This window comes from Miscanthus floridulus, chromosome 10 (assembly GCF_019320115.1).
Source record: "Miscanthus floridulus cultivar M001 chromosome 10, ASM1932011v1, whole genome shotgun sequence".
Classification (NCBI taxonomy): Eukaryota; Viridiplantae; Streptophyta; class Magnoliopsida; order Poales; family Poaceae; genus Miscanthus; species Miscanthus floridulus.
The window spans coordinates 59,161,787-59,233,875 of record NC_089589.1 but is presented as its reverse complement, the minus strand read 5'-3'; the positions used below and the strand labels follow the sequence as shown (position 1 = coordinate 59,233,875).

General features: G+C 42.8%; 1 protein-coding gene and 1 non-coding gene across 6 annotated transcripts; one reads left to right on the top strand and one right to left on the bottom strand.

Moving 5' to 3' along the window:
- Positions 1–41,026: 41,026 nt before the first annotated feature.
- On the bottom strand, positions 41,027–41,133 carry LOC136490361 (small nucleolar RNA R71). Its single transcript, XR_010767649.1, has one exon. It is a non-coding gene; the product is annotated as a small nucleolar RNA R71 (small nucleolar RNA).
- A 16,273-nt stretch (positions 41,134–57,406) lies between these two features.
- LOC136484743 (probable inactive leucine-rich repeat receptor-like protein kinase At3g03770) lies at positions 57,407–65,552 on the top strand. 5 transcript variants are annotated; one of them, XM_066481692.1, is made up of 8 exons: positions 57,407–57,423; positions 61,090–62,631; positions 63,226–63,359; positions 63,521–63,761; positions 63,858–64,069; positions 64,162–64,208; positions 64,584–64,689; positions 65,146–65,551. In XM_066481692.1, exons 2-8 carry the CDS (start codon positions 61,293–61,295, stop codon positions 65,380–65,382), a joined length of 2,316 nt encoding a protein of 771 aa, XP_066337789.1. In that variant the 5' UTR covers positions 57,407–57,423; positions 61,090–61,292; the 3' UTR covers positions 65,383–65,551. The 5 variants fall into 5 exon arrangements, with proteins under 5 accessions (XP_066337789.1, XP_066337790.1, XP_066337787.1 ...); XM_066481693.1 differs by lacking the exon at positions 57,407–57,423 and adding an exon at positions 59,706–60,053 and having other exon boundaries at positions 61,093–62,631; positions 63,945–64,069; positions 65,146–65,552; XM_066481690.1 differs by lacking the exon at positions 57,407–57,423 and adding an exon at positions 59,706–60,053 and having other exon boundaries at positions 61,093–62,631.
- Positions 65,553–72,089: the final 6,537 nt, after the last annotated feature.

Sequence of the window (72,089 nt, the reverse complement as noted above, 5' to 3'; positions counted from 1 at the left end):
GAGAGAGGGATTCGCTCAGTGGAGAGGCGTGTGGGTGGTCGTGTCCCCAAAAGAAGGAAAATGAGAGGAGAGGTAAAGGAAAGAGGGAGGGGTCCGGTACGAAGACGACGATGGAGGACCGAGAGCCGACAGGAGGAGAAGTGCATAGTAAGTGACGATGACGAGTGCGGCATGATGTCGTGGCCACATGATAATGGGGTGCTAATTGCTTGACACAGACGGCGTCCGTAGGGCACGCAGCGAAATGACCTAGCATGCATAGCACAGTCAAGCTAGACAAAGGGCTTGGGACATGACGTCCACTCAGGCTTCTCCAATCACACCCGACTACCCACGGCTAACTTTTTCCTTGTTGCTTTTCTCTTTCATTCCCTTCATTGACTATAGTATGCGCCAGTCTTTCAGATGTCCTAAAATCAAGACATATGTACTTTCTCCAAAACCACGTTCTCTTGTTTAATTTGAGGGAACACTATTTCATCAACCCGTTGTGGATTTCCCATTTGAACACCAAAACATTTTCCAAGGAGAGTAATTTATAGCAAGAACGGTACAACGGTGTAACTTGGCAAACGTACTGGTCAACAACCTCAATACCAGCGCGTGCCGAGCAGCGTCACCCTATGGCAGCTATTCCATAGGGCCCTCGATTTTGTTGCGGCACCATAAGCTATTAATCAGGCCACTTTACTAACCTACACGCAGTGAAGGTAGTGGGGTCATAGACCATAGAATAAGAGGAGTATTGCAAGGGAAGATTCAGGCAACAAGTGTTCCTTTCACAACAAGGAACAAGGAAATCAAATCCCATGATGGATTTAATTCAAGGAAACTCAAGTGCTTTGTTGGGACATCCACAATTAGTTGATATAGTGTTCTTTGTTATCCAACCATAGCAGGTCTTGCTCGCATCGGAATAGTAGCTTCTCCTATAACCCACTTAACATTGTCCTGAAAATCCTAAGCACGTCTAACGACACCTAAGAGCCGATGGGCGCAATAAACACAACAAAATAATAAAATGCTCATTCCAACGTCCTTATGCTGGTACAACATACGGGCACTCACTCTCCCATTCTCAACACATCATTCACCTTCCCTATGACCGAACGATCTCAACAACTACGTACGAAATATAATGGCAAGATTACAATATTAGAGGACAACGATGAAAGGCACTACTAACTATGGGTACATCTCCCCAAGGCAACTAATCTACTCGTCGGACCACACAGCTTCACTCCCGGGCTAGGTGGATTCTTCTACCACTCCATCTATGGATCTGCCTCCTCTCTTGGTGGTGGCTGAGTGAAGAGAAGTAAGGACTCTACTTCTGATACCTCTGAGGGTGGAGGTGCTGGCGGCACTGCAACATCTGTTCTTCGTCTTTTCAACGGGTGGATAGGGATTCCCTCCAAGATCAAGGGATCCTGCCTTTCAGTGACCAGCGTCCTACGCTTGGCCCTGGTGACAAGGTAGGCATCCTCCAGCTACTGAATGTGCCGATCTTTGGCTACCTTTAGAGCTTCCGCCATGATAGTCTCATGACTTTCTGCAGCTGCCACGTTGGCGTGCGCTTCAGCAAGCTACACTTGGAGCATCCTAGAGAAGATCTCGGCTTCCTCAGCTCGATGGAAGCACCCCCTTAGCTCTGAGGCCTGCCGATCATACTACTCATCTAGAGCAAGCAAGTACGTGGTCGGGTGCACCATAGTGGGGCTATCCTCTTGCGCATCCCAACCTTGCAAAGCCTCCATGCGAGCCCTCCATACCCGTCGATTCTTTTCCAAAGGTGGAAAGAACCTCATGGGGGTACGAGCAATGGGCTCTTCATAGATCTGGCAAAGATACTGTAAGGCTTTGCGGGCCACAACCTGGTAGGTGTTGATGAAGCGAAACCCGGCTGCGGTAACATTCCAGGCTTCAGTGATGTCGGAGAACCCTTAACTCTTCCCAATGTAGACGATGACCTCACATCACTCAGTGCCAAGTTTCTCATACTCACAGCCCTTATACTTGGGATGATCCTTGACTCTGAGTTTTTGCAGGGTGGCATATAGGATTTTGGGAAAACCCTCAGTGTTCAGGCAGTGGCTGCTAACCCAGGCTCCTGCCATCCCTGACGGTGGTTGCAAGGAAGGATTGAGCGAAAGGCTTGCTCAAGAAGAAGGGCTAGATGAGCTAGAGTGCACCGAGTGGTGGTACCAATGGCTAGGCTAGCCCTTTTTGTAATGGCAGAGCGGTTAGTGGTCTTGTCGCAGTCCACCTTTGATTCCTGTGCGGAGTTATTACAAGTAGAACAACCAAAATTTGCGCGCGCGAGATGAACGATGTTTGAGGCCATAAAGAACTAGTACGGTTGTAGGGCAAGGGTCCAACAAGAGCGCAGAGAGGAGTATGGAAAGACGTGGGTCACGGCAGGCATGAACCACAGACGAACATGGATCACAAAGCCACAGTACAACAGTAATTCTCGAACAAGGACCGGTCAGTCGTGCACAATACGACACGCGTGACACCTATGGATGGCGCATCTGCAAGCAATACGGGTACTACAACCACGGCAATACCAACATGATGGACTTAAAGATCGTATACTATGCGAGAGTCAGTCCATCGGAGAAGGCCTTATTAAACCTATTCTGAATACTTAACAATAACAATAGGGCTACTTATATACTTTGTATGCAAACGCCCTAACTTTTTGCAAAAATGGGTTATCAGATTTTAATTTAGAAAAGGCTTTTGAAGCTTTATCCCCTCATTTATGCACTCTAATACCACCTGTGGTGGAACCGCCTAATCTAATGCCCTCCAAAGGGTACTTGTCTTCTATTAGACACTAAGTACCCAAGAGAGATCAACAAACTATGCAGTTCTATCAAGCACACCCCATGGGAGTGTCACAGAACCGTCCAATTTATAAGAGCATAAGTACAATAGCAATCACCGAAATGATCAAACCATCATACTTGAGCCCATATAAACCCGGTAGTCTGATGAAATCTCAAAGGATCTCAAACAACCAACGTACAAACCAAGATCATAGAGATTCAACACAACTAGTCACATGTTACATCATAGTTCACAAATATGTCTCATACATCGAAGTTCCAAATAGTTATTACAAACCAAGTTCAAAAGTAGCGGAAGCAAAGTAGTTTAACATCAACATCACACATAGTTTAATACAAAGCCAATTTCATAGTCATCTCCACCAAAAGCACAAGGGTGAGATGATATATAGAATGACCATTGCCCATGGTCTAGTCCTCATCCACTACAGGAGCAAAGCAGTTCTTGCAGTAGACGTGATACATAACGTTATCTGCAACAATGGGAATAAAACCCTGAGTACGAAAAGGTACTTAGCTAGACTTACCTGCCCAACTAAAATACTAAGACACCAAGGAGTATGCAAGGCTTTATAAGTAGAGCTGGTAGACATTATTTGCAGAAAGTGCATAAGTTATCAAATATCTCTTTAATTGTGAATCACCAGTTATTAATACTATCTCATACTACATTAGCACTATCCTATGCCAAACATGTTGGTACCATTAAGTCATGACAATAATAACCATATCCAGTTGAGTTCTTGCATGATCTCACAACCATTATTTCCATCATTTACTACGGTGAAGTGTACTGTCAAGTTCTCACTATCCAGGAGAGACAACGATTCGAATCGATTCCTACCCAGCTGGGGAATTATTCCTAACACACCCATACTTCCCCCATCAGGGTTGTATTAGGTCACCTTTCGTACAACTCAAGTAAAATCGTGGGTACAACCAGCGCCGCGCCCTTAGAGGACCAATCTACCAAGGGGGCTCAGGACTCTAACCCACCCTTGGGGTTACGCCATTGGCTCTCCGCACATCCTTACTACCTCCAAGTTGCGCACTTTTACTTCTCATGCTCTCGGCCTGAGTTGAGCTACTCGGCTTCGCGGTCGGAATGACTTATCCGGCCAACTATGTGAGAGGCGTGTGTTCAACATGACAAGATAAACCTCCAACGGCCGGCCCTTAAATGACACAGACATAATCACTATGATTCCACAACATAAGACTCCACCCAATCTCCATTTATTCAATAGTACCAGGTTATGTTCCATGATAGCACAATATAGCCAACCGTGATCAAGTTATCACCTATAGCTCGCAGGTGATAGGAAATCACCCGACTTCTACCGGTCTAAGCACAACTAACATAATAAGCGTTCCTGGACTTAAATAGGATTCATGGTAAATATTTTTGGTCAAGGAAAGGTAATATGCAGCAAGTGTTTCCAAACAACTCCTGTCATATAATGCATCAATATGAATAACTTTAGGTGACATTAATAAAGTAGGGAGACTTATAATGCTCCGGGGCTTGCCTTTCACGAACGTTGCAGGCTGGTGATCGGGGCACTCCAAGAGGTGATCGGCTTTAGGCTCGCCTTCTCTAGGAACCTCCTGGTGCTGCACTTCCTGATTCGCCTCCTGTGGATCGACGTCGAGCTCCACTAACGTGATCTCCTCGGTGGCACCTATTGCATTCATATGCATAAGTCCCATGAATGCATAAGAAGGATCACAGAGGATGTGATAGAGGAAGGTACATGCTATGACAATGCGGATAAGTAACACAAAGATAACAATGCTAACTCCTTGTTTACCTAGTAGGTGCATATCTCTTCTCTATCTACTTGCAAATTTCACACAAGGCAATATCTAAGCTACACATGATAGTTACAAGTTTACATCATAACTGAAGTTATACTTATCCAAATGCTATGATCTTGGACTTTCTGGAAATCTTATAAAATTGCCTACAACTCTTATTTAATCACCAAAAACTAATTCACACTCTATCCTAACCAAAACAGGCAATCAATCCAGTGCTGTCCAGAAATTCTAGAGAACAAGCATTTTGGGAGACTAACTTTAAATAGCTATAACTCCTAAACCCTTTGGCCTATTGTCCTGAAATTTTGACACAAGATAGATGAATAAGTTACCTACAACTTTGTTATTAACCATTTCTACAGAAAACATTATTTTGACTAAGCAACATACCCAACCACAGAATCTGTCCAAACACTTCTAAATCAAATTATAAAGCAACAATATTTATACTACATGTAAGCATTCAAAATTAGACCTCACCAAGTATACCAAAAGTTCAATATCATCAAATACACTCAAGAAAACATAATGGTCAAGCCCAAACTATTCATTCAAATGCCTTTATTAATTTAATTAGATAATTAGGGGAAATAACAAACATATACCAATGTGCATAATAAATTATCAGAAAATTACAGTGGCTTCCAAGTACTACCAATAGACTACTGTAAAAGTTTCATGCCATTTGACCATGTAGAACATCCTTTACAAAAATGACAAGCTAATAAGGCCTATTTTAGTGAAAATAGTAAACCCTATAGAAAAGTGTCAAACAACAGATTATATATTTTTCCTAGCTTCATATTAGTCCCATACTATTATACAAAAATTTGCATATCAATATGTTACATATTTTTATCCCTACAATTTTCCTTAGAAAATACCATTTATTACTAGATAAATAAAAAGACCCTATTCCAAACAAGTTTACAGCAAGTTTATTATTTTTCCTAGCTAGAGCATATCAACATAAGACCAACAAAATTGGAATCACAATTTTATCACATTTCTAGCTGAAGATATCTATTTTACAAGTTTACTAACATTCAAAAAGCACTCATCTAAATACATTTTAATCACCATTAAAAATACAAGAAACTGTACATTTCATATTTTTATAAAAAACTACACTTCATGAGGATTACAACAAAATTTGGTTCACCAAAATTGGACCACTAGAACTCCACTTATGATTTTTTAAAGTTGCATGCAAATATGAAAATAAATGAACTAGCTTTCTATTCTATAGTCGCTGACAGCTGGGGTCCATCGGTCAGACGGGCCCGCACTTCAATGACAGCAAAATAGAGGAGCGGCGCTATCCACCGTGGAGTTCGCCGACAGCGAGCTTCTCCGGCGACGGCACTGGCACTACGACGAACACCATGACATCCCAAACACACCGAGCTAACTAATTGGACCGATTGCCGGAGCTAAGCACGACAGCGGCGTTCATGGCGGTGCGATGGAGTGGGTCGATGGTGAGGCGCCGGAGCAGGCCGTGACGGCTCGATCTAGGGTTCGGACAAGCTTCTATAGGCTATGGCAAACCTAGCGCACCAACTAGCATGACCCACGATGGTCGGAGATGGCCTGGCCACGGCGATGAAACATGGCGGCAAAACAACGGCGAGGGCCGCGCGTGGCCAGATGGCTTACCGTGCGCTTCAAGCAAGCAATGCGGGTGCGGTGGGATCACGATAGGACTGCAACGGTGGTGAATGAGCGATGCTGTGCGAGCTAGGGTCGGCAATGGTGACAGTGGTACTGCACTAAGCTATTGCGGCTGCTACGGACGGAGGCAAGAGCGAAAGAGGAAGCCAAGCAGGGAAATGAGAGCGCAGGGAGGTCACGGGCGAGCGCGGGCGTGAAGTGGAGTGCCGAGGCCTGACCAAGCGGGCTGGCAGCAACGCACAGCCTCCACGCGGTGTCCATGTTCTGAAGCTAGTCGGTCAATGTGGCACGATGCAGCTCGGCCATCAGAGCTCTGGTACCGGCCTAACAGCATGATTTGGTGAAGCTCGATCTCCTAATCCATAGCACCTTAGCGCAAACTGCCTTAACAAAAATTATAGCCCATAATGCCATCTACAATTCCTCTTAAAAGATCAAGGCCTAATTCTCAATGAACAAGGAGTAAAATCATCCCAAAGTCGGATCAACGAAACTGTAAACCAACTGTGACTTACAAAAATTTCTAAGTGTTGAAAATTGTGTTTTTCTGATATTTGTGAGCTCAAAAAGACCAAGCTATGCACTGAATTAGCTCATGACCCAGAAATAAAAGTTGTTGCTCTTCTGAAATACTACAACTTTGCTTAAAGGTGCACTGCCATGCAAAGAATCTATGACATAGTTCAAACTAGGTCAAACATAGAACTTAAATTTGATGACCTACACCATAACTATGACTTATGGACCTAACTAGCCTTAGTCATGAATACCAAAGTTGTTCCTTATGATTCTAAACATGTTTAAGGTATTCCCAAGGTTCCACACACATTTCATACATTGGTTACATGGAAACCCTAGCATAAGTAAGGCAATTAAGCAACAATACGTGCAATATAAACCAACATTGATAGAATACATGCTATGCTTATGCTCAAAGATGCTTGTGATCATGTAATGTCAAGGTTAAGTGCATGCTTAACACCTAGGGTGTTACAGCCCTTCCCCCCTTAAAGAAATCTCATCCCAAGATTGCACGACCTACCAATCCTCGTAGAAACTCGGATAAACCTCACGAAGATAATCCTCACGTTCCCACGTAGCGTCTTGCTCACTATGATTTTTTCATATCACCTTGTAGAACTTGATGACTTTGCTACGGGTCACTCTTTCTATTTCTTCAAGCACTCGAATTGGTCTTTCTTCATAGGTCAAATACGACTGAATCTTGATACTAGTGGGTTCAATAGCTTCTTCGAGCACACGAAGACATTTCTTAAGTTGGGAGACATGAAAAACACTGAATATAGCTTTCATTTCTGGAGGTAACTAGAGTTTGTAGGCTATTGGCCCTTTTCATGCAATGATCTGGTATGGTCCAATATACCTAGGAGCAAGTTTTTGCTTTACTCCAAATCTTTGTACTCTCCTCATTGGGGATACCTTTAGATACACATAATCTCCAACTTGGAAGACAATAGGACTTCTCTTATCTGTATAACTCTTTTGTCTTGATTGAGTGGCTTCTATATGTTGTCGAATGATTTGAACTCACTCTTCAGTTTCTTTGACAAAGTCAATCCCGTAATATCTTCTTTCACCAGGCTCGATCCAATTCAGAGGGGTCCTACACTTGCGACCATATAAAGCTTCAAACGGAGCCATCTTGATACTCTCTTAATAACTATTATTATAGGAGAATTCAACCAAAGGTAACCAATCCTCCCATGAAACCTTGGAAGAAATCACACATGCTCTCAACATATCTTCCAAGATTTGATTTACACGCTCAGTTTGACCTGTGGTCTGGGGGTGATAAGCAGACCTACGAATCAATGTGGTACCTAAGTACTTGTGCAGATGCTCCCAAAAATGATTAACAAATTGGGGCCCTCAATTTGATACAATACTCCTAGGTACACCATGCAATCTGACAATTTGTTCAATGTATAACTTTGCATATTGATGAGGTGTATACTTGACATTGACAGGAATAAAATGTGCAGACTTGGTAAGACGGTCAACAATTACCCATATAGAATCATGACCCTTTTGGGTGTTTGGAAGTCCGACAATGAAATCCATACTAATGTCATCCCATTTCCAACTTGGAATGGACAGTGGCTAAAGTAACCCTACTGGTTTCATATGAATGGCCTTAACTCGGCAACAGTTATCACATCTTGCAACGTATGCCGCAATTTCCTTTTTCATTTTTGTCCACCAAAATCTGGTCTTCATATCTTGGTACATCTTGCTGCTACCCGGGTGAATGGATAGCTTAGAGGAATGAGCTTCCTCTAAGATTTGGTTCCTCAACTCTCTATCTTTTGGCACTACAAGTCGATCTTTAAACCACAGAACACCATTCTCATCTAACCGAAAATGCTTACTTTCTTCTTCTTTCTCTTGATATGAAATATACCAACATCAGTCTTTTGTAGCTCAATGATCTTTGACTCTAGGGAACAACTAACTGTGATATTGTGTAGGAGTACAGGATGCAATAAGTTGAAACCATCTTCCAACAAAGAATTACCATGATACTTGCGACTTAAAGCATCGGCAACTACATTGGCTTTCCCTGGATGATAATGCACTTCTAGGTTATAGTCCTTGATCAATTCTAACCATCTTCATTGCCTCATGTTCAACTCAGGTTGAGTAAAAATGTACTTAAGGCTCTTGTGATCAGTGTAAATATGGCAAACATTGCCAAGCAAGTAATGTCTCCAAATTTTTAGAGCATGGACAACTACTGCAAGCTCTAAATCATGCGTTGGATAGTTGACTTCATGCTTTCTCAACTGGCGTGAGGCATAAGTAATGACTCAGCCTTCCTGCATCAAAACACACCCTAAACCGGTACCTGAGGTATCACAAAATACATCAAATGGTTTCTCAATGTCAGGTTGTGCTAACACAGGAGCAGTAGTTAGCAAAGTCCACAAAGTGTGAAAAGCTACTTCACACTCTAGTGTCCACACAAACTTCTCATCCTTCTAAAGTAACCTCATCATAGGCTTGGATATCTTGGAGAAATCTAGGATAAACCAATGATAGTATCCAGCTAAACCAAGAAAACTTCAAACTTCATGGACTGAGGTTGGGGCTTTCCAATCCAACACTTCTTGCACTTTGGATGGGTCTACAAAAATTCCATCCTCAGATAATATGTGACCTAGGAAAGGTACCCTCTTCAACCAAAACTCACATTTACTAAACTTTGCAAACAACTTATGCTCTCTTAGTCTCGACAATACCACTCTCTAGTACTCTTCATGCTCTTCTACCATCTCAGAATAAATCAAGATATCATCGATGAACACCACCATGAACTTGTCAAGTTTAGGCATGAACACCGAGTTCATCAAATACATGAAGTTGGCAGAAGCATTGGTCAATCCAAAGGACATGACTAAATACTCATAAAGACCATACCTAGTAGAAAAAGCCATCTTAGGTACGTCTTCCGGCCTAATCTTGATTTGGTGATAACCTAACCTCAAATCAATCTTAGAGAACACTTTTGCTTTTGATAATTAATCAAACAAGATATCAACGCGAGGCTAAGGATACTTGTTCTTGATAGTAATAGCATTGAGTGGTCGATAGTCCACACACATCCGCAAAGACTTGTCCTTCTTTTTCACGAATATGGCTGGACAACCCCATGGTGACGAACTAGGATGAATGAGACCCTTCTCTAAGAGTTCATGCAATTGAATCTTTAATTCTGCTAACTTATTGGGAGGCATTCTATATGGTCTTCAAGAAATAGGTGCGGTACTAGGTAACAATTCTATCTTGAACTCTATCTCTCTGTCCGGTGGTAACCCTGGCAATTCATCAGGAAAGACATTCGAAAATTCACATACTACCGGAATATCAGCAAGGGCCACAGGCTGGATAGCATTGGCCACATTATGGAGATCAAACTCCCTAGGAAGGGGTACTAGAAAAGCCTCATTACTCTTGGGATCCCTCAACATAACGGTTCTAGTTGAGGTATCAATAAGAACACCATGGTTCTTCATCCAATTCATCCCCAAGATCACATCAATACCCAATCCTGGTAATATTACTAAGTTTGCAATATACTCCCGTTCACTTATTTGGATGCGTACATCTCTAACTATCTGATTGGTAGAAATGTTACTTCCAGCAACACTTGTACAATAACCACCCTTGCCTACTACAACTATTTTTTTATCATACTTGGATGCAAAAGTTGGACTCATGAAAGAATGCAAAGCTCCAGAATCAAATAAAACAACTGTAGGATGATGATTCACAAGAAACATACTAGCCATGACAACTTCACTAGGGGGAATCTCTTCCATGGTGGTATAGTGCACATGTCCCTGACGTCCATTAGAATTTCCCTGCTTCTAGTTGTTGTTCTTCTTGGGATATGGACAATTTCTTGCTCAATGGCCAGTCTTGTTACAGTTTCGGCATGGCATACTGCTAGGTGGAACGTTGGAGCTGCCTTGTCTAGTGTTATCCTTAGGTAGAGCAATAGAATAAGCCTTGCGATATACATTCATGTTCTGACTAGGCTGTACCTTCTTCTGAGGTGGTCTATACTTTGGAGCGGGAGGGCGGAACTAGGGTCTTGCAGCAGTAGGAGCTTTTGACTGAGATACACCTACTTCAAAAGCTCGCTTGTGATTCTTGGATGCAGAATAGATGTTGTTCTGGCTCCCACTCATAGGAGCTCTCAGGGGTGTAATCAATGGCTAATGGTGCTATATCAAGATCGTAGCTAGGAGCTTTGCACAAAGAGAGCACGTAGCTGGCCATTACTGATCTTGTAGGACTTAGAGAGCTAGAAATGCTATTTGGAGGGAGAGAAGAAAGCTTTGAGCTTGGTGTGAGGAGAGGAGAGGCTATGGGGTGTCTTTTATAGGTGGCTCCGCCTCTACCGCGAAGGAAATGAACCGAACACCGCCATGGACGTGATACCCATAGGATCAGGGAGATATAGGAGGAGATAGGGGGTCAGCGGAGCCAAGTGGGGTGCGGCCGCACCATGGGTGCGCCCATACCCCCAGCTCCTCCTGTCCTGAGTTTTGGCCCAGATACACGTGCATGTGAGTGGATTCTAGGGATGCTGGTGTTGGATTTTTATTCACTAGAATCACAGCGTGACAGAGCAGGATACACTTGTGATCATGTTGAATCAAGAATATTCAAGTTGCAACAATCACATGGTTTTGTAATTAAGAGTGGAATATTATGTGATCAACATGAATCAAGCAAGATGGAGAAAGAATCATGGTTTGTCTAGTGAGGGCATAAAGGCCATTTACCATGATGTCTTGCTTGAAAAGCATATTTTTATATTTTTAAGAATATGTTAGTGTAATTAATTTTTAAATTTTCATAAGTTTTGAATAAATTTATCAAAAGCTATTAAATCTATTTTATTTATTTCATTATTAAAGTCAATGTTATGAGAAGGCTCAAGGAAAATTTTTAAACGTTGACTGTTAACTTTAAAGATGTTACCGTCATCGTCCTAGATGGTGATCGCGCCATGTGGCGAAGTGTTGATGATGGTATATGGTCCTTGCCATTTACTTCGCAATTTTCCTAAACCGAATAGCATGGCCCTTGAATTGAAGAGCAAGACCTTGTCTCCTTGCTTGAATTCTTTGAGCATGATTCGATGATCGTGCCATCTTTTGGTTCTTTCCTTATAGAGCTTGGCACTATGATATGCATTCTCTCACCATTCTTCTAGCTCGGCTATTTATTTTTGTCTATTTCTACTGGCTAGCTTCACATCCATATTCTAGCTTTTGATTGCCTAGTGAGCTCAATGTTCAAGCTCAACGGGCAAGTGGCAACTTTTTCCATATATGAGCTGGTATGGTGACATGCCGATGGGGGTTTTGTAAGCTGTCCTGTATGCCCAAAGTGTATCCAGAAACTTGTTCTTCCAACCCTTCCCCATCTCATTGACCATTTTCTGTAAGATGTTTTTAATTTGTTTGTTTGAGGTCTCAGCCTAACTGCTGGTTTGAGTATGGTATGGTGTGGCAATATTGTGCTTGGCTCCTAACTCTCTCAGGAATACTCTGAATGTCTTGTCAATGAAGTGAGATCCCCCATCGCTTATCACCATCCTTGGTGTTCCAAAGCGAGGGAAGATCACTTCATGAAACATCTTCCTTGCATGCCTGGCATTAGTGGCTTGGTAGGGTAGTGCTTCCACCCATTTTGATACATAGTCAACAGCAATGAGGATATACTCGCAATCTTAGGGCTTTTGGAATGGCCCCATGAATTCAATACCCCACACATCAAATATTTCTATTTGAAGGTTGTAGTGCAGGGGCATTGCATTGTGAGAGTTGATGCTTCCATGAAATTGGCACTTTTGACACCTTCGAATGAATTCCTTGGTGTCCTTGTACATTGTTGGCCAGAAGAACCCGCACTGCCAGATTTTGGCTTGTGTGCAGAATACTCCGTAATGGCCTCCATACGGTGCTGCATGGCATCTTTCAATGATTTGTAGTCCCTCTGCTATTGGCATGCATCTCCTCAGTAGGCCATTCGAACAGACTCAGTATAGATATGGATCGTCCCAAAGGTGACATTGGCTTTTTGATTTGTAATTTTCTCCTATTCTTGCCCGGTGGTACATAGCCCGAAACCATGTAATTTACGATGTTTGCATACCACGGGTTGGAGTCCATCACCTTGAGTAGCATGTTGTCACGTAGGAAGTCATTAATTGGTAGTTCCTGCATGTTAGTGACTTGCATACTCAACAAATGATCTGCAACGGTATTCGCTACTCCCTTTTTATCTTTTATTTCAAGCTCAAATTTTTGAAGTAAGAGAATCCATCTTATTAATCTAGGTTCAGCATCTTTCTTGGTGACTAAATATTTTAGTGCAGCATGATCAGTATACATGATAACTTTTGCACCCACTAAGTAAGACCTAAACTTGTCGATAGCAAAAATGACTGCTAAGAGCTCTTTTTCTGTGGTAGCATAGTTCAGCTATGCTCCTGTCAGCGTTTTGCTAGCGTTTGCAATTGTGTGATGCTTCTTATCTTTGGTTTGGCCTAGGACCGCACCAACAGCATAGTCACTAGCATCACACATGATTTTGAACGACAATGACCAATCGGGTGGTTGGATAATTGGTGCTGAGATGAGTGCCTTCTTGAGTGTGTGAAAAGCTTTTAAGCACTCATCTGTGAACTCAAAGGGTGCATCCTTGGCTAACAGGTTTGTGAGGGGTCTAGCAATTTGTGAAAAATCTTTTATAATCCGCCTATAGAACCCTGAATGACCTAGGAAGCTACAGATCCCTTTAATGCTCACGGGGGATGGTAGTTGCTCAATGACTTCTATTTTGTCTTTGTTTACCTCAATCCCCCGCTCAGACACAAGGTGCCTGAGAATGATGCCTTCACGGACCATGAAGCGACACTTTTCCCAATTAAGTACCAGATCCTTCTCTTGGCATCTTTGCAAGACTTTGTCTAAATTGTCTAGACAATGGTCAAAGGTTTTGCCATAGATTGAAAAATCATCCATGAATACCTCCATGATTTCTTCTATCATGTCTCAGAAATTAGACATCATGCACCATTGGAATGATGTGGGTGAATTACACAACCCGAACGACATTCTATGATAAGCGTATGTTCCATACAGGCATGTAAATGTTGTCTTGCTTTGATCAGTGGGGTGGATGGGAATTTGATGATATCCCAAATACCCATTGAGGAAACAGAAGAAAGAATGCTTCACCAACCGCTCTAACATTTCATCAATGAAAGACAGTGGGAAGTGGTCTTTCTTTGTTGCCGCATTGAGCTTTCGGTAATCGATGCACATTCTCCACCCCGTGATGGTTCATTGTGGGATCAACTCATTTTTAATATTTTCCATGACCGTCATTCCTTCTTTCTTTGGTACCACTTTGGATGGGACTAACGCAGTCACTATGTGGTACGGGATAAATTATCCCGACGTGAAGAAGTTTGAGGACTTCCTTCTTCATGACTTCCCACATCGCATTATTGAGCCTGCGTTGGGGTTTGCGTGATGGGGTGCTTGTAGGGTCAATTGGAATGCGATGGCTACAAAGAGTTGGGCTAATCCCCTTGAGATCTTGCAAGGAATACCCGAAGACTGACCTATGTTTTTCTAGAATGGCGATGAGTTTGGACGTCTCCTCATCAGAAAGCTTATCACTGATGATTATGGGAGTAGTTTTGTCACCATTTAGAAAAGCATAGCGTAGTCCAACGGGTAGGGGTTTTAGCTCAATCGGAGCTTGTGCCGGTACTTCCCCAGTGGGAAAGTCCATGGTTTCTCCCAAGTCATCCTCTTCTTCTATGAAGAGTTTTGCATCTTTTTCTAAAGATGACCCAGGGGAATCAAAGGGTAAAACTGACATAACCTCCTTGGGCAGGTCAAGATGAGGGAGAGATTCTACTACCAAGTTTTTGGCTTGAGTAATAGGAATGGTAAAGGTGTCTCTCCCCACTTTTACATCCAGTGCCCCTGATTGAGGAGGCTCCACGATAAGTTTTTCTAAGGGATGCCCTATCATGATGTCAAAATCCTAAATTTCGAAGACATGGAAATCAAGGGCTACTTCAGCATCCCCATGATGTAAAATTATATCATGGAGAATCCCAAACCCTTTTAGGTTAGTTCTTGGGCTAGACCTAAGGGACTTAACTGTTGGAGTCTGGGATTTTTCACCCAGATAAGCAGATGCAAAAGCTGTAGACATTATGTTTGCTCCAACATATGGGTTATACAGTGCCTCCACCCAAGTTCCTTGAATTTTGCATTGAATGGTTGAAGAAGGTACACGAATCTGAATTTCTTCAGAAGAACATTCCACTTCTTCTATCCATTCATTGCTTAGAATTGTGGTCAACTCCTTTATGGATTTGTTGACACCATTTTTTGCACGTGTCAAAATGATCAGAGTAGGCTAATTGGCAGGAGGAAAGTTACTGTATACGCTGACAGCCGATGAAAATCAGCTTGTAAAGATGGTTGCCGATGAATGGTGGAGATTGATGGAAAAGTTGATTTAGACTCGGGTGTTGCCGATAAGATTGGAGATGTTATTATCGATGCCGATGAAGGAAGGCTTGAAGACTACTGCCGATGAAACAGGAAGTATGCCGATGGAAAGGAGGTCGGTGAGATTTCTATCGTAATTGAGGCGGATAGGGAAATAGATAGGAGTTGATTTCCTTTTCTATATTTGTTAGAGTATGATTCATGTAAAGAGTCACGTGTTTCCTTAGATATGGACTTGATGTCCTAGTTGTATTTGGTTATGTCTCTTTAGATCAGGGTATAAATATAGATTGAGGGGTAATGTAATAGATATATCAATCAATATCAAAAACCAATTTTTACTCCTATTTGCATCTACTTACTTTTCAGCGACTTCGTCAATTTACATATTTTTCCTTTTTACGAGTTCTCATTGATTCGGCGAGCTGCATTGCTTCAGTGCGACCTTCGACGATTCTCGAGTTCCACGTGAGTACCTCTTGGCCATGACTTCCGGGCGTATCGCTGTTGTCAGGACCAAAGTGCTCGTATCTTCATCCTTGTCGATTAACAGGTCAAATCGACTGGCACGCTTTGGATATCGATTCGGGTATTAGCCCTTTGTGTTTGCAGATCCACTTTTGCATCAACACATCTTTTGGCACGCCCGGTGGGACAAATCAATCCGATCAATATGTTCAATCCCGAGATCGATTTAGGGAACATTATCGCGGTATCAGAAGAAGATCTTAAGGAAGAGCAGAGGCAGGCTATGGAAAAGGCTGTAGAAGAATACAAGCAGCTTTGTCTAAGATCGTTTAGCCTAAACAAGAGTGGACAAGTCATCCAGAAGCAAGATTTGTCGTTGCCTTGGCAGGTTACCTTTGACTCCAATCCTAGTAAACTTCAAGAGATGGTTAATTTTGCAGTAAATCATGCTCTGATTAATCATTCCAATGTGCTGTCCAATACTGTTCATAATGCTATGGTTCGAACTCTCAAAGAAGGACAAGCGCCACCGCATTACGTTGGGCCTGCCTATCACCAACCAGGGCCGGCATCTGTCAATACTCCATCGGCTCCCTCGGCCATTGTGGGTACAGAAGTTACTTCTCCTCTAGTATCGGTAGGCTTACCTAATATTCAATCTACACCGATACGATCAGATCCGGTACTACCAGGAGGACGAGTTCAGCTTAATACAGATCTATCGGCATCATCTATGTTAGGCCATGTGTCTCAAAATAGCCAGATTCCTGCTAATTGGTGGGGATATGGTATGCCTCCGGAGTCATCTGCTTTCATTCCTGGGTTACCTCAAGTGTTTGATGCAGTAGGAAAAGCTCCTTTACCATCGGCTATTTCGCCGATGGCTCAAGTGCCTCAATATGCCACAGCAACTACTGTGCAACCAACTCCAGGAGGTTTCCAGATGCCTTTGGTTCAAACATCCAATTCAAGTCCATCGGCAAGTTTAGTGCCGATGCAGCAGAAAGCCCCTGCTATGAGTCAAACTGGGGTTCAATTCATGCCTCAAGCTGGTTATAATTATCCAACAATGTCAGCAAATTACCAGCCATCGGTAAGTTTTGTACCGATAAGTTCTAATAATGGTTGGTCTGGACAGTTACCTGTTCAACATACAGTTTAGCAAAATCAGCAGGTTGCAGGAGTTCAACAAGGTCATATGCAAGCTGGTTTCCAGAATCAAGCATCGGCAGCTCAGCCGATGAATCCTTTCCAGCAGGTTAATGGACCACAAGTAACGGCAAATATGCCGATTGCTGGAGATCGTGGGTCACAAAGATATGTGGAGGGATATCAGCAGGCACCTCCTATAGAAATTCAGCCAGTTCGTCAGCAGGAGGCTGATGCTTTTTAGGCCGATAAGCTAGCAGAAATTATGAAGGATCAGTTTGGAATAAAGCCCAAGGTCAATACTTATTCTTATCGGACTCCATACCCTCCTGCATATGATTTAATTCCTCTCCCAAATCGGTATAAGGTACCAGATTTCACTAAATTCTCTGGGCAAGATGATACATCAACAATGGAACACGTCAATCGCTTCATTATTCAATGTGGAGAGGCAGCTAGCAGAGATGAATTAAGAGTTCGATTATTTTCATCATCTTTGTCTGAATCGGCATTTACATGGTTCATTTTATTACCACCAAATTCTGTTATTACTTGGGCTGATCTAGAAAAACAATTTCATAAGTATTTCTTTGCTGGAATCCATGAAAAGAAGCTTACCGATTTAGTAAAATTAAGACAGCGTAATGATGAATCGGTAGAAAGCTTTGTGCAAAGGCTACGAGATGTAAAAAATAAGTGCTACAGCCTGGTGCTAGATGATCGGTAGCTTGCCGATCTGGCTTTCCAAGGGTTATTGCCACATCTTAAAGATAGATATGCTTCTCAAGAGTTTGAAAGCCTCAGTCATTTTGTGCAAAGGATCTCTGATCAAGATACTAGGGTTTTTGAACCTAAAAAGAATTGGAGTAAAAAAGTATCATTTGTTGAAGAAGTAGGAGGTTCTGATTCTGATGAAGAACCAGTTATCGGCTTAGCTGAGTGGGTTAAGAATAAAAAGCCGATATCTTGTCCCTTTGGTCAGAAAGAGCCAGAAAAGTTTACCTTTGATATCACCAAGGCCGACAAGATATTTGATCTTCTGCTTCAAGAGGGCCAAATTAAGCTATCACCTAATCATGTGATCCCATCGGCAGAAGAGTTGAAGAAGATCTTGTACTGCAAATGGCACAATGCAACTTCACATAGTACAAATGAGTGCAAGGTATTCAGGCAACAGTTACAATCGGCTATTGAATCTGGGAGAATTAAGTTTGGTACTTCCAAGGCCCAGAAGCCGATGAAAATTGATCAACACCCTTTTCCAGCAAATATGTTGGAGGCCAAAGGGAAGACCAAGGTATTGACATCAGAGGCTGTTGAGAAAAACGCATCAGTGGATCCCCAACATTGGATAACTACCGATGATGCAAAAAGTAAGGGTTTGCTGGGAGAAAGCAGTAGTTCCAAAAATCCTCCTCGACCTGGCATTGTGATTACTCATCGAAGGCAGCAGGAGGGTTGGCGTCAGCATAATGACCGATATCGACAACAGCAAGAAGTGAAACATCGGGAAGAATGGAATCGGCATAAAGATCATTGGAGGTGCCTGTTTTTCATCCATTGCTGGGAAGAAGGTATTAAATTACCAACTGTTGAAAATTGCCCTGAGTGCAATGGTTATTATGGGGTCAATCGGTCAGAAAGGAGGTTTCAACCTGGCAATCAGGGTTTATTTATCAATGAGCCGATCAGAGGCAGAGCATCAGTGCATGATCGACTGGGGGGCAGACTTAGTGTACATGAAAGGCTTGGTAAACGCGCCGGCTATTTTCCAAGGAGTCAAGAGGAGCTTGAGGAAATGACAAACGCAAGAGTTCCCGATGAGGAAATATTCTACAGGGACCCTAATATACGCCGTGTAGAATCAACCAGGACCTGTTATCAGCCGGTTTGGAAAACCAAGTTTCCTCGATGGTGCCCGGAGGGTCTGACAAAGACACAGAGAAGGAGGATGCAACGTGAGCGTCAGGAGGATTTATACCAAGAGGAAAATTTCTCCAATGAGAGGTCCGGTCATCAGCAGTGGCAGGTAAAACACAAAAATAAGGGTCCATCGGTAGATGTTAATATGGTATTCGTGTTGCCGATGGAGTTTTTGGCACTATCTGATAATGAGGAAGAAGTTGTTTTCTCTGATCAAGTAGCTCAGTTGACACTAGATCCAACGATGGCTGTTTTTGAGAAACCTACCGATGACGAGAGACAGCACCTTAAGGCTTTGTTTGTGAAAGGCAGAGTTGATGGGCAGCCTGTATCTAAGGTACTTATCGACGGAGGGGCTACGATTAATATTATGCCTTATGTGATGTATCGGAAACTTGGTAAAGGAGATCAAGACTTGACCAAAACCGATATGATGCTGAAGGATTTTGAAGGCAATGTGTCACCGGCTAAAGGGGCAGTATGCGTTGAATTGACCATCGGCAGCAAAACCTTGCCGACGACGTTCTTTGTTATTAATGGCAAGGGTGCATATAATCTGCTTCTAGGGAGGGATTGGATTCATGCTAATTGTTGTGTTCCTTCTACAATGCATCAATGCCTCGTACAGTGGATTGGGGATAAGATTGAGGTTGTCCCTGGTGATTCTTCTTATATCATCGCATCGGTAGAATCAGATACTTATGAGCGAACTAAATGCATATCAGGAGAAGTTTGGGAAAGAGAGTTCCTTAGAGTTGCTGATTATGAAATTCCACCGATCCAAGCAGTCGGTTCTGAAGAAGAGTTTTAATGGATAGGTTTGCCGATGATGGAAAATTAGGTCAAGGGTTCACATCGGCAGATGATTTAGTAGAAGTAGATATTGGTGATGGCGATAGGCCAAGACCTACTTTTATTAGTGCTAAGTTAGATTCCAAGTGTAAGCAGCAAATAACTGATTTGTTAAAAGAGTATAAAGATTGTTTTGCTTGGGATTATACTGAGATGCCTAGATTAGACCGATCGATAGTTGAACATCGGTTACCTATCATATCTGGATTTCGGCCACATCAGCAGCCAGCGCGCCAATGCAATCCTAATATACTTCCTGACATTAAGGCTAAAATAACTAAATTAATTGAGGCAAAGTTTATTCTGCAGTGTCGATATGCAGAGTGGATTTCTAATGTGGTTCCTGTTTATAAGAAAAATGGAAAACTTCGTATTTGTATTGATTTCAGGAATCTTAACAAAGCCACACCGATGGATGGCTATCCAATGCCGATTGCTGACTTGTTGATTGATGCTGCAGCCGGACATCAAATTATCAGCTTCATGGATGGTAATGCAGGTTACAATCAAATATTCATGGCTGAAGAAGATATTCCCAAGACTGCTTTCAGATGTCCAGGTCATGTAGGGTTGTTTGAGTGGATAGTCATGACGTTTGGTTTGAAAAATGCCGGCGCTACTTATCAAAGAGCTATGAACTTTATTTTTCATGAATACATCAGCACATTAGTGGAGATCTACATTGATGATGTAGTGATTAAGTCTGGAGATATCACAAAACATCTAGCCGATCTACGAAAGATACTGGAGTGCACAAGGAAGCATGGATTGAAGATGAATCCTAATAAATGTGCATTTGGTGTATCGGCAGGTCAATTCTTGGGTTTTATGGTGCATCAGCGGGGCATCGAAATCAGTAGGAAGTCTATTGATGCAATTAACAAGGTGGTTGCTCCTGCCAATAAAACTGAATTGCAATCTTTGATCGGAAAGATTAATTTCATTAGAAGATTCATATCTAATCTATCGGGTAAGATCAAGGCTTTCAGTCCATTACTTAAATTGAAAGCCGATCAGGAATTTGTATGGGGAGCTGAGCAGCAATTAGCCCTAGATGAAATTAAGAAATATTTAACAAATCCTCCAGTGCTAGTTCCACCTCAACACGGGAAACCTTTCAGGTTGTATTTGTCAACTGATGATACCATTATCGGTTCAGCTCTTATTCAAGAATTTGAAGGGAAAGAACGTGTTATTTATTATTTGAGCAGAAGATTAGTGGATGCTGAGACAAGGTATTCGGCCATCGAAAAATTATGTCTGTGTTTATACTTTTCTTGTGTCAAATTAAGACATTATTTGTTATCTGCCGAATGTACGGTCATATGCAAAGACGATGTAGTCAAGTATATGCTGTCGATGCCGATATTAAGTGGTAGAATCGGCAAGTGGATTTTAGCATTATCAGAATTTGAACTACGTTACGAATCGACTAAGGCAGTTAAGGGGCAGGTTATGGCTGATTTTGTCACTCAGCATTGTGACACAGTGGACTCTCTGGAGGTTGCTCCTTGGACACTTTTCTTTGATGGGTCCACATGTGGTGAAGGAGCAGGTATCGGCATTGTGTTGATTTCACCTCAAGGAAGGAAGTATGAGTTTTCATTGCCGATTGTTGCTACATCGACAAACAATCAGGCTGAATACCAAGCCTTGATAAAAGGGTTAGAATTGCTGAAGGAGATATGTGCCAGTGCTGTTGAAATCTTTGGTGATTCTATGCTAGTTATAAATCAATTGGCTAGGATTTATGAATGCCGAAGTGAAGTTTTAATTTCGTATTATGAAAGATGTTTGCAATTGTTGAAAGGGTTTAGAGATTTCCGTCTTGAACATATTTCTCGACTGCATAATGAAGAGGCTAATCGACTAGCTCAGCATGCTTCAGGGTATCAGCCTATTCAGGAAGTGCTAACATCGGCAGTCGATACCAATGACTGGAGAAAGGAGATTGTCGATTATTTAAAGGATCCATGTAAAAAGGTTGAAAGACATATAAGGTTCCAAGCTACCAAGTATGTGCTCCTCGATGATGAATTATATTATCGAACTGCAGATGGAGTTTTACTCAGATGTGTTAGCAGTGATGAATCGAAAAGCTTGATGAGTGAAATTCATGGAGTGTGTGGAGCGCATCAATCGGCTTTCAAGATGAAGTGGATGATCAGAAGGAATGGATACTATTGGCTGACTATTCTTGAAGATTGTTTTAAATATTTTAAAGGATGTCAGGAGTGTCAAAAGTTTGGTAATATTCAAAGAGCGCCTGCATCGGCTATGAACCCTATAATTAAACCTTGGCCATTCCAGGGATGGGCTATCGATCTCATCGGTCAGATTTATCCGCCATCGAGCAAAGGACATAAATTTATTCTGGTTGCTACCGATTATTTCACAAAATGGGTTGAGGCAATTCCTTTAAAAAAGGTGACATCGGCTAATATGATCGATTTTGTGAAAGAGCATATTGTTTACCGATTTGGTATTCCTCAAACTATCACTACCGATCAAGGTACTATGTTTACATCGGGAGAATTTGATGAGTTTGCTGTAGGTATGGGAATTAAAGTTTTAAATTCTTCTCCATATTATGCTCAAGCCAATGGTCAGGCTAAGGCTTCTAACAAAGGGATCATCAAACTCATTAAGCGCAAAATTAAAGAAAATCCTAAGAGGTGGCATACAGTATTAAATGAAGCCTTGTGGTCATATCGGATGTCAAGTCATGGTGCAACCAAAGTAATGCCTTATCAGTTAGTATATGGACACGATGCAGTATTACCTTGGGAAATTAAAACTGGCTCTAGGCGAATACGTTTTCAAAATCAGCTGACAGCCGATGATTATGATACTCTTATGAAGGATGAGTTGGAAGATGTGGCGGATCATCGGTTAAGGGTCTTAGTTAGCATCGAAGAAAATAAGAAAAGAGTAGCCAGATGGTATGATAAGAAGGTGAAGGTAAAGGAGTTTGCCGATGGAGATCTGGTCTGGAAATTGATTTTACCGATTGGGACTAAAAGTTCAAAGTTTGGAAAGTGGTCTCCTAATTGGGAAGGTCCATATCGGATAAATTAGTCTGTTCCCGGTAACACATATATTCTAGAAACCCTCGAAGGGGTTGTGTTTCCCAGAGCATTAAATGGAAAATATTTAAAGAAATATTACCCTAGTATCTAGATGGATGCATAAAAGTATAAGTGCCGATAACAGTCCTATCGGCTAGAATTATACAAGGATGTCAATGTTTCATAAAGTGTCGATGCAATAGACAAGATTTACAAGTTTAACACGGATTGAATAGCCAATATCGCACGCAGGCGAATCTGGTTGGCTTCCTTCATTTCTTTGATGTCTTCATCGGCAGCACCCTCCACAGGCTTGAGTTTTTTTCTTCATGACCAAGGCTTTGCGAGCCTGGATGTCTCTTTCTTGCTGAAGGGCCTTGATGGCATCGGGTAGCTGGCTTTCTTCTTGTTGGGCATGAGTTAAGGCTGCCTCGACTTCTTTCAATTTAGCCAATAGAGCCGTCCTCTTTGCTGATAAATCTAAGATTTTCTGCTTAAGTTCAGCGCCCGAAGTCTGCAAGTTGCCGATGCCCTTGTGCTTCTCATCAGCAACCTGTTTCAGTTGTAGCATCTCTTCTTTGAGTTGAGCCTGAGCTGCTCTATCGGCAATGCATTGAGCAGCCCATTGATATTGTAGTTGGCGGCTTTCTAAATGGGCTGCTGGGAAGAGTGCTTCTTCAACATCGGCAGGGACCTGGCCACGGATTGTTTTGAAAATTGCCTTTGCGGGGTCCGAGTCATCTACCAGTTGGGCGGTATCCTGCTGTAACAAGTCCAGGAGAGCTTCCAACTTGGACTTAATTTCTGTCGGTATTGTTCCCAGTGCATGGGAAGAACTTGCTTCCTCTCCATCATCATCAGAAACGTCAATGGCAAAGGAAAATAGGCTGTTTGAGGAGTCTTGTTCCTGAGAAAAAGAAAAAGAGGTCAGTTAAGGATAAGTATGAATATTATAAATCAACTAGGTCAATTGGCTTACCTGTTTCAAGGCAATTTCCTGTGCTTGGCTGGAGGAAGCAGCCTGGAGTATGCCATGTGGAGGATTGGCTGAGCTTGCCGATGGGATATCCTCTGTGGCCTCATCGGTGGTTGGCCCTTGGGGTATGATGGCCGATGGTATGTCCTGTACAGGAGGATTGACTGTTTGCTCAGTTGCATCGGCTGATTCTGGCCGGCTTGTAGACGTTGGGGCAGGTGTGGGGATCGGCATGGACTTTTGTCGTTTTGGCTGTGCCTCGGCATCTGTTAAGGCTTTGCGCTTTGCTTGGGCCTCAGTAACGGTTGGCTGGGGGGCATCGGCACTTGTTGGTTGTGGAGCTTGAACATCTGGTACGCTTGCCGATGTACCCATTTGTTGCTGCAAAACAAGTGTAAGGTATGATATTTAACAGATAAAATGTGAGAATCAAAGGAATACATCTGAAGGTTTGTCAGAGGTAGTGGTGCTTGATGTCGGAGGAATTGCCGATGATGATCCAGCAGCGGCTCTTACACCCTAATGATTAATATTAATACAGTTTGTGATCGGCATGAGTAGAAATAAACAGGGTTGTTACCTTGAATGCCTTGATCAGGGTTGTAGCAGCAGCCAATGGAGTGGCCCTAGCTGTAGCCAATTTGGACTTGGAGATAATAGTCTTGGCGCGGGTCTTCTGGTGAGTCAAAGCAGCTAAGGTGGGGGCGTTGTAGCTGATCGGTGATATCGGGGAAACAGGCCGAAGATCGAAGGGTTTCCCACTTTTGCTCATAGATGGTGCTGGGTTGTTAACCTGTTATGAGAAAGTTAGTTACCGATATATGAAAGGAAAAAGCACAAGGGAGTTAAAAGAAACTTACTGCATCATCGGGAATGATGTATTCAGGGTCGATCATGTGCCGATATGTGTGAGCAGATGTTGCAAACAGTTGTTCCCTCCACTCTCGCCACCATTGCTTATATGATTCGGTGATGAAAGATACTGGTGTCCAGTTGGATAGATCGACATCTGCAGTATCGGCATCGGGGGAGAGTTGCACTACCCTGCTCCAATCTGTTCCGCATGTGATTGTTTCTCTGGGTTTGACCACATCAGCAAAACAAAGTTTGATTGGCAGTTGCCCAAAAGCCAATTGACGGGATACTGCCGATGGGTTGTAAAATTCATACGTGATATTGGTGTTTTTCCCGCTACCGAATGTGTTTACTGGGATTGCCCTGGGAGTAATAATGGCCATCATGAGTTCATTATCCTGATTCAGAGTGTCATTGGCAAAGTTGAAAAGAAGGGGGAATCTATTTTCTTCGTTAATATAAGGTACCCAGGCCCTATGATCACGAGAAAGACCATTGTACAAGCTTTGAAAGAATCTGCCGATCTGGTCTTCATTGGCCTCTGTTCCAGGGAGGACAATTATGGCTTCACCAAAATTGAGGGGTGAGCGTGTTGCCGATTCCTCGTCCCCAAGCACGTGGTTTTCAGCAATTTCTCGTGGGAATTGTTGGGCAAAGAAGTCCCATTGTAAGCGTTTGTGCATATGGGCATTCAGCCACATGTTGATAAACCACCACGGGCCTCCTAAGTTGCCGATGGGTTCGCCAAGCAAAAGTTTCTGAGACACTTGATGAAGAAGATGATAAGTGGAGCTCAAAAGGTATCGGCCAAGAGGGAACCTTACACCATTGGCCAAGAGTTCAGCCACGGGGAGGAAGGCGTTGGTTGGTCCTACTGATCGACCACAGAAGATAAATTTTTCTAACCACATATTCAAGAATGTGGCATGTTCCCTCTGGTTAACTGTCCTGGTCCTCTGGCATTCTTGAATATATCCTGTCCAACCGCCGATGTTGCGGGTATTCACCCTATATTCAGATTTCCTGCCATAGATGGAGCCTTCATCGGCAGTTGAAATGTCCAAGCCAGTGAGCATGTAGACATCGGCAAGTGTGGGAGTAGCTGGGCCATGTCCAAACAGAAAAGTGTTTGTTGTGTCTGACCAGAAGTAAGTAGCTGCAATCATCATTGACTCATTCTTTTGCATATCGGTAATGGATAGCCTAATGCATTGGTCTAGCTTCCGTTCTGCCCAGTGCACTTGCATCGATCTGTTGACCCTCAAGTACCAATCTTTCCACCCTTTGGTGGTTTTGGGCCAAGATCGGAATGTATCTTTCCATAAATTCAGAGAGAAATTTTGGGCTCTAAAAGGGATTCTGTTAACTTCTGCATTAATCAGATCAGTTGGATCTGGGTTGCCCATTGGTCCTAGGCATTGGACATGCGGCTGATCGGTTGGAATAACTAATTTGTTGCGAAGTTCCTAAGTTTAGAGGATCTGAAGAACAAAGAAAAGGAGGAAAAATTACCAACTGTATGAACTCGCAAAGACCAGAGGAATCGAGGTAAAGAGTAATGGAAGTGGAACGAACCGCAGGAACGTCGAAGTTGATTGCCATTATCTTGAGGTAGATGGGGGCACGAGCTGGAGACTCGAGGTTGACACTGAGTTCTTGTTGGTTGAGGCCGCGTAGTTGTTCGTCGGAGGCGCCGCCAGAGAGAGAATGCCAAAGATTGGAGTATGAGGGTAGAAGACAAGCGTTCCAGAGAGATCTATTTATAAATCGCTTGGAGTAGGGGTATTCTGGACCTATCTCTATACCGCGTGCATATAGGTCGAGGTGGTTCAGATGGATATGGTAACTATTCGCACGATAATTAAGGGATTGTATAGATGATTTGATGGCAAGTAATCATGACTTGGAAGAGATCTCGGTACAGGATATTTTAATTCTATAAATGGCGACATTATTATGTTAAGATCTTGCCGATGGGTTATTGTTTCGGTATCTTAACCATAATCAGGGCAAGGGTGGTTGGAAATTGTGTGATATTTACTGAGGTGCGTGAATCAGGACTAGATTTGATTGGATTTGATAACAGATCAAGTTTTGGCATGGAGGATGAGTTACGGTAATTGGGCGAAGGCAAACGTTATCTGGAGTAAATTTCGGAGCATTAATGGTTTTATACTCCGAAATTGGGGGGCATGTGTTGACACCGTTTTTTGCATGTGTCGAAATGATCAGAGTAGGCTAATCGGCAGGAGGAAAGTTACTGTATACGCTGACAGCAGATGAAAATCAGCTTGTAAAGATGGTTGCCGATGAATGGTGGAGATTGATGGAAAAGTTGATTTAGACTCGGGCGTTGCCGATAAGATTGGAGATGTTATTGTCGATGCCGATGAAGGAAGGCTTGAAGACTATTGCCGATGAAACAGGAAGTATGCCGATGGAAAGGAGGTCGGTGAGATTTCTATCGTAATTGAGGTGGATAGGGAAATAGATAAGAGTTGATTTCCTTTTCTATATTTGTTAGAGTATGATTCATGTAAAGAGTCACGTGTTTCCTTAGATATGGACTTGATGTCCTAGTTGTATTTGGTTATGTCTCTTTAGATCAGGGTATAAATATAGATTGAGGGGTAATGTAATAGATATATCAATCAATATCAAAAACCAATTTTTACTCCTATTTGCATCTACTTACTTTTCGGCGACTTCGTCAATTTGCATATTTTTCCTTTTTACGAGTTCTCATTGATTCGGCGAGCTGCATCGCTTCAGTGTGACCTTCGACGATTCTCGAGTTCCGCGTGAGTACCTCTTGGCCGTGACTTCCGGGCGTATCGCTGTTGTCAGGACCAAAGTGCTCGTATCTTCATCCTTGTCGATTAACAGGTCAAATCGACTGGCACGCTTTGGATATCGATTTGGGTATTAGCCCTTTGTGTTTACAGATCCACTTTTGCATCAACAGGATTCCCTAAGAAATTCCGCATCTAAGGGTTCAAGAGGAGTGACAGGAATAGGTGGCCTCTTTTGGCATGTGTCGTTCGAGGTATTTCTAAAATCTTCGAAAAAATCATAGGTCCGAAGGTTGGAAACCTTCCTCTGGGTCTTCTGTTTTGGGTGAGGGTCTCTCTATAGATGTTATGGGGTCAGCCTCAGCCAAAGAGACTTCCTCATGTTTTGGCTTGGGTTCTACATAGAGGGGTTCTAGCAGGGGGAGTGTTCTCTAGAATGCGGTCTAGGAGAGCTTCTCCTTCCACCGTGGTTTTATGAGTAAATGAACCTCTGGCAGCTATATCGAGCTGTAGGGCAGATTCCTTGCTAAGCCCTAACTAGAAATGTTGTAAAAGCACATGGTTGGGTATAGACAAGTCTGGGCCAGATCTTGTTAAAATTGAGAATCTATCCCAAGCTGCACCTATGGACTCCTTCTCTTTTTGTTGGAAGTTGAGTATCTCTTGTCATAGGGCAGCGATTCAGGATATAGGGAAGAACACAAGACAAAATATGTTTCGTAGTTCTTCCCAATCACCAGCTACCTTCCCTACATTGTGGGCGTACCATTGTTTCACTCACTTCTAAAGTGAGAACGGAAATAATTTCCACCGAAGTGTTTCTTGTGACATGCCTGAGATAGTCAGGCAAGCACAGAACTACTCAAACTCCCTTAAATGGTGATAGGGGTTTTCATAATCAAACCCTCAGAAGGTTTGTTCCCAAACCATGGCTATGAAGCTAGGGCAGAGTTCATAACTAGCAGTGGTGATTGGCTTCGAGGATTGTGGAGGTTCAATGAACTCGCCCCTAGGAGCAGAAAGGTTTAAAATGGTAGGTTGCTCCATTGAAAAGGGTAAAAAGAAAAGTAAAGTAAAAACAAAGGATACACAGGCGAACTAGGTTCGGAGAGCAAAACGACAATTGTTCCTCGGCAACGGCGCTAGAAATGATTGTTGGTGCTTCTTAGCGAAAGCAGAAAATTCCACAAGCGCACGGAAGTACCGTTGTAGCACTTCACCCGAAAGTATTTAGGGTATCGTATTTTCCCAAGGGAACAATATTGTAAGTAGTCTCTTGGCTAGTTTACCTAGGAGAACAAGCTAAGGGTACCTTGGGTAGTGAGGTTCTTCTAGGGGCTGAATCTTTAAGCTAAGATACCTTTGTTACTAATAACTCACTTTGGGCACCGGGTTGCAACTGGTCTGCTAGTCGATGCTGACATGTAGCTCTATACCGTATCTGGACATGGGGGATTACAAGGGATGGATAGGGCTATCACCACCAACCACCTACCTTTCAATTGTGGGATACGAGGCAAATGAAGGCAGCGTGTAGCTTAGATACCATGTCTATGCTAACCACTACTACTCTAGCGTTGGCCAGGAACTTCCGTCTTTATCAAGTCCTCTACTAGAGCACCCGTCACGAGGATGGACGATGAACCCACAAGTAAGTAGTAACAATGATAACTTTACTTAAAGAATCAAAACCAAAAGATGAACATGAACTTCTTACTCCAAGTAGTAAGATGATCATAGAGGTACAAGCGTAGAGGGGGCCGACAAGTCCGGCACTCCGTCCACCCGAGGTACAAGGCCCACCAAGTACAAGAGGTAGAGGGTACCACTACTCCGCTATTCCTCCAACTCTTTCCCTCTCTCACTCCCTACTATTCTAGCTAGAAGCTAATGGAATGAAGTATGTCCCTCTTCTTCTTCTCCAAATGTGTATATGATGAATTGTTGAAGGTGAGCTCTACCCATGCTTTTATACTTGCTGAGGTAAATTTGGTGGGAGATAAATTAGGAAACATCCCAAACCGCCCTTAGCATGCTGCCATGCAACTGCCAGAGCGAGGTGGGGCTGAGCGGGCTTGGGGGCAGTGCGCCCGCACCCTGGGTGTGCCCGCACCCTAGGTGTGCCCGTACCCTGGGTGTGCCCGCACCCTGGGCCAGCCCGCTAGCCATCGCCTTGCTCTGGTGGCTTGCTGGCTGGGCCTAGGTGCCTCTCCCGTTGGTGTTCTGGCCTAGTTCTAACCTTTGGTTGGGCTTTTGCTTTTGTTTTGCTTAAATATGCCTTCTTGGTTTCACATTTTGATATGTTTTCACATTTTGTCCTGCAAAACATATATAGACCAAAACTTGTGGAGAATGTGAGTTATAAAGTCCAATTCTAAGTTTTGGTTATCATATTTATCATATTTTGTTAAGATCTTAGCGGTAAAAAAATGCGATAAGAACTGCCTTTGCCATCCACGGAGGTCGTCAACCTAACGGAAGAGTGTAGCACAGCTATACTCAACCGTCTTCCTAAAAAGAAAAAGGACCCTGGGTGCCCTACAATCACATGCTCCATTGGCACCTAGCAGTTTGATCATGCCTTGTGCGACTTTGGGGCTAGCGTCAGCGTGATGCCCAAAGTCATGTTCAACAAGTTGAACTTCACACATTTAGCGCCAACACCAATGATGCTCCAACTGGCAGACTCCACGGTCCGCTACCCAGCTGGGATTGCTGAAGATATCCTGGTGAAAATCTAGGGTTACTTCGTCCCAGTCGACTTTGTAGTGCTGGACATGGAAACAACAAAGGAATTGCCCCTCATTCTTGGGTGACCTTTCCTCAACACCGCATGAGCACAGATTGATGTTGGAGCTAGATAAATCCGCTTCAACATCAATGGCAAGGAGGAGAAATTTGACTTTTGGCCCAGGCATGAGCCATGATCCATATCAAATATGGGCTGAACCCACAAGGCATAAAAGAGGTTGAGATACAACCTCAACTGGTGGACGGTCTCGTCGAGAAAACAAAGAAAATAAAAAGATGCCAGAGCAGAAAAACAACCTGAAGAAAAAGGAAGAAACACCAAAGGTTGTTCCCACACCACCAAAGAAGGAAAAGGTGTGGAAACAAAAAGAAGGAGCTCCGAAGTCCACCGCCACACCACCAAAGTCAAACAAAATGGTGTGGGTACCGAAAAAGGAACATTCCACTTCTCTAGCACTGATGTACCTTCATCAAGCAAGAAATGAAGGAGAAGAGTCCTGCTCATTGGACTGTAAAAGGTCAGCCCTTTCTGAAGGTAAATCGGTAGTTATCCTTTATAATTTGCTTAAGCTTCCTATATAATAAAACTATAGATTATGCTTTGAATTGTGCTAAAAATAAAAAAAAATCACCTTTCATATATCTAGAATAAAATTCTCTTCCATGTTTTATACAAGAATGGTTTGGTTTGGAGTATGATTTGTAGCAGTCGTATTTTCATAGGCTTTTCAAATTAAGCATGGTGCTTAGGTTGATTAGTCTACCTTGATCAATTCAAACATGATGTTTAAATTGATCATTGAACCAAAACCCACAAAATATAGACATGGGTAGGGTAAACAAAAAGTATGATATAAATATGAATAAAAATGTACCTTCTTCGGAGTCATCACCAAGCCATCTCGGACCATAGGCCTAGAGCTAGATTGGGGGAGGACCCCCGCAGAGGTACCTTGTATCTTTTTACGTAATTTATTTTCTGCATTTATTATTTATTAGCATATAAAAAATTAAAAATTCAAAAATACCAAAAAAATATGATAAAAATACCAAAAATATTTATTCCACTCTCACATGTGTTTGAAGAATCTTTAGTTTCTCCTAAGTTGAAAAGATAAATAGTTGCTCTGTCTATAATTCATCTGTGCCTAGGTTATAACTTAGTATTCCCCAAGATTTGTGTTTGTTGGCTAAAAATGTCACATCCTAAAAACTTGAAAACTTGTGGGTTTGCAAATGCATGCTCCTTTTCTAAGTTGTTGTGAGTTATGATATGGTACAAATAGAATTTGCTATGACTTTGTTCTAAGAGAGACTTGACATCTAGAGATTTTCATTTTAAAAATACTAAAATCTAAAGTTCCTCAAATGATTATGAATACCTGCCAAGGCCATACGACATGAAATGCAAATTCAAACCTTAGTCATATCCTATTTATTTGAGCATTGAGCTTTGTCAAATTATTGTGACCCATGTTGAGATTCTTGTCATGCACCTATGATCAAGACACACGTACACCCACAAATAAACTGCTGACTCTTACACTAAGAGTTACGCAAAAACATGCTTTTTCCATCCACCAAAAAAATAATACTCCATTCATTTATCATGATGTCTCTCTCTCTCCAAGTTTCATATGCCAAAAAAAAGAAAGATATGGGCTATGCTAAAAAAATAAAGAAAAATGGCCATGCCAAAAGGAATGAGAGAAAAAAATGCATGCCAAAGAGCATGAAGAAAAGAAAAGAAAAAGAAAAGAAAGAAATAAAGATAGCCCATACTTTCAAAATAAAAGGCATTCATCCAAAAGAGAGAGATTCATGATTCAAAGGAGTACCAAAAAAATAGAATTAGGACTTTATGAAAAACTCCACACACTTGCATGTCTTGATCAAAGTGTATGACTTGCATCTCCTTGAGGTTCGGTTTTTAACATAGCAAAATATGTAATGCAAGTATGCCCCACTTTCATACCTACCCAAAACTCTACTCAAAGCCTTTAGTGGTAGGATATGACAAGGAAGCAAAATTCAAATGCCTTGGTGAGGATTCATACACATTGAGTGATCGAGAGAATCATTCGAGGAACTTATATTTATTTTGCAAAACTTATAAAACCTCTAGATAGATGGTTAATCAAGGAATAAATGATTGGTGATTCTGTTATAACCGTTCTATCTTGCAACCTCCCAAGAACTTGGAAAAGCTATATGCCCCACAAGGATCAAGGAAAAGGGTGGATAAAAATGACAACTTATTTGAATTACAGAAGAATACTTTGTTATAAGACATGGCATTTGTGAATTGTATCGGCATAGTAGCAACTTCTGATCAACAACCAAGTACTTAGCTATTTGCTCAGGATGAGCAAAGGTTAAGCTTGAGGGATTTTGTTGGCGGTCACTAACGACCATTTCTAACCATCAATTATAGTCCAAAACAAGAGAAATAAACATACTTTTGACACATATGCCCTTACTATTGACCTAGTTCCACTTGTATTCGAGAAAACATATTTTGCAGGTCACATATTCGAATACATGTGAAAAACATAGCAAAAGGCACAAACAGAAAGCGTAAAGTAGAAATGTGCAAAGGAGAAAAAGAAGAGAAGCCCACCTACATAGCTTACTTGGGCAGCACACCACCATGGATAGGATCTAGGCCCATCTAGGAATCGACCAGGCGAAGGCAGTCGTGAGGCGGGCGCACCCTAGGTGTGGCCGCACGCCCACCGTCTCCACTCAGGCCCACGCTCCTCTGGCGGTTGCATGGCGCCGTGCATAGGCGGTTGCTGGATGTTTTCTAATTTTCTAGCACAAACCGACCTAGCTTCACTATATAAGAAGGGCTAGAGCTCATATTCTTTTAGTTCTTAGCTTTAGTAGTATTTGAGAGCAAGGAAAGAGCTACTTGGAGAGCTTGTCTCCTTAGGAGAAGAGCTACCTTGGTATGAATAATACCATGAAGAGTTCTTCCATATTCAAGTTCTCATATCATTCATGTAGTTGTGCATATGAACTATAGTTTTCATGTTATAATCATGATATATGAACTAGCATATAGTTTGTGTGTTATGATCTTAACATGTTCAACTTTGAGTTTAATCGTTCATATGACTTGTATGAGTAGAAGTAGAGCTACGGTTGGGGTCGCAGTTCGTTGTTCCTTCGGGTTTGTCCATATTCTTGCTTGTCAATCTATAGGGTTGGAGTCCCGGGGGGATATGGGTAGTTTCCTTGTACACGGGCATGGTGCTCGGGTGCACGGGAACCTTCAGATATGATGGTATCGCACAGTTGAGGGGTAGGTGGCAAGTGGTGACAGCCCTATCCATCCCTTGTAATCCCCCACGTTCGGGTATTGTGTAGGAGTTTTAAAGTCTCTCACGCTTGCTGGCAGACCAGTGCTCGAAGATCTCCCCGTCCATCTTAATCATAGTTTTAACTCTAGTCATATAACTTGTATGATTATTAACTGTTCTTTGCACGGCTATATTAGAACATGCCGGCTCCACGTAGGATTATTCTTTTATTCTTTGTTTTTCTTTTATCCTTGAGGTTGGTCCAGATGTGTGTCCACTATCCTTGATATATCATTTTACCCCTATCATGAACTATGGTCCACTATGCAAGTATGTAATCATATTTATGTCTATGCTCCCTCCTTTAGGAAAATATAAATAACGATACCCTTAATACTTCCGGTTGAAATGCTACAACGATAGCTCCATACGCTTACGGATACTGTCTGTAATCTTTAAGGACTATCATAGTTGGTGTTTCTTAGCGATGTTGCTAAGATTAACTCAATCTTAGTAATGGTGTTAAGAAATACCAACATGCATTTTTGGCACCGTTACCGGTGATGGACTTAAAACCTCCTCACTTGGTGATTGCGCTAAGAAATGCCAATAGCTAGCCCTGGTATGGCACCAGGGGTGCGCCCGCACCCCCACCACCGCCATTCGGGCCCATCTTCTGTAGGCGGTTGCATGCAGCCATGCATAGTCAGTCCATGGTGGTTCCCAAAAATACCTACGCCAAACTGACCATTGATTAGTATAAATAAGAGGGTAGAGCTCACCTTCAAGACACACCCACACAAGAGCCTCTCTCCCTCCACACTTGTATTCTTTTTACTCCTTTTAGTAGTTTAGTTGGACTTAGGCAAGAAGCTTCATTGGAGAGCCTGAACCTTGGAGTATTTTTGGTATGAATAATATGAAGATTTCTCTTATGTTCTTGCTCTCATATTATCAATATAGCTATGCTTACGAATTAGAGCTAAGTTCTTATGTTATTCATTTAGCATATAGAACTTTATGCTTAATCTTTCATACATACATGTTTAGACCAAGACCTAAATTAAGGTAGTAGGTTCTACTTTAAGATTAGTTTTGGTCATTATATTCTTGCGGGTTCATTGTCCGTCCCCATGGCAAATGCTCTAGTAAGAGGACTCCTGACAAAGACGAATGTTCCTAGCCACCGTTAGAGTAGTAACCAATAGTGTAGACGTGGTGTCTATGTTAGAAGTTACCTTCATTTGCCTCATATCCCATGGTCGAGGGATAGGCGATAGGTGGTGACAGCCCTGTCCATCCTCCGTAATCCTCCATGTTCGGATACGGCGTAGAGCTGTAGGCTGGTATCGCCTGGCAGACCAAGCGTAAGCCGATGCTCGAAGTAAGTCTATAACGACCAGAGCTATCTTAGCTTAGGATCTCTACCCCAAGAAATTCATGTATTTATATGACATCTACTCATCTTAGCATAGCTATACAAGATAAGCCTGCTCCAGTTTAGGTTTATTCTTTTATTCTTTATTCTTCCTTTTATCTTTATCTTTGAGATTGGCTTGAGTGTGTGTGCCACACTATCCAATATCTATCTAGAATTACCTCTGTTATGAACTTTGGTCTATTATACAGTCATGTTATCTTGACCATGCCCCGACTAGAGACTTTTACACCATGCCTTCCTTTGGGAAAATATAAATGAACGATACCCGAATACTTCCGGGTGAAATGCTACAACAATATATCCATGCGCTTGCGGAATATTTCTGCATGTGTTCAGAAATATTGTCTTGGCATTTCTGGTGCTATTGCTAGGAAACACAGTTCCTAGTGATTGTGCTAAGAAACGCCAACAAGCATTTCTAGCACCGTTGACGGGGATGGACATAAAAACTCTGTACTGGTGATTGCGTTTAGAAATACCAACAAGCATTTCTTGTGCCATTACCGGGGATGGACTTAAAAGCTCCATACTTGGTGATTGCATTTAGAAATGCCAACAAACTTCATCTGAGGTAAAAACTCCTCAACCACCTCCAAGATCTCGGGGAGGGAATTTTACTCAACTGACCATTAATTAGTTGCTATTAGTTTTGTGTGCTTAGGTAACAAGATAGTTGTTGGCTTGGTGTCCATCTAACAGTTAGCTAACCTAATAACCAAGTCTATTTGGATCCACCACAACTAATTTTGAGCAGCTAATAACTACTATCTGGTTAGATCCAACCAGACCCTCAAAACGTGTTAAAGTGTTGTTAATTACGATCAATATAATATTAATAGTAATCAAAATTGATATGTTGTATTAGCAGCCAATAAGTCCCTATGGATAGTAGATTGGTATGGAGTGAATCTATATCATTAAAAATTTGATTGGTAAGGATCAAAATAGATATGACATTATTAGGCAGTATATGCTTACTTATCAAGAAAAATGTGAAATTGTAAACATATGATTTAAATAGCTACCATTGGTGTAAACATTGAGTGGGTAAAATATATTAGAGGATATTGGTGCTATGAGTAAAAATCTCAAGATATGATATTTTTAAGGAAAAAATGACAAAAATTGATTGCTCAAGGTTAATTTGGTTGTGGCTCAAGCCTATATAAGAAAAGACCCACAAGCATAGGGGCACTCAATTATCTATAAGTGAACAAACACAAAGCATAGGAGCATCATCAAGGGACCAAGTAGCCTCTACTTACGGAAGCCTAGCCTAGAGCTTCATGGCGTGTTCCAAGAAGACTATCGCTATTGTCGTTGTTCCACTACTGATGGCTCTCCTTGCCTCGCCTGTTCTAGCAAGCCAAGGCAGTCGTGCCCTGTTAGGAGCAGAGCAGTGCTCCAAATCTAACAACAGCAATGAACAGTCGTGTGGGGCCATGTGCGCCATCTTGGGGTTTAATGCTATTGGGGTATGCAATGTTGCTGGTGGGGTCTCCTCATGTTGTTGCGTCCCAAAACCATCCACCTCCATCGGCTTCCGCCACTAGCTTGTTTGCTGATTCATCAATTTCTTGATTCAAGATAGATAAACTGCATTTTTGTTAGCAATATGTGATATGTACTGCAAGGGACAAATGTGTGGCACAATGTATTACAGATATGCGCATGGCAAATAAGTGATGGTGTGTATCCTTAAATCAATTTAATACATAAAACATAGTCACACAAAACTTCAAGAAATCCCGAGTGAGCCAGTGTAACACCCTAAAATTAGCTACTTTCTAAAAAGAGTAAAATGATTTTTGTTAATTGTTTTGTGCTCATAAAAAATAGATAAAAGAAAATTTTCTTTAAATTAAAATCCAACATAAGGGTAGTAACATGTTTACGTATACATGCCGTTGCATTGATACTTTTGTGATGAGTGGTTTGGAAAATAAATTCAAATCTGAATCTTTAAAATATTGCTTTCAAGTAGTGGTTTAAAAAGAATTTAAAAACTTGCAAAAATAAAAGTTAGATAAGATGCTTTGTTTTCAAAATCCAAAGGCTTGGAAAAGGTTTTAAGACGCGTTAGAATGATGCCTCTTTTTCCAGGAATCTTTTTGATCTTTTTTGGGATTAAATTCCTATTTCCTGAAGCTTTGTCTTTTTCCTCGATCAATCCAAAAGTCTTTTTCGGGAGCCAAACCACCTTGGTTGTGTTCCTTATTCTTCCATCTATCCCTAGGAATTTTTGTAGTATTTTTCGGAGCTCAGAGATATTTTTCGGAGCCTAAATAGTATTTCTCGATTTTCTGTAATTATTTTAATTCCGAAAATCAATTATTTCTTAAAATATCTTGGATTTCCAAAATCTCCAAACCCTGCGTATATATATATATATATGTCGGCGTAGCCCTCGACGCGCTGATTCTGAAAGTACAGCCCGTTTCGCGAGCCGCCACTCCTGTCTCTGCAGATCGGACGCCGAAGTTTGACACAGCTAGGTTTCCAGCGAACTCTTCAGCGAGCTTTTCTGGCCAAACCATCGCGTTCCAACATCAACCGTCACCACCACGAGGTAGATCTCGTTGTCCTCCACACCGTAGTGTCCTTCTTTTGTCGAATCCATCACCGCTTGACTATTTCCCCTTCGTTCTCCTTTTTCCGGTCGGTTTCCCGACGAGGAACTCCATGGCCGGCCCTCTTCTTCGAGTTCTCCGGCCATCACGCGCCTGCAGCCGGACCCGTTTGCCGCCACCCGGCAGGCCCCACGCCACAGCCCCGCGACACCAGTCTCGCTGCCCTCCCGCGTGCAGCCCCGCGTCTGCTGCTCGTGCGAGCAGGACTGGGCGCCACCACCGAGGCCGCTCGGGCCTTGCCCGTGTAGGCCACTGTGGCCCCATGGCTCGGCCCCGCGCGTGGGCCCCTTTGCCACCGCGGCCAGACGCGGCTGCCAGGCAGCGCCGGTGCCCCTCTGCCGGCTCTCCCTGAGCCCCTCCGATGAGCAGTAGCAGCCCATGGCTTCCATGCCATACCATGAGGGAGATGAAGCAAGGTAGAAGATGCAACTATTTACGATTTTGCCATCCTATTGTTAATCTCCTCCGTTTAACCGTTTTAGCTACGTTTTAGTTCATTCTAGTTGCATTAGATTCGTGTCGTCGAGATCTACGCAGTAGAGTTATTAGTTTATATGTCACATGTTTATGAATTTCTTTTATTAAAATATTAATTGTGCTATAATTAATTAATCGCTGTTTAAGAAAAATCGATTTAGGTTTTTAATTCCGTTTCAATTGCGCTAGTTGCATCGCAGCGTTTGATACATGTTAATGATGATGTGAGATTCGTCATCAATTACAATCGTAAGATTTTCCCAAATCTCTGACTTTGGGATGCTACATTACAATATTTATACACCTGATATATAGCTGGAACTTTCTGATATATAATATATATATATATATATATATATATATATATATATATATATATATATATATCACTAGTGTTTAGGTACTATCATATATAAAGCCATGTACTAGCAGTATTTATCAATGTATAGTACGCGTAAGGTACTATCAGAACCATGTATAGATAGATAAATGAACATTACCTTTAATGGGGAGCGTTGGAGCAGACAGACACTCCATAGGACCAGCTCTACAAATCAGTGCTAGTCTTTTTACCTAAAATCAATCTAGATTTTAATTCTGCTTTCCATCCGCGTTTGTTTCATAACGTTGTATGCTATGCATTAACGATGCTATGCACCATGTCCATGTTTATGGTTTTCAACATAAATCTTAATTGGTTAATATTATTGCTCACACCGTTTTTCGTACTAAAAGCAAATTAGGTTTTATTCTTTTTATATCGAGTCGTTCTTGTCGCGTTACTTTTGTTCGGCGTGTTCTACGCAATGGCGTTAGTGGTTCTCATGTTACTCAAATGTGTTGTGGCAGCTAAAAAGTTAATTGTATTAATACTATCACTTGCATCGTTTTCGGAATATAAAGTTAATATAGGTTTTATACTACGCTCTTTCTTAAGCAATGAAACAAGTTGATTAATGAAAATATTTACATGTGTTTCTACAGTTAAAATAAGTTAAATGGATAGGTTTTATTTTCCGTTGCACCGAAAATCCTTCGATAGCCGCTTTTTCGTTGAATCGCATATAGCGTGTCTTTTGCGACTATGTGTTCGTAGCGATGCGTAGAATCGTATTTCAATCTCTTTTACTTATTTTTCTATGATTGGTGTACTGTTCGATATAAATGCAATTGTATGCTATGCATGTATGTGTATGAATGTTTGTGTGGTGTTCTACGATTACGTCCAGTCGGTGAGATATACGTGGTGATCCAGAAGAAGAAGGACATTGAAGATTAAAGCTTACCGAAGGATCTGTATTTAAGGCAAGTGTACCAAAGGCCCCTTGTTACCTATAAACAATTACTATTCATATGCATGCATGTGTCTAATTTGAAATACCTTTAAGGACTTTACCTAGATGATTCCTTGTACCACATATCCTTGATACCTATGGTTTTTGGGTAGACATTTTGGATAGATGCTGCAGCGCTTAACATAAAATAATTGTTAAACATGATTAAAGGTTATATGCAATGTGATAAAATGGAGCTTTTTAGCAACAGATAGGGGGCTAGGGTATGGGGTTGAGTAGTCTAGTGCCTCTCCATAAGGACTTAATCCTGAAGCGGCAACCCAGGAGGTTCCGTACAACCCCGAGTGTCATATGGCTCTGACTTTAACCTATTAACTAGATTGTACTAGCTCGTCTGTAGCTCCAGTAAGGGTAAGAGGGTATCTTTCCTTTTTCTGCTAGGGTGTGTACCATGCTGCGATGCCCATGTGTGCCACTCCTTTGTAGCTATGACTTGTTAGTGCAACTAGCTAAGGGTTTCATAGTGAAACCCTGCCACACTACCTAGGAAGAGGTGTAGTGGGCCTTGCAAACCCTAGCATTGGGAATCACAGCTCGGTGGGTAAAGATGTACAATTTCTATAGAAATATTTAACCTGTTATAATAGCCGTGCTCACAGATACGAGCGGTCTAGATCCTTCAAGATTAGTGGTTACTGTGGATGGTGGATGGTTGGGAATTGAGATAAAGATGACTAAACTTTAATATCACTTGGGAATTAGGACTGTTCATTAAAGTAGTGATTTAGGATGCTAAAATTTGATCAACTAAAATTGTGAACCACAGTCAAACAGTGTCAAGCCTTTTGAGCCTCATAGATCCCTTTGATATACTTGCTAAGCATGGTGAGCTTACACTTGCTTTACATCCAATGAAAATCCCGGATGGGTACCAGATTGCCACTCTGAAGGAGTTAGGCTTGTGGTCACCAGTGAGTCGTCCTTGTGGATTTGGAGTCTTCACCAGAAGGTTGGAGTTGTCTTTCTGCTATCTATACTCTGAGGTTATATTCTTTATACTAATACGTTATGTATTTAAGCATTGTCTATTGATATTACCTTTATTTGTGGCTATATGTGAGATTTGACTTCCTGGGCTCACATATAGTGTGTATCTGGTTTTGTCTTTAAAATCGAGTGCTACAGCCAGTCCTTTCGGAAGCTCCACCCACTGAACCTATTAATCCTAGTAGATTTGCATCAACCAATTCTGGTGCATCTATTAAGGCAATTTGCGATTATTCCTTCCCTACTATATCCAATGTAGCTATAGGCCCTAATGTTCTTAGCGGAAAAGAAGAGTTTGTGCTTAAGCCAGCACTAATAACCATGGTGCAAGCTAGAACTTTTCATGGCAAACCTTTCGAGTATGCCAATGCTCATCTTCAGAATTTCCTAGAGATTTGTAACACAATCTCAATTAGAGGAGTCCCACAAGATGCCGCTCAACTCTGACTTTTTCCTTTCTCATTGCTCGAAAAGGCGAAGCATTGGTTTTAGACCAACATGGGAACTTTGAATATGTAGGAGAAGTGTTCAAACGACTTCCTCATCAAGTTCTTCCCCATCGTTAAGACCAATCTTCTTTGTAGCAAAATTTCTAAATTCCAACAACAAGCCCGAGAATCTATTCCAGAGGCATGCGAGCGACTCCAAGAGTACATCCAAGCATGCCCGCACCATAGAATGGAGGATTGGTTGCTCATCTAGAACTTCTACCATGGGCTCACTATGGAGTCCCATCAACACCTTGATGCTGCCGCCAGAGGAGCATTCTTCTCTTTGAAGGTGGGTCAAGCGAAGGAGTTGATCGAGAAGATGGTGGAAAACCAAGGATGGACTGATGACCATCTCAAAGCTATGTCCCATAGTTATGAAGTTAATTCTTTATCTAGGGAATATCTTTTGAATAAGTTAGAAGAAAGAGCAAATTGGAAAAGAGACCATGCCGCTATAGAATATTTTGTAGCCAAATAGCCACAGGTAAGCCTGCCATGTGAGGAATGTGGGGGCATGAATCACACTAGTGATGTCTGCCCTAGTAGAGACCTTAAGTCCCTTCTTAATGACGGTGGATATGGGCCACCTCCACCGTAGCCTTACTAGAGATGGAATCCATGAGTTACTCAAGATAATTCAACCACTCATCCCTCTGATTATTCTTCTCTAAGAAATCTTGTTTTGAGTCAAGCCAAAATCAATGAGCAAATTCATGCTAAATTGCTTGACCATGATAGGATCTTAGGAGATATTCATGCTAGGCTTGATGAATTTTCTTTAGCTTTAGGAAATCAACTTAACTTTAATGAAAGGCTAGGAAATCAATTAGCCACTTTGATTTCAAAATTTTCACATAATGAAAAATTTAATGCTATAACCACGAGAGGTGGAAAAACCACACGTGATCCACCCTATCCTAAAGCAACAAAGAAGAAAGTAGTAATTGAAATCCCAGCTGAAGAAGAAGCCCTCGCTGTGCCCAAAGAGAAAGGAAAGACAACCCCTCATGAGTTCTTTGACACTAAGGTGTTACCATTTCCCGAGCGTAATAGAAAGGCAATGGAGGATGAACAATTCAAGAAATTCATCAAGGTAATTCAAAAATTATATATATACCATTAATTGATGATCTGTAGGTCCCCACATATGCCAAATATTTAAAAGATATACTCAACAAAAAGAAGTCGTTGACAAGCATAGAAGTAGTGAGATTGACTGAGGAGTGCAGCGCAACCATACTTAATTAGCTGCCTGAAAAGAAGAAGGACCCATGAAATCCTACTATATCATGCCCCATCGGTGTTCAGCAATTTGATCAAGCCCTCTACGATCTTGGGGCAAGCGTTAGCATCATGCCAAAGGTAGTGTATGATAAATTAAATCATAATTCATTATCCCCAACCACAATGTGTTTGCAGCTGGCCAATCAATCAATCCGATATCCTATAGGAAGAGCAGAGGATATTCGTGTCAAGATAAGGAGTTGTTTTGTTCCCATAGATTTTGTGGTGTTGGATATTAGTGCCGACACTAAAACACCACTAATCTTGGGAAGACCATTTTTGAGCACGGCAAATGCTCACATTGATGTTGGAGCCGGAGAAATTCATCTCAACATCAATGGCAAGAAAGAAATATTCCATTTCAAACCAAGACTAGAGCAATGTTCGTCGGTGGAAATAAAGCCTCCCGACATATCCATCATGCATGAACAGGGCAATGATTCCATCACTCATAGGAGAAAGCCATCGTAGATCATTTACATGGAAAGAATCCGAGGAGCTAAATCGAGGTGAGTGAAGCAAAGGTATGTACCTAATCCCTATTTATTTTCACCAAGCATCATCATTTTCTGTCAAAACATGCTTAGAACCTTGCTTAAAAAGTCAAAAATCATTAAGGGGGGATTAGGTGGCCGCTCGACCATCTGTGGCCATCGGCTGGCCCCACCTCTAAGCCCTCTTGGCTTCTTTCACCTCCATTCACTCCTCCATGCATGTGAAGAGCAAGGCCAAGGCAAAAATCTGATGGTCACTTTGTTCTTTACCCTCCACTCACCTTGTCCTTGCCTCCAACATTTGCAATCCATTCATTCACCTCTTGGCATTTTCCTTTCACGCATTCACCTGGTGGCACACTTGTGAGGGCATCTAGGAGGGAACCCATGCAAGGGGTGGCAGAATTGCCACCAAGGGGGGCCGGCCGGCGCCCTACTCTGGTGTCTTTAGCACTTTGCTCTCTCTCCCACTCATTTATGTCATTGTGAAGCTCAAACACACACACTGCCAGCATATCCACTTCCAAGAGCTAAAGTTCCACTCCTCCTCTCTCCTTCGTACTCCACACCAAGAGCATCTTTGCTTAAATCACTAAGCAAATGAATTATTAGAGAGAGGAGAAGCATCGTAGTGGTGATCCACTCATCACACAAGGGAGTAGCTCATTTGTTTTACTAATCCTTAAACCCCCTCTTGTCTCTAGCTTGATCTTGCTTGTAGGATCATGAAGAAATTCAAAGGTGCCTTGGGCATTGGAAAGAAGAAGGCCAACAAGACATTTGGTTACCGTCAGATGACAACTCCACGGCAAGAAGCCAAAGCAACCATGGCAGCGATGCCATGTCCATCGACCAAGCAAGCCAAGAAAGTGGAGAAGCAACAATTCATGTTCTAACAAGTGATGAGCAAATCATCTTGGTAGATGATCGCGAGAGGCAAGCTTTTCAAATTCTCAAAGACAGAACATTTCATCACACCCGTGCCTACGACCACGACTTCCTAAATCGCACAGGTATGATCACCGAGTTATTTTCCGTGCGATAGGATGGGAAAATTTTTGGCGGGTGAATGAAGATGGGTGTAGGGAACTCACCATAGAATTTTTATGCACGCTCACTAGAACCGCTACGCATGTCACATTTAGATTTTTCGGTGAGCAATATACCTACACTTGGAAACAATTTAGTGTCTTGCTAGGCTTTGATAAAAATTGCAATCATAATTTGGATAGAGCCGTAGAAGGATTTGATCGAGTAGACTTTTGGAAAGAAATTAGTGACAAAGATAGCTCTACTCAACCTAGGACTAGTGAAATTCATAATCCCACTTTGCACTTTATGCACCGATGGCGTGCTATGACATTGTTCCCTAGGAATTATCTCCATACCGTTAGAGTTGATGAAATGAAAATCATGTATGCCATGCTAAATAAAACTCGTATTTCTCCTGTCATTGGCATGATAGACTATTGGCTAGGAACTTTTCAACGTAACGAATATGTTGAGTGCACCTCCTTAATCACTAGACTTGCAAGAAACATGGGATTGTTTGATAGAGCTTTAATTAATTACATACCCACCGATAGAGTCTATCTTGATTATGATCACTTTTTCCAAGCACGCATGATGAAAATAGATCAAGAGGATGATTCTTATGCCATGACTTATCGTGGGTACGTTAATGAAATTCATTTGCCCAACATGGAATTTTGGTTAAGTAATGTTGATCGGCTAACCATCCCACTAGAAACCATAGAAGCATACAACCATAGGGTTGCAAGTGAAATGCAGGTGACAAGGACGCAAGCTGTTGCCGCCCAAGCTGCCGCACAAGCTCAGGCCAAACAAAATGTTCGAGATGCTCTCAACCGGGGCATGGAGCACCCATCTTAGTGGGGGTGCTTGGGCTGCCCCGCCTAGCTCTCACGAGGTGGGAGGATCTCACTGGCATCAGCAGCACTAGTAGCAGCGCCAAAAGGGGTCTCTCCCTAGGATTAGCACCAGTATGGTGGATCCTAGTTGCACTCAGTAGGAGGATCATAGATGCACTCAGCAGGAGGTTCACAGTGTGTTCCTCCATTTGGAGAAGGCCCTTCTCATTTTGCAGGTCGTAGAGATATGCATCTGTCTAGTTCAGAGGGATACCCCCCTCCCCATGCAGGACGTCACTCCACTTCAGCCATTCCTGGAGATTGGGAGTGTGATGTAGGCTTCCTACAACATGAGATGGAGGGAATCCGCCTCGACACCACCACGCTTTGCCATGACTTTCGTGCACATGTGCAGGACTTTCAGCAATTTCGGCAAGAGACTGGAGGAGAGCTAGTGGCCATTCATGCGCTAGCTGAGGAGAACGACCACCGTTGGGACCATGATTTTCATCGCATGGGGTGGAGATGCAACTAACCCCATGACAGAAGAAATCTTGGGGAGGAGCCCCCGCCAACGTAAGTATTCTATGTCTCTACTTTGTAGTATTTACATTTCTGTCTTACATTTTTAATTTTGTTTGCATCTAAAAAATGTTGCTATGCTTTGTAAATAAATAAATTAAGCTAGTAATCCATGGTTATGTTTTATGATTTTAGTTTCAAAAAACACTCTCACTACTGCCTAATAAGAATAAAAAGGAGGCAACTATTGGACCCAAATAAATGTTGCTCTGTTAGTTTCTGCACCACTCTCATTTTTGCAACCACCGATGTTTTGGCATTGTTAGTATATTTTTGCTTTTACCATGAACTTGAGTCCCATGGGTTGCAAGTGCTAGAACTAAGTTTGAGTGGTAGAACATCATGATTAGCAAAGAATGGAGTAAGTTTTTTCATGTCTTGAGCATAGTTTATCACTGGAGAATTTATTTATGAAAAAATAAAAACTTGTTTAGTTCTTCTATGGCAAGAAACACCTATCAGAGCCATACATGTTTAGCACTTTAGAAACTTCCACACATGGTACTTGCCTTAGTAGTGAGCCTAGTAAAGCCTTGTTGATTTTAGTTGAGAAACTTGTCATACTCCCATGACCGAGAGCATATACACCCACCTATATATTTGCTACTCTTACACTGAGAGTATGCATCCACATGCTTTCCACTCCAAATATTTACTCCATGGCAAAAGTTTATTCCTCATTGAAATATGTCTCAAAAGGTAGCATGGCTATCTCTAAAAAAATGAAAAGAAGAAAAAAATTTGAGTTCTCTATGTCAAAAAAATGATGAAAAGAGAAGTAGCCATGCTTCCAACAAGGAGAAAAAGAGGAGCCATGAAAGGAGTAAATTCCACATATACCACACACATGCACTCTCTTGGTCCAGGTTTATGAATTGTTGCTCCTTTTATCCAAATGTTTGACTTAGCAATAAATAATATGCAATGTATGCATTCATGTTTTCCTTGCCCACAACTCCACATATGCCTTAGTGATAGGAATGAAGGCAACACTTAAGCCTTTGGTGAGGAGCATATACACTTATGAGAGATTGAATGTGCCACAGAAAGAACTAGATCTTGAGATTTTTCTTGCCAAAATTTATAAAAGCCTCCAGATGATATTTCTAAGCAAAATAGACAAGGAGAAAAGACCCTCTTTCTAGCTCATCTGTGTTTGACACCCAGACAAGGTGAAGGCCAAAAGCCCCATGGTGACAAAGGTAATATGGGTAAGAGTTCTTATATTAACATTTCCAATTCAAAGATTGCTATGTTTGTGAGCAGAAATGCAGGAATTAGGAAGCAACAGACATTTTCCTGCTAAGTCCCCATCTTTGCGCAGGGACAACCTAAAGGCAAGCTTGGGGGAGCTTTTTGATGGTCACTAAACACCTATTTTAGCCATCAACATTGCCAACATTTCAAGGGAAAACCAACTTAAAATGAAAAGATTTGGTTTATTACTAATGGAATTCCACTTGTACATGAAGTCTATTTGAATGCAGGAAAAATAGTGAAAATGGAGCAAAACATGTGACATGGAGGCAAATGAACGTCGCAGGGACCTCTGGGCCCACACTGCCATGTCGTCCGATGGCCAAGTGGTGCCGCCCGGCGCCACCCTATCCCCGTCCACGTCATCGATCCGTGGGATGGCTCCTACACTACCTCACAAATGTCGATTTCATGTAGGTTCAAGCAATGGTCATGATTCACTCACCTTGGATCCATGGGCCCATTGTCATTCACTTGGAGGCCATCAACCGACCTTGCAACCGCCATACGGACCAAATCTTCACACGTGATGGTGGTGCATCGGAGGGCCGGCCAGCGCCCTCACTAGGCCGCCTAGTGCCCAAGGCACCTCCATCGCCTCTCCATTGCCTACAAATACCCCCTAGCTCCTTAGTGCTATAAATAGAGGTGTTCCCCATAGTTGTAAAGCGTCCCAAGTAGAATCATTCTCTCTACTCCTAAGTTTAGGTTAGTGGTGAGAGTGAGAGTGAAGAAGTGAAGAGCTAGGAGCTTGGAGAAGTCCTCTGGAGTCTCTCTATAAGCTCTTCTAAGCTACTTTTGCTATCTATTTATATTTCCTTTAGTACTTGTCTTTATTTTCAGCATTTACTTTCTTGCAATTAGAGTAAAGTAGTGTTGTGAATATTCTGATCATTTCTTGTATAGTTAGTAAGTTTCTGATATATGGGATCCTCATCACTGGTTGGTGCTCTGATCTTAGCGCATGGTTAGAGTAGTATCACTTAGTGTAAGTGTGGTGCTTAGACTATAGGGTACCTTGGGTTGTGGCTAGTTCTCTGGATAGATTGTGGTAGGTGGCAGGTGGTGACAGTCCTATCCATCCTCTGTATTCCACCACATTGGAATTAGTTATTAAATCATAGGGCTCGTGGTGCTTTGTGCCTAATCAGCCTTAGGGTGAGTTTAGGGCAAGTACGCCCCGAAGTATATTCATTGCTTATCTTGCTAGACAATTGATAGGTTGAATTAATTAAGACAGTACTTTATTTATCTTCACCTACTCTGTGACCATAGTAGTAGTAGTTTCTCTTGTTTTATTTTAGTTAGTGTAGTTTACTTTCATTTACTTCATCACATTCATACCTAGGTAATGCATTAGAATTTAGTTTATCATTTATCCGAGTCATACTACGCCTTCTCTGTGGAAATAAATACGATACTTGGTTTACTCCCAAGTGAAGTGCTACATCGATATATAATGTGCGCTTGCGGAATTAATCCAATAGTCATAAGAAATATCAACAACTACGATGACATGATGGCGCACAGGTGGGAGCCATCCCCGGCGTGCAACCACTATGTCGGAGACCACAACGCTCACCCGGTTCAAGGTGCCAGACGCCCTAGGCTGGACCTAGCAAGCAAGGACCTACCATACTACGACAACAGCAACCCGAACAACCATGGCCAACACCCTAGGATCCAAGATGCTCGGCGCAGTCCGATCCCGAACGCTTGCGGCCCGTAGGCGTTCGCAAAGAGGATCCTGCAGACACTGTTCCCGGTGCGTTTCTGCACGTCGCCAAATGTCATCAAGTACTCCGAGGACACCAACCCTACTGTATGGTTGGAAGACTTCCGCCTCGCCTGTCGAGCAGGCGAGCGGATGATGATCTCTTCATCATCCAACATTTTCCACTCTACCTCATAGAAAGCGCCCCAGCATGGCTCGAGCATCTCCCCACGGATAGCATCCACTCATGGGCAGACTTCAAGCGCATCTTCATAGGGAACTTTCAGGGCACATACGTGCGCCTGGGAAATTCCTAGGATCTCAAAGCCTACAAGCAAAAAACGGGAGAGACTCTATGCGAGTACATCTGCCGCTTTTCCAAGCAGTACAATGACATCCCCGATATCATGGATGCAGACATGATCGGGGTGTTCATCTCTGGCATGACAAATGAAGCACTTGTCCACGAGCTTAGACGTAGCAAATCACGGGACGACGTAGGAGCTGCTCGACCTCACGACAAGCCATGCCTCCAGCGAGGAGGACGTCCAGGCAATCTTTTGCAAATACAAGGGTAAGGCTCAAGATGAACTCACGGACAAGGCTAAGGACCACAATCGGTGAGGAAAAGGCAAGAAGGACAACTGGAGGTGCCGCCATAGCAAATTCGTCGTGGCGGTCGACAGGGTCCACAGGTAGAAAACTGGCAAGCTCAACCATGTCAGTTTCAACAAGATAGTCAAGTTGTCGTGCTGCAACCATGGCTATCCAGTCAAGCACACCCTTGAGGAGTGCGATAGCATCAAATGCTACTTCAAAGGTGACTACAAGGCAACCAGCATGGACGCACCATCTAGATCCGCTGGCAATGAGGAGAAAGGGGATGCGTATCCTAACCCAAAACGGTGCCTCATGATCTTTGGTGGACCGGTGGTGTATGAGTCCAAGCGCCAGCAAAAGCTCAGGGCCAGGGAGGTCAATGCGGCTGCTCTAGGTGAAGCCATGCTGGCTTTCCTGAAATGGTCGAAAACTGTGATCACTTTCGACAGAAAGGATCACCCCGATCACATTCCACAACTGAGATGCTTCCCCTTGTCATTGACCCAATCATCGGCAAGACCTGCCTATCCTATGTCCTCATGGATGGCGGGAGCGACCAACCTCCTCTATGCTAAGACTTATGATGCCATGGGGCTATCACGAGAGGTGATACGGCCGTCTGGTGCCTCGTTCCACAAAGTTATACCCGGGCTTCAGGCCATTCCCCTTGGGTAGGTCGACTTACCCATGATGTTCGGAGGTCAAGCCAACTTCCACACAGAAATGCTCACCTTCGAAATAGCATATTTCCCTGGTGCCTACCATGCCATCCTGGGTTGACTGTGCTACGCCAAGTTCATGTCCGTCCCCAATTACACTTACCTCAAGCTCCAGATGCCCAATCCTCACGGGATCATCACCATAGGAGGCGACCTTCAATAGGCCCACCTCTGTGAACGAGAGAACTATGACATCGTGATAGCCACATGCCAAACCCCAGAACCCTGACTCACTTGGGCGGTGCCAATTGGTGCCATGCCAGAGCTAAGGTCTAAGGGGCAACCCCTAGGGACAGGGCCCGAACGTGACTTCCCTACATGGGAGGGGAGCACGTGGAGGGCACGCTCAATGACCTCAACCATGGCATGTGACGAGACATGCGATGACCCAGCGCGAGGATGACGCGATCCATGAGCACCGAAGGGCTCGCGACACCGCGCATTCCTCGATTTGACGAGCTGCGTGTTCCAAGCCTCGTCGTGCTGAACACCGTGGGCATCAAGGGCAATGATTAGCGATGCGGACACGCAGCACTCGCATCAAAAGTCACCTCAAGATATGAGTCTCCCTAGCTAAATTCTTGTACATAATCATTCATGTGAATCTTTTCCTATGCCTAGAGATCATAGTGCAGTCACCACGACGTGTCAAGAAGTGTGCGTCGAAGCAACACTCTAGCAACGCATTCCATCCCAAGTGACCCGTGTCGATCGACGCGTGTTAGTCGACATGGCTCACTCGTGGGGGCTACACTACGGCACATCATGCATTGGCACGCACCTACGGTTGCACGAAGCCAGCTCCGGGCAAGGCTGAACACCCTAACAACCCAAAGGAAAGAGGTCGATGAAAGGTGCGATGCTGCCAGTCATATCTTACAGACACCACGGTCACAAAAACCGAGTCACACTGGACTAAACCCCATGGGTCGATCCTCGGGCAGGACTGCGTGACTACAGCATTAGAACGATTAGGTCACTGGCAATCATGGCAAGACAATGATGCGCAAAAAGGAAAAGATCAAGAAGCAGGAAGTAGAAGACACAACCTTGTTGATGGTTCATATGCGTGTATATAGGAAAGGGGATTCCGCAAGTGTCAAATTTATATTTTCCCAAAGGAAGGCGGATAGGCGTGTCAGGGAATGTGGCTAGGTAAACTAGGTAGGTAGGTTTAGCAACATGGGGTTGATGGATGAGGAATGGAAAAGAAAAGATAAAAAGGTTGATCACACAAACGACGGTAGCTAGAAGTGTAGTGTAGCTAAGTGTAAGAGATAGAGCTAGTAATCTTAAGCAACAAAGGTAAATTAATGATAGTGAGAACGTCCTTACTACGAGGGGTGTACTTGCCCTGAATTCAATCATGCACGAAGCACAACGAGCCCTACATTTTTATAACTAGACCCAACATGGTGGAATACAGAAGAAGGACATGGCTCTCACACCTGCCAATTACCACAATCTATCCAGGGATCTAGCCTTACGTAACATCCTAGATGCTAAAATCCAAATAAAATTTTGATCATGCGCATCATCAAGCATAATCACCAAGTATCTTGTCATAAATGCGCTCCATGTTTCAAATATAGCAATTATATGTTTCATATATGATGTTTCATATGTTGTATAAAATGTTAACAATAATATCAATTAAGGTTATTTGTGATTTCATATATGTGAATTTGCTTAAATAAATAAAATTTTGCTAAAATAAACTTTGTAGTTTGAAGTGTGCTCTTTAATATAAAATAAAAGTTGATTTGAGTTTTGAAGTCAAACATGTTTAATTTGGAGCCCACAGATTGGATTAAGGTGGATTTTCTAACTTAGCCATTTTTGCCTAAGTCCTTGAAAATCAGTTTTTAAGTTTAATTTTTGGGTATTTATTAAATCAATTTTCATGAATAAAATTGGTACAACTTTTGTTTCATTGTTTGATCCTATACTTGGGTTTTGATATTGTGCTATTAGTTGTGATGTTTGATTATCGGTTGCTCTTAATTTAATTCCCAAAATTTGCTAACCAAAATAAATTTCAAAACCCTAACTGAACCTAGTTTTTTAATTTTGATGTACCCTAGTTCCTTGCTCTAGATATCTTCATTCAGTGAGAATCAGGACTCGAGCCTGTAAGCAATGTTGGAGCCCTCACCAAGTTGAACAACTTTGGTTTTGGGGTTCACCGAGTTGTTGTTTGGATTCAAGAGAAAATCGACGAGGAAGTGGCACTGTCAGGCGGCTGCAGTGCCATCGCCGGTAGTAGGCAGTCAGCCTGCTCACCAACGGCTGCCGCCCTCGCTCACCGCTCTTGTGCACGCGACACGCAGCTGCTTCCGTGGACGACCTCAAGCTGCTCCTGGCACGCCCAGAAGCTTCGTCCGCATCCGTTTTCTCCTTCCTTCCTTTCCTGTTCTGCCGCCAAGCCGCTCCCCTCACCGGTGAAATTCATCACCTTTGCTCGCTCTCACTCCAATTCCTTCCGCAGCTAGGCGCGCATCATCGCTACGCACCCTCTGAGCCCGTCCGCACCATCCATCTCCGCCGGAGCTGGCCGGAGGCCACCTTCTTCTTCCTCGCCGTCTATAGCGCCGTTACGTGCACCCTCTCGTGGCCAGGTCACTCTAGAGCAGCTTCCGTCCCCTCTGTTGTCGTTTTGATCTCCTTGTGACTCCGTGATGCTCACTAGCTCACCTGTTTTTGCGGACGAGCTTCCGCTGAGTCGGAACGCCACCGCGATGCCGATTCGCGCCGCCGCACTCGCCCTTTCGACCGGCAGCGATCTCCACTCCACCTCCGCTACACCTAATTCATCCAGGATGTCAAGGTGAGCATCCTGTGGCCACATCGAGCCCTAGCTAGGCCAGCCAACTGTCAGAGCCACAAACCCGTCGCCGCGCCACCGTGCTCCGCGCTGCCGTGCCGCCATAGCCACGGTCGTGCCCGCTGCAAGCCCTTTAGCATTCAACCGATAGCAGGGATGTGTGCGCGGGTTGATGGGGAGCACGCCAGTGTAGTCGTCGTCGCCGGAGACCTCACCGGCGGTGAACTCCACCGCGTACCCGCCGGCGCGGTCGCAGACAAGGCCTGGCAGGGTAGGTTTGACCCCAGATCCCGTGCGTCAGTGAGAGTGGGTCGCGGCGGAGTGACTGAGAAAAGTTTTCAACTGACTTTCAATTTTTCAGAAAAAATAAACATGTGCTGAACTTTGGAAATTCATAACTAATTATTGGAGTGTGATTAAAATGTGATTTTTTTTCATAACCTTGTTATGATATGCACTATCCATGAAAAATATTAGTTGGTCATAAGAAGTAATTTTGTATGCTTAAAAAATCCATCATTTAATTATAAAATACTCATTGTGTAATTTTTGTAGACAAAAATATTAATCCTGTGATGTTGAAATTTTTTGTGTAAATGTTATGTGCTAATATCTGCCTGCACAAAAAAGTTTGGTACTGTTTTGATAATTCTAACATGGTTAATTAATTTAAGTGTGTTTAAATGCCTTTTTCTTTATTTAATAAATGCCAAAATAATTTATATAGATGCTTTTATGGCTTGGGTGGATTTGAACATTGTTTGTGGACCTTGGAACACCCAAACCCCTGTTGTTCCTTGGCAACTCTTTGTTGTGCTCATAATTAACTTGCTAGTTAATAAATAAAATAGTTTACTTAAATAACTAATTAATAAATGTATGTGGATAGGTCCCTCATGATTGAACTTGATACAATGCTAGTAAATAGCTTGTATTTCTTGATTAGTACATAAATTAAGTGTTGTTTTCATGACAACGACTAATTAACTTATTAGTTAAATAATGAAAATACCTTTATAATAATAACCCTAGTTCTTTGGTGAAGGAAAGTTGTACTCAACCTTCTTAACTTTGTTTAACTTCTGTTATACACTTGTATGTCTTTCATTATACATCATGGCATGCATTCCATCATGGTAATCAAAGCATCATTTATTACATGTAGTGCATACGAGAGTGAGAAGGTCCGTGTGGATCAAGTTTCGGAGGTCTGTCCACCAGTGGTGTTGGTGCCAAGTTTGACTTCAATGGTTCTTCTGAAGAAACTAACCTTCTCTGCAACGTAGGCAAGCCCCAGAGAAACAATTTCTTTAGCATTTATAAATCTTTGTTACACCTTAAGTCTTGTGAGATGCACATTAAGTAATTAGGAGTTGGTCGAATACCGTTGCTGCATGATTACCTTGATACTCAGGTATCCTTAGTCGTACCCTACTAGTATGTGTAGGTCGATATATCTAATGCTTAGTAATGCTTAGACTTCGATAAAAGTCGAATGATGGTTTCATCGTTCATGAGAAATAGGTTTACCTCGGCTCTGCTTATGGGTCGTGAAAATACCATAAGTATGATAATGTTTAAATTGAGACCAGGCGGGACTCAATGTTATGGAAAGTGTCCTTGGGCAGACAGGATCATCTGGTCACGCTCGTCCCGCCTATGTCAATTGAAGACCATATCGTTATAGACTTGTTGTGAGTCAAGACTTTATAGTACTAGCCATATATTCTGGTAAGCTTGATACCTCGGCTATTCCATTATGTGAAACGACAACTGCGCACTGGGCGTGAGAGATGGTGAGAGTAGCGTGTACACATCCTATAAATCCGCTAGGAGTGGCGTATGAAGGTGGAGTACCGTGCTCTCGGGTAGCGTAGACTGGTTCATGTTTTGGAGGATCTGAGTGAAGGTTGATATATGTAGGTCTAGGACCTGCATATGTCATGTGGTAAAGAAACTTCAATTGGGCCAAATCGATTTGAATCACCGCCGCTTCTCAGAGAAGAAGACTCGATTATCTGCTCTACATCGTAGTTAATCCATGAAACATGGTTACTTATGGATATGAGACAAGATGAGATGAGATGATTAAAGAAGTGATTGATTTAGAATAGGTGCAAACTGGATACCGATAAAGACTTAATACGAAGCTAAAATATTGAAAGTAAGGATCCACTTGTAGTAAGCTTTTCTGCAAAAGTTATTCTTGCTTCCAACTTTCCTTTAAGCCTGCATGCCCTTGGAGTCTTTTCTTTTAGCCGAGTAAGACTTGTTGAGTACCCTTAAGTACTCAGGGTTTGTTAACCCCTGTTGCAGGTTCTGACTTACGCTACTAATTGAGGTCATGTTAGTGGGCTCAACATGATTTGACATTCTCTTCTACCCTAGGTGCTTACCTAAGTCGCTTCCACAATTCTACTCATCTTTTGAAACTTAAGTTAAGTTTAGCTGAATATGTTTTGTAACATAAATGTTATAAGTCTTCCGTACTCCGATGTAAGATATTTTTGTGCCAAATGTTGTAATGTTGCGGTAACTCCATGTTGATCCTTTAAGAGTTGTAAAATATGGATGATTCGGGGTTCTCGAGGACACCCGACGGACTATCGGAGTTATCTGGCTCTCGTGTGCAGCAGTTAGACATCTTTAGGACAATGATAGATGCACGTGGGCCATATAATTAGGGAGGTTCTGCCACAGCTGGTATCAGAGCTCATATATGGATCTGCTACAAATATTACCTTTGAAAACTTCAAAAGAATCTTACAAATTAAAAGTTTTTGAAGAATAACAAATTAAAAACGTTCTTCTGATCTTCCTTATGCCTGCTGCCAAAGTCACGAGAAGGCTTTCTGGTGACTCAAGTATAAGACGCCAAAAAGATTTCAACTCTTCTTCAGCAAGTCAAGTAAAGAGACTAACTTCTCCGATAAATGCTCTGCTAGCGCCATTCAATATCTCGACTGGTTCAGTGAAGATAGTGTATAAAATATTGCCCTATATAAGTAAGTGATGTCCTAACTAACGTTGCGAAGATGTATAGGACGAGCATGCATCATATCCTCCATATAAGGATAAAATGATTTAGATTCCCCTTTTCTTCCGGGGCAGCTATTCTGCCTTATAGCTGTTCTATTCCAATGAATCTCGTCATGTACCAGATTTTTGCCAATTACCATCTCTTAATGATCTTTGCTCCATAAGTTTCTAATCCTTGAAAACTTTTGGATGCACCTTATTTACTATGCCAACTCAGTAAGAAAACCTGGAACTAATCCTTGGCTTCTCAACCTATACATGTGACGTATCTTGGTTTGTTCTACCCAGACACATGCTATTCCCTTGACTTTGATGGCTGACATGTGTTGGTTTAGAGTTACTACAATTGTGCCCTATGGTCGTATCCTGATCAGTGACAACAGTACAACATTGAAACCTGGAATCTCCTGTGGATAGCTACCATAAGGAAATACAGGGCACTCACTGTTATCGGGGTCTATGATCATGATCCATTATAGCCCACAATTAATGTGTTTTCTCCCTCTTTTGAACCTCTTCTGGAATTCACATCCATGTTTCTCCTAAATGTTACTAATCCCTTGTTAAATTACAACCTTCCTTCGATCTCGGTTGTAAATTCTGAACCAACCATTGTTATTTTATGAACTTCTTACAAATTAATGTGCTTGACACATTTCCTTTTCCATTACTTAATCCAAGTCTTTTGTCACTTCATAATCTCAGGAAGAGATTTCTTTAAGGGGGGATGATTGTAACATCCTAGATGTTAAAATCCAAATAAAATTTTGATCAAGAGCATCATCAAGCATAATCACCAAGTATCTTGTCATAAATGCACTCCATGTTTCAAATACAGCAATCATATGTTTCATACATGATGTTTCATATGTTGCATAAAATGTTAACAACAATATCAATTAAGGTTATTTGTGATTTTATATATGTGAATTTGCTTAAATAAATAAAATTTTGCTAAAATAAACTTTGTAGTTTGAAGTGTGCTCTTTAATATAAAACAAAAGTTGGTTTGAGTTTTGAAATCAAAACATGTTTAATTTGGAGCCCAAAGATTGGATTTAAGGTGGATTTTCTAACAGCCATTTTTGCCTTAGTCCTTGAAAATCAATTTTTAAGTTCAATTTTTGGGTATTTATTAAATCAATTTTCATGAATAAAATTGGTACAACTTTTGTTTCATTGTTTCATCCTATACTTGAGCTTTGATATTGTGCTATTAGCTGTGATGTTTGATTATTGGTTGCTCTTAATTTAATTCCCAAAATTTGCTAACCAAAATAAATTTTGAAACCCGAACTGAACCCAGTTTTTCAATTTTGATGTACCCTAGTTCCTTGCTCTAGATCTCTTAATTCGGTGAGAATCAGGACACGAGCCAGTAAGCAATGTTGGAGCCCTCACCAAGTTGAACAACTTTAGTTTTTGGAGTTCACCGAGTTGCTGTTTGGATTCAAGAGAAAATTGGAGGAAGTGGCACTGTCAGGTGGCTGCAGTGCCATCGCCGGCAGCAAGCAGTCAGCCTGCTCACCAACGACCGCTGCCTTCGCTCACTGCTCTTGTGTGCGCAACACGTAGCTGCTTCTGTGGACGACCTCAAGCTGCGGCTGGCACACCCAGAAGCTTCGTCCGCATCCATATAATGCGATCCACCGTCTGTTTTCTCCTTCCTTCCTTTCCCATTCCGCCGCCAGGCCGCTCCCCTCACCGGTGAAATTCATCACCATTGCTCGCTCTCACTCCAATTCCTTCCACAGCAAAGCTCGCATCATCGCTGCGCACCCGATAAGCCCATCCGCGCCATCCATCTCCGCTAGAACTCGCCGGAGGCCACCTTCTTCTTCCTCGCCGTCTGCAGCGCCGCCGCGTGCACCCTCTCCGTGGCCAGCTCACTCTAGAGAAGCTTATGTCCCGACTATTGTCGTTTTGTTCTCCTTGTGACTCCGTGATGCTCACCGGCTCACCTGTTTTCGCAGACGAGCTCCCGCTGAGTCGGAATGCCGCCGCGACGCCGGTTCGCGCCGCCGCATTCGCCCTTCCCACCGACAGCGATCTCCACTCCACCTCCGCTTCACCTGAGTCATCGAGGATGTTCAAGGTGAGCATCCTGAGCAAGGTTTAAAATAGCGGGCTATTGTAAATAGCGGTATCTTTTTTTTTTCCAGAAGCTATAAAGCTATAGCGCAGCTATAGCGGAGCTACGACATATAGCGGTTTTTAAGAAAACCATAAAAAATCAAGTAATTATTTCATAAAAAATATAAGAATCATGAAAATTACTGAACACAAATATGTTTTCAAGGCTTTAGGAGTCTAGAGAATATTATTTAATATGGCATTATAGCACAATTTGTGAGACTCAAGTGTTCAATTTTCTAAAAAATCAACTTAACAGCAAAAGATAAATATATAATAAGTAGATTGTCACTCTAAAAGCTAAAGTTGAAATAGCAGCGCTATTTTAAAGTCACAGCTAATCAATTTAGTGACTTTAAAGCATAATATAGTGGTTATAAATGACATAGCGGAAAAATAGAAATAGTGTAGCGGGAGCTCTCTCCAGAGGCTATAGCGGCGCTATAGCGTTGCTATAGCCCGCTATTTAAATCCATGATCCTAAGGCCACCTCGAGACCTAGCTAGGCCAGCCAATCGTCGGAGCCGCAACCCCGCCGCGCGCGCCGCCGTTTAGTGTTCAACTGATAGGAGGGATGTGTGCGCGGGTGGATGGGGAGCACACCAGTGTAGTCGTCGTCGCCGGAGACCTCACCGACGGTGAGCTCCGCCACGTACTCGCCGGCGCGGTCGCAGTCAAGGCCAGGCAGGGTAGGTTTTACCGTGTGTCCCGCGTGTCAGTGAGAGTGGGTCAAGGGGAATGAGTGAGAAAAGTTTTCAACTGGTTTTTGATTTTTCAGAAAATATAAACATCTGCTGAACTTTGAAAATTCATAACTAATTATTGGAGTGTGATAAATATGTGAAATTTTCTGTGTAGCCTTGTTATGATATGCTCTATCCATGACAAAAATTAGTTGGTCATAATAAGTAATTTTGGTATGCTTAAAAATTCCATCTTTGCGCATTTCCCGTGCACCGGAGGCTAGAGAGTCTTCTTATCTTTTCTTTGCATGTGTACGGACGCACACGCGTGTGTATACGTATGGTGTGAGTATGGAGTATGTGGGTTGTGTGTGTCCAAGTTATACCCGATAAAAAAAATCAATCTCCTCACTCGGCACACGAAAGCTTCCTGCCAAATCAAACTTGTGCACTCTCAACGATGCTCGATCCAATCCAAATTGAGTCCACCAATGCCTAAATCGAACACCGGTATGGTAATGGTAAAGTTAGCTTGGCCTATGATAAGCATATATGTGCTTGATGAAGATATGAAATGGCTACAAAGATGTTGTTTAGTATGGATCACACCAGATGGCGTGAACATACAAAGTATGGTGTTCCTTCCAAAAAAAACATACAAAGCATGGTAAACAAGTGACATGGCATAAGCACATAGGTCTTGTTTAGATGCAGGAAGTAAAGTTTTTGAGTGTCACATCGAGAGTGTTACGTAGGGGTGTTCGGATGCTAATAAAAAAACAAATTACAGAATTCGTCAGTAAACTATGAGACAAATTTATTAAGCCTAATTAATTCGGCATTAGCATATGTGTACTGTAGTACTTTATTGTCAAATCATGGACTAATTAGGCTTAAAAGATTCGTCTCATAAAATAGTCGCAATCTGTGTAATTAGTTATTTTTAATCTATATTTAATACTCTATACATGTGTTCAAATATTCGATAAGATAGATCGTAAAGTTTTGGTGTGGGAACTAGGGCCCTGTTTAGTTGCACCCCAAAACGCCAAATTTTTTAAGATTCTTCGTCACATCGAATCTTTGAACGCATGCATGAAGCATTAAATATAAATAAAAAATAAAACTAATTACGCAGTTTAGACAAAATCCACGAGATGAATCTTTTAAGCCTAATTAGACTATGATCAAACACTAATTGTCAAATAACAACGAAAACGCTACAGTAGCATTTTGCCAAAAATTTTGACATCAAACTGGCCCTAGGCTTACTGTTAGCCATGCTTTTGTGGTAAACAAGTGACATGTTAAACTTGGTATAAAAACATTTCCACCACCAACTCCGCCGCTCGCTTTGTGGCGCTTTGGCCTCTTCCTGCTGGGCAGTGGTCAGTGTCTCTGCTTCTGGGCCCGGCAGCTAACCACTGCCCTTCACCGTCACCGATACCGGCTGCTTTTTTTTTTTTACTGGTACTTCACCGGCAGGAGTAACAATGGAGGACGGATGCCCGTGGCCGTGATTAACTCGCTCCGAGCCGAGGCGGCCAGCGCTGGTGTCGCCCACCGGTCACTGTCCAGGGCCCATTAATGTCCTCCTGCAGGACAGCAGGAGCAGGACCGCCGCTGCTTGTTGCCTTTGCCTGTGTTGGACGGGGGGAGTGTGGCTGCGTAGGTGAGAGATCAATCCCGTGTGCACTGGGGCGCTCTCGCTCCTCCCCTCCTCCCGCTGCTGTGTCCATTCTTGCCTGCCCCGGCTGCTTGCTAGGTGTTGAGGAAGAATGGGGATTGGGGGAGGGGTTCTTGCGATTCAGGCTATGAACTCGCGGCGTTCAGGCTATGAACTGAGCTGAGCAGCTTCTTGCGATTCAGCTTTGTAGTTGTTCTTGCTCCTGCGTTCCCTGCATTTCAGGTCAGAAGCGCACAATTTCTTGCTGCACTTTAATTATGAATGTCGTTTCTCCTCTGCGCTAATTTGGTTCCACATGACTGCGTGCCTTCTCTGCTCTGTATGTACTACGGTGTGATTCTGTTTGCAGACACACACTCTTTTTTTCTTTCTTTCTTTCTAATTTCCCCTCTTTTTCTCCGACTTCTTTTTAAGTTCGTATGCTCTGAGAGTCTGAGTTGTTTCCTCGCTGCAAATCTGAGTTGCTTCCGGTTCGGGCACTCCTAGTTTGCTAAACTCTCATTTTTCCCTTCAGCCGCATTTCTTCTTTCACCTTAGCGGGATTCGTTTTGAAGCCTGCTGCGTTTCATGGTAGGTTTTCGCTGCAATTCTTGCTTGCAAGCGCAGATTTGTTTCTTATTTGTTGCCAATTTTTTAACAAGTCCCTCTCATGGGTTCTTGCAAACCGCAGGTTCCGAACTTCAAATTTGTATTTGTGCCACCAAGGTTCCCAGTACAATCTGACCAGCCAGGCAGCCAAACTAGTCTGTCATTTTCTTTGTCGGGTTCCCACAGATTAGGCTACATGTCGACAACCAAAATGATTTTTTATTTAAACAAAAGGAATCCGATTACTGTTGCCTTGTTTCATCCTAAGTTCGATCTGAAGCACTGGTTCTTCCGTCCAGCATCCAATGTGTTTTTTCTAATGATAAGACAAGGACATGAGTCAGTTTACTGACATGTTTGCCTTGTACTTCTATTGTTAGGGCATGTTTAGATTGCAAAAAATTTTAACATGATGAATAGTAGCACTTTCGTCTTATTTGGTAAATATTGTCCAATCGTGGATCAACTAAGCTCAAAAGATTCATCTCGTGATTTCCAACTAAACTGTGCAATTAGTTATTTTTTTACTACATTTAATGCTTCATGCAAGCGGCTAAAAATTGATGTGATGGAGAGAGAGTGAAAAAACTTAGAATTTAGAGGTGATCTAAACCAGGCCTTACTATACGTTTTGCTACATCCAAATTGGGCTGAAAATTGTAATCTTCAGCAGGAAACTGATATTTGGGAGCAAGCAAGGCAAGGTTTCTCTCCGAGGAAGCATTGTTCAACTACAGTGCTCCACTTCGGCCTTCCTGATTTCTTTGTTTTGCGAGTCCTCGTTGAAATTCTGCCCATTCTGGTGGCTTGGAAGTGATAAAGTTTAGCAAGACACTAAGCCAATTGAGAAAGGATAGTGCTAACTGAGCTCCAATGGCTTGGCACCTTAGTATTATTGTCATGGTCACTACCTGTTTGATTTTATTCTCAATAGGCGAGCAATCTTCACAGAGCGAACTGCTGCAGCAGCTCAGGAAGCAGCTGGAGTACCCCAGGCAGCTGGATGCTTGGGGCAGCCCAAGCAGTGATCCCTGCTACACTAAACCCACTGCAGTGCTTGCGGTCACCTGTGAGGGAAATGCCATCAGAGAGCTTAAGATCATTGGTGACAGGATCACCAAGCCACCAAAGTTCAGTGGCTTTTCTGTTCCCAATGTCACCCTCTCAGAAGCCTTTGTTCTTGATTCGTTTGTTACTACACTGACAAGGCTAACTACCCTAAGAGTTGTCATCCTGGTGTCTTTGGGTCTATGGGGTCCCCTCCCGGATAAGATTCACCGTTTATCTTCACTTGAAGTGCTTGATTTGAGCTCCAATTTTCTCTATGGATCGATCCCACCCAAGCTGTCAGTCATGTCGAAGCTCCATACTATGACACTGGATGGTAACTACTTCAATGAAAGTGTGCCAGACTGGCTTGACTTATTCTCGAACCTCACTGTTCTTCGGTTGCAGAGTAACCAGCTGAAGGGGTCCATACCGGCATCAATTGGCAAAGCTGCCATGCTTACAGAGCTCGCGCTTGCTGGCAATAGCATCTCGGGGGATGTTCCAAATTTAGGCAGCCTAAATAAGCTTGAGATGCTGGATTTAAGGGACAACGAGTTGGACGGAGAGCTTCCTGAGATGCCTACATCAGTGGTAACAATCTTACTTAGCAAAAATTCACTAAAGGGTGAAATTCCTGAGCAGTTTGGTCAGTTGAACCGGCTTCAGCACCTTGATGTCTCATTCAACTTCCTTGTGGGGAGTCCTCCTGCAGAGCTGTTTGCTCTCCCTAACATCAGTTATCTGAATTTGGCGGCAAATATGCTTAGTGGTTCACTCTTAAGTAGTTTAACATGCAGCAGCACCCTGGGCTTTGTGGATTTGTCCACTAACCGACTCACAGGTGATCTGCCCAGCTGTCTGAATGGTAATTTGAATAACAAGGTCGTTAAGTTTGATGGGAATTGCTTTAGTGTTGACCCTGCCCACCAGCATGAAGCTAAATATTGCCAACAATCTCATAAGGGGAGAGGATCAAACAAGGATGTTGGACTTGTAGTCACTGTTGTTGGCATATTGTTTATTATGCTTGTGCTTTCTCTGTTATTAATGGCTTCCAACAAAAGAAGCTGTCATAAAGTTCTGGCAGAACAACAGTTCCAGCAAAAGCATACACAAGATAATTCGATTTCAGGAATGTCCTTTGAACCGCTGGTGAATGCAAGTAAGAGTTCTCAATCATTTATTGCGTTAAATATGTGTGGCAGCTTCTTTAACTTCTTTGGATTCTCCTTTCATGAGTAATTAAATTTTGTGACAGTGAACATGTATCTGTTTTTTTTAAAAAAAATATGTCGAATTAGATAATCCATCTCTCCCAAGTTAACTTATGTCTGAATCAGCAAATGCAGCCTAGCTTTGGTGGTCCACATTGTTACAGTGCATCCTCAGTCTTGCCATACCATAGAAATGCTTTGTCATGATGTGTATGTGAATGTGCTTTGGGTGACAGTAATGGTAATCTTAAAAATTGACGACCTGCCATTTTTTTGTATGCATGAATCCAAAAAAACAAACCTTGGCTTGTGGGGGAAAGACAGCCAACGATGGGTGTTTTTTTTTTTAACCTAGACCTGTTTGAATTCGCTCCCATGGGAAGTCACACTGGACTTGAGGTGCTACTAAGGCTCCTGTGACCAGTAGGGACCTGTTTGCTTATTATGCATGAATCCTAACATGTCTTAATTATAAATATTTATATCAGATGCTTTACACCTGTTTTTCTTGTCAATTCAAACAATTTTCCCCTTAATTGCAGGGTGCATATCTCAAGCTGTCAAGTTAGGAACACAAATGCAGCCATCACATCGCATATTTTCTTTAGAAGAACTCAAGGAAGCAACAAAGTGCTTTGAACGGTCAGCATTTTTAGGCGAGGGGGCAATTGGAAAGGTTTGTTAGTGTTTTTGTATTATTTACATTTTGCTTTACCCTAAACATGACACGATAGCAAATGAACTAAAGTAGAATATTTCAATTGCTCTAGGTTACACTTGTACCAATAACAGTTCTTCTAGCCTAATTCCATTGATCACAACTTTTTATATTTTCAGCTGTACAAGGGAAAACTAGAGAATGGCACCCTGATTGCCATAAGATGTTTGGCATTGCACCAGCGATATTCGATTAGGAATCTAAAGCTTCGTTTAGATCTCCTTGCAAAGCTTCGCCATCCAAATCTTGTTTGCCTATTGGGGCACTGCATTGACAGCGCGGTTGATGAATCAACTGTGAAGAGGGTTTTCCTTGTATATGAATATGTGCCTGGTGGAACTCTTTCTTCTTATCTTTCTGGTAATGATCTGAATTTGACTATGAAGTCAAATTAAATGAACAACATAAATTTTCGGATCCCATTTATTGTTTATGTTTACACTTTCTTTTTGGCAGCCTCTAGTCCAGAGAAGACTCTGAAATGGTGTGATAGGCTGCAGGTGCTGATTGCCATTGCTAAGGCTGTTCATTTCCTACATACAGGAATAATTCCTGGTTCCTTATCCAATCGGCTAAAATCTTCAAGTATTTTGGTTGACGAACACCATATGGCAAAGTTGAGCGACTATGGATTATCCATAATCACAGAGGAGATATACAAACATGAGGTGGGCTTGTCATTCTGAAAGAATTATCCCTAAGCAGCTTAAAGGTCAGACAACGCTGCTTTATTTTAACATAAATTACTTACTGTGTTCAGGTAATAGGACAAAAGAAAAAATACTTGCAAAATGATCCTGCAGAAATGTAAGTACCTGCTAAACAAATTGTATCTTTGTTTAATTTGAGATGCATAGTCCAAGGGCAAGTTTGATTTCACATGCATGCGAACGAGCCTCTAGCTGAGCTGGTTAGGTGGTTCTAGTAGCACTCCTCATGTCCTGGGTGGGAGGGGTTCGAGGGTTTTCTCGACCTGTATGAGACGGTCTTCCCTATCTCGCAATGCTCGGTGGCTATCTTAACCCTGCAGATCGAGTTTTTGATTTCACATGCACAGTTTGGTAATAACATTTAGAGGAGTTCAGCACACCATGTGCATTGAAATGGAAAAAAAAGGAAATCTTGTTCGAAAATTCAAGTGTGGCATAATTAGTTCTGACCCATATAACATATGTGTTATAGGGAAAATTTGGAGGATGATGTATGCTCTTTCGGTTTTATTCTACTGGAAGTACTTATGGGCCCAAAATTACATGAGAAAGGTGGCCCTTTCATTTTGAAAGATCTGGTATGTTACGCTACATATTTATACTACAAATTTTATAAATACTGGATAGAGATTGTTTGATGCTGAGTAGCTTAGTTAATCTCACGAGGATTTTAGGCTGTTTAAAACACTTCAAATACCTTCTGTGTTGGTTGGGATTTGACTCCATTCAGCATCATACTTTCCCCAGTGTTTGTGATTTGATGCAGTACATATGCAAAATACCAGTAAACCATCTCGCGTTTGGTTTCACCATTTGCCAAAAGGGCCATGCATCTTACCTTCTTCTTTTTACGAAGTGGCCATGCATCTTAGTTAACTGGAATAGTTATCTGTGATCTAAGCTTGACCTTCATCCCTTTGTGAAGTCTGATATGATCATTGTTCTGACCATACTTACAGATACATTTACTGCCCATGGGAGAGAAAAACAAAGAGGATCGAAACAATCGAACTAACTTTTGCCTGTATCTGCAGGTTGTGTCAATGTCAACTTTGGAAGAGCGCGATCAAGTTGTGGATCCTGTCATTATTGGCACTTCTTCACAGGATTCCTTATCCATTGTGGTTTCAATTATGATAAAATGCCTGTCCATCGAATGCTCGGCCCGACCTTCCATCGAAGAAGTTCTCTGGAACCTGCAATATGCTGCCCAGGTCCAGACAATGGCAGACAGCGACCAACGATCAGAAGTTTCCTCACAAGCTAGTTAGCATGGAAACTGGAAATAGCTCGAAACTGTAATCTAGACCGGATCAAAGATGATAAGAAGCAAGAATCATGTTTATATATGATCTTGATTTGAGGACAGGGGATGACTGGATGAGTGAGCTCCGCCTGTTTGTTTTTCTTAGAGCCTGATATCTCTGATCCTTAGAGCCTGTTTGTTTTTCTTATCAGAGGTGCTTCCAAATAACCAAGCTAATTTTTGGCATGGCTAAATCTCGACCACCAAATTAGTGGCACTCAACTTAGTCAACTCTAGCCACCTAATAAAGAACTAAAGGATATAACCAAATTGTAGCTAAAATTAATCACAAGTGTCAAATTTTAACTTGGCTATTTTGAATATACTAGTTTTTGGCCACAATCAAACACACGTTAATCCAAAGCAAATATGCATTTATTTATGTCGTTCCTCTCCCGCGTCCCATTGGATCCCTTGGTGTGGGACCTCCTGCTCGTACCGTGAGGGTATTTGCCCAGTGGTCAAGTCTTTGGAAGCTACAGCTTCAGTTCGGGGTAGTTGCGGGTGGCCTCAAAACCCAGTCCCGGGTCTTCTCTCTCCCGTTCTCTTCCCATGGATTTGGATTTGCTTAAGGTCATGGTCACATCATTTTGCTAATCAGGTCATCATATGTCCATAGCCTAGTTCGGATTTAAACTAGGGCCCTGTTTAGTTCCTCATCAAACCTAAAATATTCTGGATTTTGGCCCAACATTCTGGGAAATGGATCTAAACACCACTCAAAATTTTTTGGAAACACATACCCATTCTGAATTCTGGAGTCCAGAGGCCAAAATAAGCCCACCTTGGGCCTGGTGCACGTGCTCCTCGCCCACACTGCCCCCGATCGCTGCTCGCCCGCACTGCCCCCGAACCCTACCCGGCGCCCGATCGGGAGCCGCCACCGCCGCTCTGCTCGCCCGATCGAGAGCCGCCGCCGCCGCTCTCTCCCACTCGCTGCTCGCCCGAACCCTACCCGCAGCTCGGCCCCAACGCCTCCTCCCTCTTCCTGGTTTCCTCCCCCATCTCCACCGCGCCGGGTCCTTCCCTCCCTCCGCCCAGCCGTCGTTGTGCCTCCGGCCGTCGCGGCCGCCGTCCAGGCGGAGCACCAGCCCGCGTTGGCCACGGCTCGGTCCGTGCGTGCTCTCTCGCTCGATTTCGGGGGCGGCGGGCGGATCAGACGCCGGGGAGCGAATCCGGGGGCCCAGTTCCCGCACACCTGCCTGGCTGCCTCCCCTTGCCACTCTACCGTTCGTCCCTTCCCTTCTCCACCACCTCAGCGGGATCTTGCTGCTGCTCCACCGCCCCGCGGGATCTTGCTGCTGCACTGCCCGCATGGATGGGTACAGCGGCGACGTATTCTTCCACGGCGACGACGACAGCTACGGTGATGGCCACAGCTACGGCAGCATCGACGCCACCAGGGACTTCCTGTCGCAGCCGCCTACCGGCCAAGGCTACAATCAGGCGGCCTTCACCGGCCCTGGATCCAGCCACTTCGCTTCTCCCCGTACGAGCATGGCGGCCCTCGACCTCAACTCGCAGGGCAGCCAATGGCCGCCCATGGGAGGGTACCAGGGCCTCCTTCGCTTCGGTCTTCAAGGTGGAGATGTCGACGGCCCCAATGCCTCCCCTCCCGTTGGAGCCCACAGCGCAAGCCGAAGTGTTGGAGCTGGAGGTGTTGGCTTCCGTGCTCCTCGCAGCACTGGAGTTGGAGCTGGGTTCGGGTGCGCTACGTCGACGTTCTCCGGTGGTGGCCGTGGTAGTGGTGTGCCGGCTGTTGGTCGCGGCGCATCACAAAGAAGCCTCCATGGCCCGCGGCAGAAGTCTACCTCCGGCGTGGCAGAAAGCTCCACGGCCCGCGGTAGACGTCCTCGGGTGCCAGCCGTCGCGGAGGACAACTTCGCGTCCAACGCCTCCAACGACAGTGACGACGTTGAGATCCTACCCAACGCTCCAAGGGTATTTTTCTTAGCTGTACCATTACATTCTTGCAATGTTGATATATGTGTAGTGTCTGCTCCTAGCTAGCTAGGTCATCATCAGGCGAGATATATGTGTAGTTTCTGATTTGATATATGCTCTTCTGTGGTTCACAATTTCACAGTACTAGTGTCACCAACAATCAGAGTTAGTTGTTATCTGTTAGTGATTGTGCACAATGCTTGATAGAATGCCAACAATCTGTTAGTGATTGTCGCCAACAATCAGAGTTGGATTATTGGTACAATTTTTTAGGGTGTGCAGCGAGGCCAGCAAACTTGATAGAATGCTTGAGCCCTTAGATTTTGCTGTTCAATTTTTGTTGTTCAAACTTGATAGAATGCTTGATAGAATTGCTTGCCCTGCCTGCAAGATTGTTAGGGGTGCATCTATATGTATCTATGCCATCTGTGTGTGAAAAAGGAAATTATACTCCATCTTATAGCGTTGGTAATCCTGTTTGTGAAAAAGGAAACTATACCTCCTAGATTGATGTCTTCCCTTGCTGCCAAATTTTATGATGTCAACTGTATCTGATGTCAACTGCTCCTAGCTAGCTAGGTCATCATCAGTGCCTGTAGCTAATCTTTCATTAGCTAATGCTGTATGCAATCTCTCATGAACTGACAGTCTTTCATTGTAGCTAATCTTTCATTGTAGCTAATACTGTGTCTAGTTATATATATTTTCTGTGTCAACTACCTTGTAATTTTGTAGAATGTTACCTTTTCTGTGTCAACTAGACAGTGCAGTATATTTATTACTTTCCTTCTGTTTCTTATCTTGCTAGTAGCAGTTTTGCCGACGACCGAACATCCTCATGCCTAACTTGAGACCTGATGGTCTAGCCACACGGGAATTACCAATTTATTTACCATCTTGCTAATAATTGGAATCCCTTACCTCTGAGTTCTGACAGTGCCAACACCCCAACATTTATCTGTTCAGAAGGTTATGGAAAGAGGGATAGAAAAATCCTGCTATATAGAGATTCTGTAGTAAAAATATGCTGTATGCAGTGTCTCATGAACTGATTGTTGAGTGATCTGATCCCAGCAGGAAGTCCCAGCTATCATGTTCACACATATGCTATCATCTCTGCTATCATCAGCTTGTCGCTACTCTGTAGTTGATAGGCTGTGTTACACTGTCCTAGAAATCAATAGCTGAACTAAATAATGTTGCCTACAAACAGAGCCAACTAACTATTCCTGATCAGGGCAACTTCTCTTAGCTTGTTGTGTTCTGCAGATAGATTTGTCAGATAGGCAGTACAGCAGTTGTCCTTGTTAGTTAGTCAGTTTTGGAATTGTTCAGCTATTCCAACCTGGAACATTTCATTGTCTGTCCTTAATCTAGCACTAGACGCAGTCAGCATTTCTCTCTTAATGCCCGTGGAATGTGTGTTGACTAGATCTGTGTGTGGCCAAACTGGAGTGATGGTAATGAGTTAATAACTCATTGGATCACATTATAATATGTGACATGCTCATTATCTTGAACTCTGATGAATAAATGAACTATGTCCAATTTAGCATTCCAACAGCACACCATGTATGCCAACACTCCAGTGTTAAATACAGAACTAATTCAGTCTAAGTAGGTAACCTACTCCAGTGTGCTGCTGCTTATGTAGTATTTGCATCATGTTTTAACTGAATGGTCAATTTTTGATTGTGCACTACTATTTGTTGATTCTACCATTACTATTTGCTTGTGAGAACTATTTGATGATTCTACCATTACATTCTTCAACATGATTCTTAGCTCAATTTTTCTTGTGTATGTTTTAGACTATTAAAAGTAGGGCTGATTGGAGTGAGAACAATACAGAGAAGCTGAAAGCTCTAGTTTGGTTTTGGTTAATTGATGAAACCCTAAGTGCTAACCTAGTTTATCAAAGTGATTATGAGATAGGTAGCACTACTCCAAGTGATGAAGCAATGACGAAGATCATGACAATGGTGATAGCATGGTGATGATCAAATGCTTGAACTTGGAAAAGAAGAAAGAGAAAAATAAAAGGCTCAAGGCAAAGGTATAAAATGTAGGAGCCATTTTGTTTTAGTGATCAAGACACTTAGTGAGTGTGATCACATTTAGGATAGATAGCCATACTATTAAGAGGAGTGAAACTCGTATCGGAATGCGGTTATCAAAGTGCCACTAGATGCTCTAACTCATTGCATATGCATTTAGGATCTAGTGGAGTGCTAACACCCTTGAAAATATTTGTGAAAAAAGGCTAACACATGTGCGCAAGGTGTTTGCAGGGTTGAGATGGGTTTGGGTCCCTCTCTCCCTCCCGCCGGGATTCGGCGCTTTCGGGAAAATGAAATGTCTATTTTCTATTGCGCCGGATGCAAAATTCTTGGTGGTTGGCACACTTGAGCAAGGGTGAAGAAGTTAGAGTTGAAATGGAGTTGGTCGAAATGATGCTGGCGTCGGTCTACTGACCGGACGCTGGGTCACTCAGCGACCGGACGCTGAAAGGCTGCGTCCGGTCGAACTGACAGAGAGGTCGCCAGTTTCGGTGTTGCACCGGACGCTGGCTGCGTCCGGTCAAGGTGGACCGGACGCGTCCGGTCGAAAAAACATGCCTCGGGGAGCTTACTGGAAACGACCGGACGCTGGGGCTTCAGCGTCCGGTCAGCTTCGTAGCCGTTGAAATCTGACGAACAGCGTTTGAAGCCGGTGACGCGTGGCGTCCATCGGGCGACCGGACGCTGAGGGCCAGCGTCCGGTCAGTATGACCGGAGCGTCCGGTCAGAGCGCGTTTTGCCCAGTGAAGGGGTATAACGGCTCTATTTGATGGGGGCTCTATTTATAGCCCCATGGCTGGCTCAAGGGATAACTCTTGCACATTTTCATTGACATAGCATCCTTGTGAGCTTAGCCAAAGCCCTCCCACTCATCTCCATCATTGATCCATCATTATTGTGAGATTGGGAGAGAATCCAAGTGCATTGCTTGAGTGATTGCATCTAGAGGCACTTGGTATTCGTGTTGCGCTGCGGATTTCGCTTGTTTCTCTTGGTGGTTGCCACCACCTAGACGGTTGGAGCAGCGGTGGAGGATCGGCACGAGTTGGTGATTGTTCGTGGCCGTCTCCGGTGATTGTAAGGGGAGTTGTACCTTCCCCGGCGGAGTACCGAAAGGTAACTCTAGTAAATTGCTCGTGTCATTGAGTTACCTCACTTGTGGGTCGGTTCTTGCGGTGTCCAATCGTGTGGACGAGGTTTGTGAAATACCTCTTAGCCGCCGAACCACCAAGTGTTGGTCGACACAACGGGGACGTAGCGTGTTGGCAAGCACGTGAACCTCGGGAGAAAATCGATTGTCTCTCTTCTTTGGCATTCTCCCGGTGATTGGCTATATATTCATCTTGTGATTGGTTCATCGCCTACACGTCGGTATAATCACTCTACTCACTCATTTACATTCTTGCAAACTAGTTGATACAAGCTCTTTAGTGTAATTAGAATTGAGAGCTTGCTTTATTATTTACATTCATCTAGTTGAGCTCTTTAGAGTAGCAAGGTTGAGAGCTCTTAGTGAGTAATTACATAGCAAGTTTGTGTGCCTAAGTATTCATTGCAACTAGAATTGTTGGATAGGTGGCTTGCAACCCTTGTAGAGCTAGAGCAAGTTTGCATTACGCTATTTGTCATACTAATCAAATTGCTCTAGTTGATTTGTAGATTTTTAAATAGGCTATTCACCCCCCCTCTAGCCATATTAGGACCTTTCAGAAGCTCTGTATGATCTGGTGTAACCAGATTGACATTGGTAACTGCACGAAAGGTACAATGACCAAGACAGGAATGAGGGAGGTCATTAGGTAGTACACTAATGCTACTGGCAAAGTGCACGACAGAGAACAGATAATGTTTAGGTATAGGCAGCTCAAGGCTCTATGGCAATTTATAAAGCAACTGAAGACTGACACAAGACTAGGCCGTAACTCTGATGGGATTGTCATTGCAGATGATGAGTGGTGGGAGTCAAAGACTAAGGTTATGCTCCAATCTTCTCTGTTCTTACTACACTATCCATGATGCTCCAATCTTCTCACACTACCAAGTGCTGCAGGGTAAGGCTGATTGGAAGAAGCTGAAACATGGATGGCCACATTACATGCCCCAGTTGGAGCAAATGTTTGAAGATGTAGCAGTTGATGGTTCCACAGCTTATGTTCCTAGTGCAAATGAAGAATTTGAGGAGGAGGAGGAGCCATCACTAAATGTTCAGACTCCAGTCAGTAGTAATAGCAACAAGAGGGCCAGTACTGCTAGTACTTGTGCCTCTAGTCCCAACAAGAAGTCCAAGTCCAAAAGCCAAGCTATCAAGCTAATGGACAAGGTTATCAGTGAGCAAACCAGGATTGGTGAAGACAGGAACAAGATGATGGAAAGACACGTTGAACTGCAGGAAAGGAAGGCTGAAATGAAGGCAATCATGAAGAAAAGATGCAGGGAAGAAAAGAGAAAGGAAGAGGAAGATGAAGTTGAAATTGTGCAGCAGATGGCAAGGGACTGTGGTGTTCAACCAAATAATATAAGGCTGTGGTACACTGTCCTGTAGATCTGCAAGGACAAGAAGACTGACTTTCTTCAAGAAGACTGATCCAGATGCAAGGAAGGGGTTCATTGAATACTATGCCAGTGTCAACAACTAGTCCTGTGTGTCAATGTCTGTCATCCAGAGTCA

Bases quoted from the DNA above. Each gene is read 5' to 3' on its own strand.
- LOC136484743 (XM_066481692.1), top strand. From the start codon at position 61,293: ATGGCTTGGCACCTTAGTATTATTGTCATGGTCACTACCTGTTTGATT. The intron at 62,632-63,225 runs GTAAGAGTTCTC...CCTTAATTGCAG, and splicing joins TGAACCGCTGGTGAATGCAA to GGTGCATATCTCAAGCTGTC. The intron at 64,209-64,583 runs GTAAGTACCTGC...TATGTGTTATAG, and splicing joins CAAAATGATCCTGCAGAAAT to GGAAAATTTGGAGGATGATG.